The sequence below is a fragment of the Microcebus murinus genome, chromosome 3 (genome assembly GCF_040939455.1).
Source record: "Microcebus murinus isolate Inina chromosome 3, M.murinus_Inina_mat1.0, whole genome shotgun sequence".
NCBI classification, from domain to species: Eukaryota; Metazoa; Chordata; class Mammalia; order Primates; family Cheirogaleidae; genus Microcebus; species Microcebus murinus.
This window is the reverse complement of record NC_134106.1, coordinates 15622640-15694579: the sequence shown is the minus strand read 5'-3', so window position 1 is coordinate 15694579 and position 71940 is coordinate 15622640. Positions and strand designations below refer to the sequence as shown.

Below are 71940 nucleotides of genomic sequence, written 5' to 3'. Positions count from 1 at the left end.
GACCATCTTTCCTGCTCCTGCGAGGCCCTTTCCCAGGCAGACAAAGGTCTCCTCCTCCTCAGGGCACCTGCCCCAAAGGGCGGCGCTGGCTGCCGGCTGTGGAGTGCTGTCCTGCCTGCCAGCCAGCCTGGGTGCTGTCAGCGAGCCCGTCCATGCCCACACCGGGACATCTGGCTGACCGAGCGACTTGTCCACACTCTGCCCTGGGCTTGATCTGCACAGCCGCAGGGTCCTGCCCCGTGAGGGCGCCAGGGCATTGACGCTACCTCATTGTGCCTTCTGTGTGCTGGGCGCCGGGTGTTCCACAGCTGAGATCTCCAGTCCTCGCAACAGCCACAACAGGGTGCCAAGAGACCTCTGTGAGTTATTTTCACTCACAGAGGAGGAAACAGGTTCAGAGAGGTTAAGTGGCTTTCCTGAGGTCACACAGCAACTGGCAGATCAAAGACTTGACCCTAAAGTCCATGTGTTTTACTGTATAAAGAGAGATACTTGGGGCCAGGGGGTCATGAGGAGACATCTCGGGGGTAATTAAAGGGCAGGGCCCTTCTCCAGGGACTGGCTAAGTTGTTAAAATAGCCAGGAGCACCCCTAGCCTGGTGGAGTCATCTTTGGGAATCCCATCTCCTCTTCGAGCTTTTAGCATCTGAAGCGCGACTGCTGTCCGCCATAGCTGGCCGTCAGGGGAAGCTCCAGCCTCAGCTGGGCCCCGTGGCGGGGAGACCCTCTTCCTGGTGAGCCAAAGCCTGCCTGCCCTCTCCTCCCCTCCCTCTCCCCCCAGCCCCACCGGTTCTGGATCTACCCCAGGCAGAGGGTACTGAGGAGGAAAAGGGAGGCTCTCGGGTTACTTTATGGACTCAGGGGCCACCTGCCAAGGCCTACGATGCATCAGAAACACCTGATGGCTTCTAATCTGGAGTTTGCGTAGAGACAGATCTGGATTTGTGTAGTGGCTTGAACATTTACTAGTATGACACAATGAAAAATGTATTTAATTTCTCTGAGCCTCAATTTTCTCATCTGTAAAATGGGTTATTGTAAGGACTAAATACTGCGAATAAAACTTTTGGTATTGTGCTTGGCATATAGTAAATCCTCAATAAATGGTGGTGGTTGTTAAAAATTTCTCTAGGTCTGGATCTCATAGCTAGAGTCACATACACAGGGGTTTAGGTGACCTCTGGATTTCATCGCTGCTCTACACTGAGGGTTCACAGGTAGGGAACTGAGAGCAGGGACAATCTGTCAGGTAGAGGAACCCTCTGTGGGACCAGGAGAGCCCACGGTGGGATGTGTTTCTGCAGGGGCAGGAAGGGCAGCCCAGAGGAAGTAAGCCCCCATCCTAGGGCGGTCACAGCAGCCCCCCACTCCAGGGCCTGCGCCCTGCCCCCATCCAACCCTCTGCTCACTTGCAGCCTCGCTGCCCACCCCAGTGAGTGGGAAGGTTCCTGAGAGTGTGAGCCTCAGGGACGTGGTGGACAGGAGCTCTGCTCTGCGGCTTTTGCGGAATGGCCGCCCTGCCTCTCACTGCTCAGGTAGAAGGGAAGGGCCCAAAGAGACACCAGGCTGGCCTGCACAGGAGGGCCCTGGGTACCGGGTGGGAAGGCTGTGCTTCCTGCAGCTCGGGGAGCCCTGGTGACACAGATGGGCCCAGCTATGTAGGAAGGCTTTCCACCTTTGGGACCAGAGTGACGGGTACTGAGTATGGGACAGAGCACCAGCCCACCTCGGCCCCCTGGAAGCCGGGTCCTCACACCCTCATGCTCTCCAACAGGAAGATTCTCGGCTGGTTTGCCTGGATTTCCAGAGCCCCCCAGCTTGGGACTGGGACCTCAGGGAGAGAGGCTGGGGGAAGGAGGAGGACATTTTCTGGGGTTCCAGCTGACTGAGGAACTTCGAAGGCAAATCCCCTCTAGCTTTTGTTTGCATAAAAGCAGCTGGCAAGGGGAGGACTTAAGATGCGTTACTGGAGGACAAGGTCAAGGGCCAGCATGATTTCCAAGGATGGACCTGGTTCGCAGGTGACCAGACCATTCTCACCACCTGTCCCGGCAGCTTTGCTGGTCACAGCATGGCGGGAAAGTATGTGTGGTTAGGATAGTCCGGATGATGAAAGTCACCGCAGCCCTAATCCCATTTATTTCAATGACAGCTTTGGCAGAGCGGTAAATCTTGCTGCCAACCATGTCTCTTGTGGCCAGTTCCCTGAAGGAACTATCTTCAGACGTGACTGCAGGGAGGGGTCCTTGTGAGAGCTTCAATTTGCCATTTGTCACCTTTTTCCTCCAAATGGCAAGTTCTTCCAGGAAAGCCTGCCCACGGGGCAGACTGCAGTTTCACAATGTACCCCATCTCACAGGATCGCCCTGACACTCCTCCCATGGTCTGTGTCACCTCTCCTTGAACCTCGGTGGAACTTTGTGGCTGCCTTGAGGAGTAGAAGTTACTGCAGAAGAGACACTATGTGACTTCCAAAGCTAGGTCGAAAAAAAATGTCTATGGCCATACCACCCTGAACACGCCCGGTTTTGTCCGATCTTGGGAAGCTAAGCAGGGTTGGGCCTGGTTAGTACTTGGATGGGAGGAAAATGCCACACACTTTTACCTTATTCTCCTGGAATCCAGCCACCATCGGCGAGGAAGGGCAGGCCATGGAGAGGCCACATGTAGGTGTCCCGGCCAGTGGTTTCCCATTAGGATCCAGCTGACCACCAGCAGCAGCCCCCAGACGTGTGAATGAGGAGACTTTCTAGATGTCTCCAACCCCAGAGTGCAACTGCATGAAAGACCCCGAGGGAGAAACACCTGGCTGAGGCCAGTCAACCCCCAGCATGTGAGAGATAATAAAATGACTGTGGTTATTTTAAGCCACTGAGATTTGGGTGGTTGGTTATGTAGCAGTAGATCACCAGAATCCCCACGAACAGTGGTGCTGGACAATGCTCGCTTCTCAGTTATTGAAAGATGGAAGTCCAACCCTTCCTCCCAAACTTTCCTTCTCAGGTTCAGAAACTTCCTAGTGTCTGGGTGAGTCGATCTCTCAAAGCAAGATTTGAAAGCGGGATTTCCAGCTGTCAGCCTGTTCTCTCACTCACTTTCCCAAGGAAGTTAGTCGCTTTACCATTTGTACTAAGAGAGGCAGTTATGATGTAGCGGAACGCTCATGACTCAAATGTCAGGTAGACCCAGGCACGAATCCCAATTCTGCCACTTCCTGGCATTCTGTCCCGGGATCAGTCACTTCTCTTCTCCGTACTTTGGGAGCCTGGACTAAAAACTAGGAAAACTCATGTTAACTTTCCTGGATTGGTAGGACAATTAGAGATTGTTTATAACCAGCTTTACTCTAAAAAAGGGATTTAAGAGAGCTCACAAGGATGATACATATAACCTACTTTGTATTAGCAATAATAACTGATATTTGCCAAATGCCTTCTAAGTGCCAGGCATTATTTTATGCACTTCACACATATTAATTTATTTGATGTTCACAACATTCTTTTTGTTTGTTTGTTTGTTTGAGACAGGGTCTAGCTTTGTTGCTCAGGCTAGAGTGAGTGCCATGGCGTCAGCCTAGCTCACAGCAACCTCAACTCCTGGGCTCCAGCAATCCTCCCGAGTAGCTGGGACTACAGGCATGCGCCACCATGCCCGGCTAATTTTTTCTATATACATATTAGTTGGCCAATTCATTTTTTTCTATTTATAGTAGAGACGGGGGTCTCGCTCTTGCTCAGGCTGGTTTCGAACTCCTGACCTCGAGCAATCCGCCCGCCTGAGCCTCGCAGAGTGCTAAGATTACAGGCGTGAGCCACCACACCCGGCCACACAACATTCTTGAGAGTTAGATATTACTGTTATCTACACCTTACAGATGGAGAAATCAAGACATAGAGGGGTTATGTAACCTTCCCAAGGCTATGCAGTTAGTAAGTAGCAGAGCTAAAATTTGAACCCAGGAAGTTTGGCCCTAGAGCCTGCTATGACATGCTGCCTCTTGGTAAATGTCTAACTTTGGGTTCTGGGTGTGACGGCATGAGTTCCTGGCTGTTCCTGTCCCAAAGAACCAGTGTGAAGAGACCCAGTTCTTGAACCAAAGGGATATCAGTGCTGACAGCTCCAGCGCTGAGCTGTGCTAAGGGGGAGATATGGCAGGGATGAGAGTCACACTCAGTGGCCCCAGGCTGCTAAGGGGGGTGACACACACACCAGAGGCAAGGAGACATCAGAGGAAGAGGACAGTTGGCAACATCAGGACAGTAACAGGCATCTGGGGCCCTCGGGGAGCTGAGTCACTTTGGAGAGGGGCGGCCTGAGGAAGTGGAACTGGTGGAAGAAGTCTTGACATTGAGACTTGCCCTGTTACTTACTAGCCATGGGACCCCAGTGAGTCACCTGCCCTCATCTCTGACATAGTAATAATGTGTGTGACCTCCCAAAATGATGGCATGCACACAATGTGCTTTTTGGGAAATCACAAGTTGGAAGCTATCACTAAGTTTTCTAATTAGCAAGCGATATAGTCTGTTGAGTTTTCTTAAATAATTTTTAACTGTTTTGGAGGGAAATTTACTTAAAATGAATAAAGCACTTTCTTATCTCCGTAAGCAAAGAGTCTTGAGCATCACTTAGCTTTTCTTTGTGACTCAGGGTTAATCACCACGAGCATTCATTCCCTCCCGTGCTGCACAGCACTGAAGAGCTCAGTGGGCATCGCCTGTGGGGTGTGACTCTCTCTGCCCCCGCTCCGGGTGGCCCCAGGGTGCTGGCTTCTTGAGTCCTTAGGATAGCCCTTTATAGCTCAGCAGTATCATCCCTCACCAAGGCGGTCAGAGGTCACCTCTCGGCACAGTTAGAATGTTGACCGAGAGCAGTTTAATGAGACTTTGATTTGTTGTTTCTAATCTATTGTGGATTCACAAACCAGATGCTTGCATTTGTTAGAAGTGTTCATAAAAGCAGGGGTTCCCGACCACGGAGCACTGAGGGGTCCAGCTCAGGGTAAAGTGCAGGAGCTTTCGTGCCTGGAGCTTGTGACATCGATCTTGGCTGCTCTGGGACCCTTTAGCTCCCTTCACGGGTTTGAACAGCTCCAGATGTGGGAGGTGTCACTATAGCTGATGACCTGTCAGGGACCCTCTTTTAGTATTTATTTATTTATTTTTACATGGATCTGTTTCTCTTCTTTCCTGCAATGGGTGATTATTGTCATCCCCAATATCTTCAGGGCAAACTCAGCGTCCTTCCCAGGACACCGCCACCACTGCCCCTTCAGTCCCACAGCTTCCATCCACACCCCGCCCCTGCCCAACCTGTGGCCCAGCCTCCTCAGGCTACTCCTAGCGAGCACGTTCTCATGCCTATGTGTCTGGCACACGGCCAGCCACTCAGTGGGGATTGCTAGGGCAGGCTCGGCCATGACTCTGTCCCCAGGAGCTGAGTTTCTGGTTGAGGAGCCAAGGTCCATACCCAGGAGCAGAAAAGGCCCAAACAGGGTATCGAGAAGTGGAGGCCAGCTGACGTAGCCTGGTGTGGCATGTGAGTGCAGGGGACTGTCAGGAGGGATGCCTGTGGGCGTGTCAGGGAAAGCACTAAGGGGGACACCTGCAGGACACACAGTGGCTAGAGGGACAGGTAATACGCAGCAATGCTCCAGTTCCAAAAAATTCTGGCAAGTATGGGATGTGGGCAAAGCCAGCCCTGCATCCCCTAAGAGCAATGAGGAGTGGGCAGGTAGAGGAGCATGGCTGGAGCCCCTCGCCATGGCTGATGGAGAGCCCAAGGGCGTCCCACCAGGGGCCCTGGGTTGGGGATGGGGCAGAACAAACTGCGAGTTGAAGGCGTGGGGGGCGAGGGCAGGAGACTTGGGCAGACAGAGACCAGGCTGAGAGGGAGTGAGGGTGGGGGCTGATGTCATCTACAAGTCGTGGAGGCTTCCCCAGCGTCCCTGGGAGTCTGCCTGGGCTGAGCTCAGATGGAGCTCGTCCAGCCGGGCTACCCAGGTTCCCCAGGGCTCTGGCTGCAGGTGACTGCTCACGTTAGCCCATTGTAACGGGCAATTAGCAAAGTGAAATGTAAACGGAAAATAGGAAGCCTCTCATTTGATCACCTTGAAATTGGTTTCAAGCAATATTAACTAAGAATACACACACTCCTTCCCTGGAACACCTTATGCACACACATCACAACAAAAGGAAGTTTTTTTCTTTGCAAATTTACAAGTGGTAGGGAGTGCGCATGCTCAGGGGATGGCTGGGTATCCATCTTCTGCCCCCAAACAAAGCAAGCTGATTTTTGAACACGGAGATAGATTTTCCAGCAAATATGGACCTGCAAGAGCTTCACAAGATTTCTTGTGATTCTCCCAATTTTGTTGGAACTCAGAACCAGTGCAGACTCCATGCCCATCCTGAGGGCTTGCCTTGCCCTTTCATGCTTGGCTCCCAGTGCTCTGAGGGCCTGCGAAGCACACATTACACGTGAAGAATTGGGGTCTTACTAAGAATTCTGGCAAGGGTAGGGTCAGTGTGGAATGCCAGCCCTTGGTCCAGAGACCCCAGGAGTGGAGCAGGTCGACCATGTGCTGACATTGCTTTGCACACATCTTCACCTTCCATTGCTTCCTTTTGGTAGACTCTTGTATCTCTGCATTGTTCCCATGAGGACACCAGGTCCCAGAGGGTGCAGCCGCTGCTCCAAGGCCACACGGCTGTTAGGCAGCAAAGTACAGACTCACTGTGGCTTTCAGACTCAAGATGACAGAGAGGCCAAGGGCGTGGAGGTAGGGAGATGTCGATGGTGATTCTTACTCTTTCGGAATGTGCAGCGGCCAGTGTTCTAGAACCCTAGATAAGATGTGAGGGTCTCTGGTCATCTTGGACATCCTCAGCCCTGCAGACTGTACTCCCCCAGCTGGTGCCCACTCTGGGAAGACCCCTGCCCCAAGGGCCCTGCCTCCTCCCTGCATCCTGCTCACCCAAGCCTGTCCCTTCCCAGGGGCGGGCACCCAGCAGCCCCGGCCTGGAATTCAGTGGTAGACAGCTTTCCCCAAGACATTGGAACAAGACTCCATAGCACAGTGAGATTCTCACTCCTCTTAATGCCTACCATTTTTTACTTGGCAGGATAATGGTGTAACTGAAATTTCACAATCAGTAGATTCTGCTGGGAACTTGACAGAACCTGACCTAAGAGATCCTTTAGTCCACCTAGTGGGTGACTTTGGCAATATCCCTAATACAACTGTCGCTCACTCTCTGCTTTAATTCTACCCAGTCAGGGATACTAGATGATAAAATTGCTCCATATTATCTATTGATTAAATAAGAAAATGTCTTTACTATTGCTAATACTGCATGCTGTACCTGGGCAAATTCGTCTGGGAAAGTTGAGACACACACACATATACACACGGGCCACATGGTTACAAGTGTCATCTAATTCCCTTTGATTCATTCAGCTGGTTGCCTTTAAGCCTAGGTTTATGGCTCAAAAAACTATTATGCAAAATGAGATTATAATTTTACTTTGTCTTTCTCTTTTAAGATCTTGTCACTTGCTAAATTTTCACAGAAGTATCACTCCTAACAAAATAATGCCGGCCCAGCACTTTGAGATAGTAACACATGCCTATTGAACTTAACAATGGATTCCAGGGAGATTTAGCCTGAGAACCACTCCTTCCAAACCTCCCTAGTTGTTCAAATGTGGCTAAAAGGACTTTGTCACTGATTCGTAGTGGCCAATCACTTCCCTCCAGCATGGAACCAAACCAGACCAAACTGGGACAAGCCCATTCTGGCACTGAGGGACAATCAAAACCAATCACATTGCTGATAATTGATCAGCAATGCTTTTGGAGAAAGAGCTTGATCAAAAGGGGGAAACATGAAAGTTGTCAGAATCAAAATAGAGTCACTTGTGTTAAAAACCCTGACAAACAGCTGGAGAATGCCATGGAGGGAGGATTCTCACACACAAATGCCTTATAACAAGAAATATCTTGACTCTGCAAAAGCCACCACCTTTCACAAAAAACAAAGAAGCAAACAAACAAAAAACCCAACTACTACAAGTACATCTGCCAAGCAAGAGCCTGTCCAACCTCAGACTGGTGCCACTCTTGTTATTGATCCTTGTAGCCAAGGATAATTATCTCAAAACAATTATGTAATCCCACTTCTGACACCATTATGTCAAACTAAATGATAGAGAGGGAGAATCTCTGAAAGGAAACGATGTTTATTTGGGTATAGGCATTGCAATGGGAATATACACAGAGTTTACTGTGTGCCCGTTTCTGAATAAACATCATTTGCCTTTCTTGAGTCTCTCCTTTTGTAATTTAGCTTGACAAGGGACTCCATTCTCTTTACCATCCCTGAGAACCTGTCCGTGGAAATGCTGGGAAAGCCCTGGGAAGTGCCTTAGGGAGGAGCACATGGAGGTCAGGGGCATTTTATGATGTTCACCCTGGCTGTTTTAATGGAGGCAAAGGGCCAGGAACCAAGGAAGGCGGCTGAGGGCACTGCCAGTGTCTAAGAAGAGCTGAGTTAATGTGGGGCCTCTGTTTTGAATTTGGAATACCATTAAAGGATCTTGGGTAACCCCAAGGGGCCCCAGAACACTTTGAAAACTGATGAATTAAGGATATGATTGTATGAGCCACAGGTGTGGGTATAGACCTGGAATCTTTTTTTTTTTTCTAATGGCTATCTTTGGCATTCAGGTTCACTTTCTCACCCAAAAAATCTACATTCAGGGCTCATGCTCCTGTAATGTTCTTTCTGTATGCTGAATCGGGAGACAGGACTCTTATTTGTTATGTTAATTCATTCAATGTAGGCCGACAAACATATTTGCAGATACTATTTTGTTCTCATTTACAAGTCACTTTCCAGCACAAGGACATCAGAGGAGTTATGCGACATTAGAGCTAGTAAAGCTCTAAGAATTTTAGTCTAATTCCCTTATTTTAAAGATGGAGGAGTTATAGCCCAGATAATCCGATGCAACCCAATTCAACAAACACTGAGCACCTGCAATGCGGCAAATAAAGTCAGGAAGAATAAGTTTCCAGGGAATGATAGGTGGAGTGTCTGGGGGAAGTCTCTCTGAAAGGTGACCTTTGAGCAAAGGCCTGAAGGAAGTAAGGAAACAAGTCATGTAACATTCGGGAGAGAGGTTCCAGGCAGAGGAAACAATAGGTGCAAAGGTCCTGAGGTCAGAGGATGCCTGGCATTTTGAAGAAACAGGAAAAGACCAGTGTGGCTGGAACATGGGCATGCAGGACAGTGGTGGGAGTAGGAGGTAAGGGCAGAGACGTGATGGGGCAGGTCCTGTAGGGCCTACAAAGCCATTGTAAGGACTTGAGATTTGTTCTGAGTGAGAGGGGACCCAGTAGAGGGTTTTAAGCAGACATCGAATGATCTGACTTAGAAGTTAATTTTGGTCACTACATGGAGAGTGTAGATCAGGACTGGAGGGCTAGGGCAGGAGCCAGGAAATGAGTTACAAGTTTCCTGCATTAGTTCAGACAAAAGATGGTGATGGCTGGGGCAAGGGTGATAGGAGAACGGAGGTGATAAGTGACCAGACAGTTTAGATACACACCGAAGGCAGTGTCTGAATGAAAGGGACTTGCCGCAGTCACACGCAATCAGGAAATGAAACAGCTGGGGCTAGGCCTCAGGTCTACTGAGTCCCTGGCCAGTGACTCAGTGCTTTGCATATATGACCTCCAAATGTCACCGCAGCTGGGAACATAGGTTCTTTTGGTGCAGTTTTACTGATGAAGAAACTGAAGTTGAGAAGGACAGAGAGGTCTTCCCCAGTTCACACAGCTGGCAAGTAGATGCCTCAGGACCACATCAGTCTTTCTCCAAAACCCCTTTTGCCAAGGCCCAGCATGCCACTACCCATGCACCGCAACCAGCACTGTCCTGGGGTAAGGGTGGCTGTGAACACACCCCAAAGTCTCCTGCCCTAAAACGTACCCTCTGGTGGCTCTTCCAGTGGTCTGAAATCCCTCTGATTAGAGACTTCCCCACAGGGTAAGGCATTGAAAACTACCATCGACTATGCAAAAGGAGTGATTCCTCCAAGCCCAGTGAAACTTACAGGTGTGAGGAGTTGAGCAGAGGAGCTGCGGGGGACCGAGAGTGGGGTGTCCAGGCCAAGCCCTCCCAGCAGTGTTTTGGGTGGCGAGGGTTGGATCAGGGACAGATGTGTTTCTTGGGACAGTTACGATATCTTTCTCAGCTTTCTTATTTTAGAGGAAAGAGTGACTGTCCCCAGCTTTGCTCAAGGTCCTAGAGTAGCCTGAAATGACAATGTTAGCTGCTGGCTCAGGCCCCAGGAGGTGGCCCAGCAGGAAAATGGGTGAGGAATGTTCTGAACGGTGAAGTGTGGCCGGGAGCACGAGCCCTGCCCATCTCAGCACAGTCTAGATTCTTTGGGAGAGCAAAGAAAAGGGTACTTGAATGTTGAAAATGGCCATTAAAAAAATAGGTTCTAGATCTGTACTCAGACCTATGGCTCACATGCTCGCTAGTATTCTTTTTTTTTTTTTTTTCATTGAGACAGGGTCTCGCTCAGTCACTTGGGCTGGAATGCAGTGTCGTCATCACAGCTCACTGCAACCTCAAACTCCTGGGCTCAAGCAATCCTCCTGCCTCAGCCTCCTGAGTAGCTGGGACTATAGGCATGTACCACCACACTCAGTTAATTTTTCTAGTTTTAGTAAAGACGAGGTCTCACTCTTGCTCAGGCTGGTCTGGAACTCCTGGGCTCAAGTGATCCTCCTGCCTCAGCCTCCTAGAGTGCTAGGATTATAGGTGCGAGCTACCATGCCAGGCCTGCATGCTCATATTCTTAATTCAGCAGTTCTCAAAGTGGTCCCCTGGGGCCCCTGGGACCCCTTGGGGGTTCCCAAAACTCTTTCAGAGGGTCCCGTGGTCAAATCGTTTTCATAATATTTGCTCTTTTCACTCTCCTTCCCTCTCAGGTGTACAGGTCTTCCAGAGGTTATACGATATAATATGGTAAGAAATTGGGTGCTGTCTTCTATTAACCCAGATATTAAAGAGAGATTTACAAAAGTGTAAAATAATGTCCTTTTTTACAAATTTTTTTGCATTATAAAATCTATTTTTCATAGCAATGTTATGTTAATATAAAATGCTATTTTTAAATGAATTAAATATTGCAAAAATTCTCAGTGTTGGTTTCTAACATGGTATAAATCAATAGAGAAAAGCCACATAAGCGTGTTGGGATGCTCAATCATTTTTGAGAGTGTACACGTGTAAAAAGTGCCAGGGGACAAAACGTCTGGTTCGGCTAGAGGAGCTCACACCCTGGTAGCGGCTGCTCCGGCCCCAGGCGCCAGCCGAAGCCGCGTGTCCCTCTCAGAGCACACGGAGCGGTCAGACAGGCGCGCGGGGAGGACAAGGCGGAGGGGACCGTGCTGGCGCCGCTCGGACAAGGTGGCATTACAAAGCAGGGACACGAGAGGGCGCCCGCGCCCACCGGCAGGTTTCTCGTAGCGCTGGGTACAGGAGTACTGTGACACAGATGTCAGTTTTACGCACTGCGTTACAAAAACGGCTTTAGTCTCCTGTGTAGCAGGATGTGACTTTCAGCCCTCGTGCGTTCCTCCGGCGCATACGTGTTCCCAACACGCGCTGCCTGCTCGTTCGCGGACCGCACCGGGCGCGCCATCCCGCACGGGCTCTGCCCCGCCCCCGCCCGGAACCGCGCGACGTCAGGCACCTGCCGCTGCGTCCCCTGCGGTGGCCGCGGACGCGCCGGCCTCCCGGGGGCTCGTGGCGAGGGTGGACAGCCGCTCTCACTGGGCGGGCCACTGCCAGTTCTGGCTGGCACCCAACGCATTGCTTTGTGGTGCCACGGGGACCCTTTCTTGGTTTTTGTCTCTGTCCCATCCCCGTGGCTCCCGGTGCTCCAGACCGAGTCGTGGCAGGTAACTGGACCTAGTGTTCGGAGCCAGAGTTGGGGGAGGGCACCGGCTCCGGGTCGAGCGCTGGCTGGGGTCAGGGGCCAGGCTCCCACGAGGCCCCCAGCGCCCCGGGACCAGTCGTGGCTTCGTGGGGCAGCAATGTCTCATCTTTCAGAGCGCACTTCTGCCTGGGTCAGAGCCTGATACCGACTCCCATGGCGCGACAGTGCGGTGGGCTTTGTCCACCGTGATACTGAAGTGTAACGTGTGGATGGATGTCTGCGGAACTCCCTTCACTCTCCTACGGTGGGCAGCGAGTGTGGGGAACCGCAGGCTTGGAATAGGCACAGTAATCTGCTTTGTGCCTTAGGAAGATTTCTTTGGTGGCTGGTGAGGGGGATGTTTTGGAAGACGACCTAGGTGGAGGGACGGGAGTTAGGAGGCAGCCCAAAGAGGCCAGGCAAGTGATGATGAAAGCCGTCCGAGGTAGGTGGTAGAAAACGAGGAGGAGGGCAGGCAGGTGGCATGCAACCTGAGGGCAGAGGGAGGAGGCTTGGTAATTGATTCGATGGGATTAGGAAGGGTCCGGAGGGGACGGAATAACTTGTTCTGAATGGAGGGCATTTTTTTTTTTTTTTTTCTGCTCCAGCCTCTCTATGTTTGTTCAGCTCCTGAAGGTGGCCCAGGCTTTGTGACTGGCAGCTCCTGAGGGATCTCTGGGGGGCTTAGTGGCTCCAGCTGGCCCTTCAGTAGCCAGGGTCCCCCTGACTCAGTAGGATGGACACACACTCCCACCTACAGGACTTGCCCACACGTGGCAGACAATTCATTAAATGTAGGCAGATAGACATACTTACAGATAGGATTTCATTCTCTTTTCGAAATCATTTTCCAAGACAGTGACAAAAGTCAAGTTACTGAACAGTGGAGCTAGCAGGACCCTTAGAATTCTAGTCCAACCCTCTCATTTTAAAGGTAGGAAAATTATATCCCACATAATTCAGTTTGATCCAATTCAACAAGCACTGAGCACCTACTATGTGGCAAATGAAATCAAGTAGAGTAAGATACCAGGAACTAATGGATGGGGTGAGATCTTGGGCTGTTCAGGGAAACATCCCTGATAAAATGAGACTTGTGGCCTCCCAGGCACCTTGTTGACATAAGGACCTCAGCAGAGGCTGAAAAGAGACCACAGACCTCCCTCTCCACGGTAAGCTTATGCTTTGCCTCGTGTTCCACACAGTCTTAACTGGATGTCTTTGCTCATTTTTCCCCATAAAGTACTTCTGTGGTTACCTTCTAGGATTATAAGATCTGGTTATATTCTGGGACAAATGGTATTTTCATCCATATTCAGAGAGTGGGGGGAAAAAAACCTACTGTCAGAGGAAACCATCACTGAAATATTTCAAAACATTTTCCCAGACCTGAGGGACAAATTTCCACATTGAAAGGGGCCATTCCAGCACAATGGATGAAAGCAGACCCACAGCAAGGCCAGTTATTGTGAAATTTAGGGACAAAGAGAAGATTTAAAAGCTTCCAGAGAGACAGAAAAAAAAACATGTTGCATGCAAAAATAAAAGCAGAAATGAAACTGGCTTCCAAGCAATGTGGGGATCTGGAAATAAAGAAGAAGAAAAAAGAGAAACTGGATTCATATTTCTCAATAGCAACATTTTCTAAGGCAGTGGAGCAATATTTTCAAAATTCTAAAGGAAAATGATTTCTAACCTGTATTTCTATACCCAGCCAAGCTATCAATCAACTACAAAGATAGAATAAAGACTTTTCCAGATATTCACCTATCAAAAAATTGTCCTCTAATGCTATAGTCCCCAACTCCTGGTACCAGTACTGGGTCTGTTAGGAAATGGGCTGCCCATCACCACCTGAACTCCGAACCACCTTCCCCCAACCCATGACACCCCACCCCACCTGGGTCCATGGAAAACTTCTCTTCCATGAAACTGGTCCTTGGTGCCAAAAAGATTGGGACTGTTGCTCTAATGCATCTGTTCTCAGGAAGCTACTGGAGACTCCAGGGGACTTCTCAGGAAGAGGAAATGGGTAGAACACTACAAGTTTCTGCACATCTTGAAAGTAACAAAATAAAGCAAAGAAATAAACAACAAGGCAATGGTTAATATTAGGAAAAGCACATAAATAAGCAAGAAAAACTTACCATAATATATGAGTCAGCTGGGTAGATCACTGATATAGTAATAATAGGGCCAGTGCAAACTATTAATCTAGCTAAAGTTATAATGTAACTCTATCTGAAGGGATAGGAAGTATATTTATGTACAGCAGGAGGCAGTGAAATTCTTTTTTGCAGTAGAAATTCAATGAGTGACATTAAAAGTGGGAAAATCAAATAGCAATATAAGCATAATAGTTAAGATTATGCAGGTAAATACTAAAAGAACCAGCTGGAAGCTTGGGTAGGACAATGAGATGGAAAGCTGAGACAGGGGCAGGGATCCTTAGACTTTGAGCATGTATAACTGATAAAAATCCAAACTAAAGGCCCACAAGGTGGCTCACTCCGGTAATCCTGGGATTTTGGGAGGCCCAGGTGGTAGGATCCCTGAGATCAGGAGTTTAAGACCAGCTTGAGCAAGAGTGAGACCCTATATCTACAAAAAAAAAAAAAAAAAAAAAAGAAAAATTGCCAGGTGCATGCCTGTAGTCCCAGCTACTCAGGAGACTGAGGCAGGAGGATCCCTTGAACCCAGGGGTTGGAGGTTGGAGTGAGCTATGATGATGCCACTGCATTCTAGCTGGGTGGGGCTACAGAGCGAAACTTTGTCTACAAAAAAAAAAAAAAAAAAAAAAAATCATTTGCTATTCTTTGTGATTTGGCCTCAAGCTGTTTTTATAAGCTTATTTTCCACTGCCCCTCCCTCTTCTCACATACCTCTGATGACTCAGCTTCCATCTAGCTCCTTTCCGGAAGCTGTCACCTCTATCTGGAAGGTGTTCCCCTTGTCTGTATCAAGGTCCTAACAAAAAGCTTAAACTCAACGTCTTCTAAGAAGGCTTCTCAGATCCCACAGAGCTGACCTTCCCCCAGACCCCCAGGCAGGAACCAGCTTTCCAGGGCTCCCTTGTCTGCACTGTAGCTGGCCTGCTCACCATCCCCGAGGCTGCCCCACCCCGGGGCCTGAGAGCAGGCCTCCTCACTCTCCCACAGCACCACCGTGTTTGGCTCCCACTCCACTTGTTGAATCCCAGCCCTTGATATCGGGAGCTCCAGAAACCCAAACCCTAGGCTGCGGCTTATGGCCTGTGCCTTCCTCCTGTCCCTCGGAGCCAGAAGGCCTTCCTTCCCCAGCTGGGACCCCCAACAAGCTGCCCACCCACCCACCCACCGCTACTGGTCCTACCACTCCCTGTCACAGCTGTGTCCCTCTGCCCCGAGACTCTCACGCTTATCAAGATCAGCTTTGGAGGACAGTGCGGTGGCTCATGCCTGTGATCACAGCACTTTGGGAGGCTGAGGCTGAAAGGATTGCTTTAGGCCAGTAGTTCAAAGCCAGCTTGAGCAACATAGCGAGACCCTGTCTCTACAAAAATGAAAAATAAAAAAAGAGGCAAGCTTGGTACAGGAGTCAGATTTCCTGGAAAGATTAGGGGATAATTGAGATGTGACTGTGAGTTTTCTCCTCAGGTTACTAGCAGGTAGCCAGCCCCTGGGTATGTTCTTGCCTGAGGGATTTTTGCAAAGCAGCCTTGATGCTTCTGCAGTAAAAGCCCAAGCTCTCAGAAGATAGTGCCAATGCCCTGCAGGGGGCGCCTTTGAGAGGAGCCCAGAAGAAATTTTTTTTTGTCTCCCCAGCCTGGAGGGAGACCTGTGAACAAAAGTCTGGCCCCAGGGTGCACCTGGGCCAGCTGGACCTTAGAACTCTGTGCTTTCAGCCTTGCCAGATATTCCTGCACCAGGAATGTTATCCTGAAAGCATAGAGCACCACTCCCACCCCCTCCCTGACCCGAAGGGTCCATGCCAGACTGCCTCAGCCGGTGGGTGTCCAAGTGCTGAAGAGCAAGGACCAGTGACAGATGGCAGGAGGAAACTCCGCAAAGTGTCCACGCTGTGTAAGACCCCACGGCCTTGGCACCGTCCTGGTGGGGGTGCGAGGGTACGTGGTGCAGATTAAGGTTGATTTAGAACAACTAAGTCCATGAGTCAGTGGAGCTGCCCACACTTTCCAGGGCTCAGAGCTTTCTGCCCTCGCAGCCTACCTTGAGCTGAGTGCGCATGGGCTGGGCCCTCCGTGACACGTGGGGACGGCGTTTGTTCCAGGCCAGACCAGAGACTGGGTGCCAAGAAGTGCTGAGAATCACTGGCAGGGGGAAGGAATGGCCCCGGATGGATTCGGCTAATTAAGATTCATCTCAGGAGGCTGGGAAAGGGTCCTTGGGTTCGTGGCCACCTCATATCTGGACGAGACCAAAAGATGCATACAGAAGGCTGGTGGGGGGAGGCCCCTGCTGTATACCTCACATCTGTTTCGACGTGTTCTCCCTTTTGTAGTGCAACGTGCGCTGCCATTCGACCTGAAAGGAAGGGAGGAAAGAAAGACCGACCTGTTCCTTCTGATTTTAAAAGTAGCTCAGGGAAGAGGGGGAGCAAGCCTATCCCTAAGCCTTGGACGTGAGTGTGGGCCCGTCTGGGTCAGTGGCGGGGAGGCCACCAGAAATCTGTCTGCCATTCCAATCTGAGGCACAGCGCGTCCTCAGGAAGGAGACCCAGACGCAGTCTGAATCAGTAAGAAGCCCTGAGCCCAGGACAGCGAGGGATGACTGAGGCCGAAGGGCTGTCGCTTGGGCTGGGCCCTGGCCCAGCACCTCACGTCCTCAGCAGTGAGCCCCACAGTTCAGTTGAAAGAGAATGAGTGACTTCACTAAAGCTCTGTGAGTTATTGTGGCCGGGAAGTGCAGCTCTTTCCTGGGAACTGTGGCTTTGAGGATCCCAGAGAACACAGTGCCACTGTGGCACCTCTCAGGGAGTCCTCGTTCACTGTCATGGTGGTGATTTGGAGTGACGGTGATGCTTCCCAGCAATGGCAGTTGAACTGGCAAAGGCGGCAGAGCCCAGGGGGATTTGACGACAGGCCCAGGTAGGTCCTGGAGGCAGTGACAGGTACCTTTGTCTACAGTCACTCCACAGGGGACACCAGCCCAGCCTCAGCTAGCATGTACCTTTTCCAGAATTAGAAATAGGCACCCGGCCTGGGCAGATGGGTTATGAAAAGGTCCCTCATCTGGGCTGCAGCTAGGCTGGACAAATGGACCTCAGGTTTTTTCCAACCACCCCTCACACTGAGGCCAGGCACCTTTGGATGGTGGCCCTGGACATTAGCAAACCCCCGAAGAAGAGCCAGATGTGCAGAGAAGAGACTGGGGGTGCCACGGAAGAGGGGGCTGGTGAAACACCCTGATTAGAGCAAACATTTATAAAATGCATAAAACCATAGAGAAAAAAAGTCGAAATCACCCATAACCTCAGCATTTGATCTCCAAGTCTCAGAAAACCCAGTGTAGAGAGAAATCAGATCCAGAGGGTCATTTAAAAGACCTTCCTTCAGATGACGCTGTGGACTCTCACTGGCTTTGCTGCGGGTGCCGGACCCTGCTGCCACCTCGCTTGCCTGTGGCCTGGCCAACGCCACATAGAATCTACGCTGGAAAACGTTATTGCTTTCTCTGCAGCCTGGACGCAGGAATTCCATTTCACTTTGTAAGATTGCATGTGTCAGATTCCTGGGGCTCACAGTCCCTGGAAAGCCTCCAAGTTCTGGAAAATTATTCATTGATTCATACTCACTTGAGAATATTTCTTGAGAAACTTCTCTGCCCTATCCTTACCCTTAGGGGGAAAATCAGTGTATAAAGAGGCAAAAACATTAAAGCTAAAGAAAAAAAAAAAAGGCAAAAACAAACTTGTTCTCCTCTCTGCCTGAGAGCTGGTCCCCCTGCAGGATCCCAGCCCCGCTGTGCCCATCACGAGGTGCCCATCACAAGATGGCCAATGCCGCCTGCCAGGGGCCTGGTTCTGGCTGTTTCTTCCCAGCAGAGGCCCCTCCAACCCCCCCCCCAGCCCCCCACTCTGTTCTGCCATTTGTAACATCCCTTTTAATTGGCTCAGGAGTAGGTCCTCCCTTGTCTTCAGGTCCCAACAAATGACAGAAAGTGATGACAAGGGGGGGGGGGGAGGCAGATAAAGCTTCAAGGCTTTGAAGGTCACAGAGGTGACATGGTCGGGCAGGGGTATCTCAAGCACAGCTGGCAGCCCGAGCAGGGCAGGGATGGACACGCACACGTAGCCCTGCACAGAGTTTCAGCACACGTGACCCTCACACGCGTGCTGACACCACACGCCCGTGTGCTCACACTTGTGTGCTCATACCTGTGTCCGGGGTCTCCCCCTCAAGCTGAACCCTAAGAACTTAGCACTTCCCCGAGTGGGGAAGGGGTCGCAAAGTTGCAGCAGCTTGTGACACCAGAGGCGGAGGTTTCAATTACTCTTTAGGGAAAGATCCTTTCTTTTCTTCTTCCCTCCCTCCATTCCATTCTCTCTTCTAGCCTTCCCTCCCTTCCTTTCTTCTTTCCTTCCTTAGCAAAAAGGGCCCTTGAGGCACATAAATAAAATGTGACCATTGTTCTTGGGGAAAACTGTAAAGTTATAACTCATAAAGGGTTGTATACGGATGTGTCTGAATTGTGTCACCAAAGCTGCTGGGAATTTGTGTGGGGTGTGTGGTGGCCAGGGTGGGGGGCGGGGAGGGCAGCATGGAAGGAAGGGAAGAGAAAAGCTTCTGGAAGTGTGTAGGAGGGTGGCGGGTCCTGGGCCTTGGCTGTTGCTTGTTCCTGGGGTGAAGGTGATCACTGCACTGGGCATTCTGTGGGTTTTGCTAAAGCTCTTTCTTAAGGAATATGAAAGTACATAAACACCACACACAGGCTGACAGATAATTGCATGACATTGTTTCGAAGTAAAAGAATTCTTTCTAAAAAATAGAAATATTATAAACACTGCATAATCAATACATCACAATTAGCAGTTGAAATGTATAAGCGCGTATTGTCACTGAGCTATATACACATCACCCCTCCACAAGCTGGAGCTCTGACGTCTGTGAGGACATCTGCAAGCCCAGGAGATGTGCAGGTCCCTGGGGACGTGCAGGCTCAGCGGAGGGCAGGAGAGGCTGAGGGGCTGTTTTCATGAGGGGCTTGGTGGGAGGAAGGTGCGAATAGAGCCCAGCACCACCATTGTCCCGGCCATGGGGAGTGGATCTTGGTGGTTTTCAGGTGGCCACAGGCAACCTGGAGAACAGTGGGCGCTGGCTGGGGGAGCCAGATGGGAGAAGAACCCAGGAGTGCCAAGGCATCTGTGGGGGACCAAAGGGCTTGGGATGTCATTGGTCCCCTTTTGAAGACACCTAGAAAAATATCCAAGAGATCAAATACAGGGTTCAGGGGACCAAGGGTCTGCCTCATGCTGATAGGGGCTCAGAGTCACTGATATTTGGGGTATCCATTCAAAGGAATCTTTTTAATACTCTGTGCTCATATAAAACAGAAGATAGCAGCTACGCATGCACACACACATGCACACATATGCACTCATACACATGCCGCCCACACCTCCAGACTCATGCAGGGTCTGTCTGACTCTACTCTGAAGGAGGAAAGTCCCACCTGGGTTTGATGGTCACCCAAGGGAGCCCAAGGGAGGTTCTGTCTTGGCTCCGAAGATCCAGGTGCCAACAGAGAGAGGCCACCTGCTTGGAAAGGGGCCATGGAGAGGGTGGTTTCCAGCTCTGCTACTAGACTGGACTAACCAGGACAAATCTTTGGCACAAAGCTGCAAACAGGCCCCAGGTGTCCTGAGGTACCGATCCCCTTAGCCCTCAGGTCAGCAGAGGAGGCCCGGGGTGGCTGCGTCGCAGGCCAGGCGTGTGAGCAGGGGCAGTCTGGTCTCTCCATCCCCCAATACTGCACAGACACTGTCTTCTTTGCACATGGGGATATGAGACAGGTGGGTAATACCACCTTTGTCCTCCTGCTTAGATTTATCCACCTGTGCATTGGCCCATCATCGGTGGGCCACAGTGCCCAGACACTTGGGCAAACATTCTGGATGTTTCTGTGAGGGTGTTTTTGGATGAGATTTATGTGTAAATGGGTGGACTTGACTAAAGCCAATCGCCTTCCACCTTGGGGTGGGCCTTATGCATTCAACTGAAGGCCTGACTAGAACAAAAGGCTGGCTTTCCCCCAGGTAAGAGAGTTCTGCCTTCCGTCTTGGCTCTCCAGCCTGCTGGCCCACCCTGCAGGTGTGGGACGTGCCAGCCTCCCTGATGGCGTGAGCAAATTCCTTCAAATAAATCTCTTTATTTTTCCTGTCCATTGGTTGTTTCTCTGGAGTACCGTGACTAATACAAGCGCGATGACTGTGCGAATGAGATGAGCTCTGAGCCGGGCATGTAAGTGTGCTGTCGCCGTCTGGGCCTGCCCACGTGTCAGGACTGGACAGGGAGCTGTGCCGGTCGGTCAGCCTGCAGATAAAATATTGTGCGCAGTCAGTGGCTCCAGGGGACGGTTGCATTTCAAAGAGGAATGAGACAAACATGAATTTGCTTAATAGTCCTTAAATGGACCATGAAGCCTCTGCTTTCATGCCCTGTAACATGCATCTGCCTCCTTTCAACAAGCTGGCACCAGTCGCCTTTGCCCGCAGAGTTGTAGGGCAGATGCAGCCTCAGGGCATGCTCGACCCTCAAATTCCTCAGGCGGCTGTCATTCCAGGGCTGTGTTGAACGAGAATAGCACCACTCAAACCGCGGGAACCAAACCAGGGAGGCCAGGAGCTTGCACTCGGGAAACAATCAGGGCAAGAGAGCTTGGGCAGAGGGAGGATAAAACACCACGGCCGTGCCCCATGCCTTCTGCCCCTGCGCCCGGCTTGATGGCTAGAGCAAGGGACATGGGAAACACCACAGGCACACCGAGCATGCCTCACACTGGTTTGAGAGTCAAAGGCCTGTCACCTTCAAGGAGCCAGGAGAGATGTCTCGGTCTGAAGTACCAGTGAGCAATTCACGGGGCAGGGATTGGCCCACAGAAGAAGGAATGTCATCAGAGACACAGCATACTCCAGGGACAGCCCGCCAGGCCCATGCCTGCTGGGCCCCAACACCTACAGACGAACTTGCTTTGGTTTAATTGGCCAAGATGAGTCCTTCGGGGTCAGAGGTCACCTGAGCCTAGCGGCCTTCCATGTGCAGACTGCATGAGAATCACTTGGAGGGCTGCTTAAAGCCCAACTGCTGGGCCCACTCCCGGAGGTTTTGATTTAGCAAGACTGGAATGGAGCTGGAGACTTTGTGTTTCTAACGAGTTCCCAGGAGATGCTGAAGCTACAGGTCCGGGGACCGTACCACGAGAACCACTGCCAAAGACCACGAGTTTCCACCTCTGGCTGATAGCCAAGTCACCTTGAGAGCTCTCTTAAGGGTACAGATTCTTGGGCTCCTTTGCCAGCATACAGAGCCAGTGTTCCCCACACTGGGGCTGGCACCTCTGGTTTAAAAAGCTCCTCAGGTGATTTTCAGGTAGCACTTGGTTTAGAGTTTGGAGTTGAGAATCCACATCCTAGACTCATGGGTCTTAATCTTTATGGCATTGTGGATCCTTTTAGGAATTTGATAATAACTATTGACCCCCCCCAACTGCATATGAAAACCAAAACACAACATTGTATATGCTGTTTAAAGGAATTCACGGGCTTCTTGAAATTCACCCAGGGACTCCAGGTGAAAACAGCAAAGCTAGAGAAAAATATATTTGGTAACCCTAAACTTTATATAGAAGTTAATCTTGTCCCAATGCTATTGTGGCTTAGAGTGAGTGGTGCAAAACGCAGAAGTCGTCTAACCGTCCATCAGAAAGGCCCTCATTCTACTAGCACAGGACATTTGATCCCCAATCTGTGTGTGACACTTCCGGCTGCATTAAGATTTTCTTTAACCAGAGTAATCAACAAAGATTTATTTTTAAAAAAGGATAAACAAACTCAGGCCATCTGATCTCAAAGCCTGCGGTTTTCCCCCCGTTATACCACAAGTACTAAACTAGGCGGATCTTTAGTTATATAATAACTATGATTAAACTGTTGAACTATAGTCAAAGGACCTAATTTAAAAAGAAAATTATTGTGTTCACATTCCCAACACTGTGCTGAAAGGAAAGCTAAGAAAAAGGAACCTTGTATTCTGGTCAGGGAAAAGGGACTCAGCGACAGGCAGAGACTAGAAGGCGGTCAGGGACAAAAGGAGAGAACTGGGGCAGGCCGGGTAGCGCTTGATGGCTTTCTGGCAGAGACCGTGGCTGGCCTTACAGAGCTGGGAGGGCTGGTCAGCCGGAGAAAAAGGCTCTAAGTGTGTCTTTTCCTCTTGCCAAGCCTGAGGTTTCCTGCCTGGGCTACAAGGGGGTAAGCACGACCCCCCTAAAGGCCTTTCAAGCTCTAGTTCCATGACCGTCTAAGGGAATAGCACAAGCGAAGGCCCTGAGGCTGCACTGAGTCACAATAAATCAGTTGTTTGTCTCAGAGTCTCGCCTGCTCAGAACAGTGGACGGCTTCCGCTTCGGGGACTTAGAGGGGAAAGGATAAGACCTCTGAAATGCTAGAAAGATTGAACTTGGTGCTGCAGGCAGTGGGAGGCCTTGCAGGTCCTAGAGGAAGGAGGAAGTGATACAATTAATCCAAAGTCTAGGGATGGAGTGAGGAGGGGACAGAAATCTGTATACAAGCTGTGTTCAATATTTTCTGTTTTTTCTCTGCCCAGGTCCGTTCTCTGTCCTGCTCTGTGCCCAGGACTGCCCTGAGGATAGCATCCAGGGACTCTGTCTTAGTCCCTTTTCCTTTTCTTTCCTTTTCTTTCCTTTCCTTTCCTTTCCTTTCCTTTCCTTTCCTTTCCTTTCCTTTCCTTTCCTTTCCTTTCCTTTCCTTTTCTTTCCTTTCCTTTTCTTTTCTTTTCTTCAGGTTGGACTGTGACTGAGAATGACAGCTGAATCTGACTCGGGCTGCCCCCAGGGGCCTCAGCGTCCGTGGAGAGACCCTTACAATACCCGAAGCATAGAGCTGGGGTGGCGCAGCCCAGGCTTGCAACACGCCAGCCTTGCACTTGAATCTAGGTTCTGCCACTGGCTGGGTGGCCTTGTCTGCTCTGAGCTTCGCTTTTCCCATGACAATTTAGAGATTCATTCACACCCCCACCCCACCCTGAGTCGTTAAGAGGAATAGAGATCATTAGAGTAAAAATGTTGGCGCACAGGCGGTAAACCCAAACTAGTAATTACTGTAATTACAGTTAGCTGTATGTGTCTGTCTGCCCTGGAGACGGGGTTCCCAGGCCAGGCCCTGCCGTACCCACTTCTGTCTTCCTAGCATCTGGCCTGGGGGGCTGGCCCAGGGCAGCGTTCAGAAATGTCAACAGAGTGTGCGCTTTACTGAGTTGGCCATGCGACAAGGGTCACGGCAGGGGCAGAGCAGTGCTGTCACTGTGAGACGAGCTTCTTGGAAGGAAGGACATGTTGCTGGGAGCAGGATTCGGACCTTCAAAGGCCCCAAGCAGGACTCTGAAGCACAAGTGTGACACACAGCAGAGTCAGTGTGATCATTTCGATGATTTTTTTTCCGGTTATCAAGCCCCTTTCCCTCCTTTTTTTGTGCAAGTGACCCAGCTTTGCTGATGCGTTAAGTACAGACTATTTGTCACGTGATCCAGCACTGGGAGGTGGGGCTGGGGCAGGGGCCTCCCCCCAGACAGCATTCAGACTTCCCCGCAGCCCTCTGGCACCTTCTGCTGCTCATGAGTGCCAGGAAGTCTCCTCAGGGCCACAACCTGGCAGAACCAGTGTGGTCGTGGTGTGCCCTGGCCAGACCCCAGGGGTTTCGAGGTGGACTGTAGAAGGGGTGGGGTGAAGGGGCCCATTTAGGAAGGCCAGAAGTGCAGCTCAGACACCCCTACCACCAGATGACAAGGGGCTTCTGAGGCCCTTCCGGAGCCCAGTGCTGGGGCCAGGCGACTCCCGGTTTGGCACAGGACTGGGTGTGGTCTCCGTCACAGACCACCCAGCACAGGCGTCATCCAGGCTTTGCAAAATAAACAGTTAGCACCACCTGGCCACGAAAGGCCAGAGCCCCTCCTGGCCTCAGACCTCCAGGGCTCCCCACGTCCCCACCCCGCTGAAGTCTGAGGCTTGGAGCCTGGCTAGGCCTCCAGTAGAGACCAGGGAGGATCAGAACCACCTCACAGATCCAAGGGCCCATCCCTCTGTCATGGGACACAAGCCACAGAGCCACCCCTGCATCCCAGGTGTGGTTCTGCGGAGAAGCAGGAAGGGGAGGAAAGCTGGGAGGAAGCTGCCTGTGTCACCCCATCAGAGGCTGAGCCCTAGATGAAGTCTCTTGCATGGACTAGAGGTGTTGTGTTTTGTTCTTCTTTCTACTCAAAGGATAGTACTTTGTTAGGAAGATCAGAACTACCCTACACTACACTATAAAAGTTGTTGTGGTGCAGCTCAATGCAGGACCCTCTGGTGAACTGAGAAAATGTTTCAATAAAGTCAAGAGTTAACAGTGTCCTTGGGGCCAGCAGTCCCCAAGCTTTTTGGCACCAGGGACTGGTTTCATGGAAGACGATTTTTCCATGGGGGACTCGGGGGTGGGTGGAAGGCGGAGCTCAGGCGGTGATGCCAGCGATGGGGAGCGGCCGTGCACACAGATGGAGCTCCCTCGCTGCTCGCCTGCTGCTGTGCGTGCTCCCCGCCCTGTTTCCTGGGTTTCATGGAAGACAATTTTCCCACGGATGGTGGGTCGGGGTGCGATGGAGCTCTGTGGCCGGAGGGTTGGGGACTGCAGCTGTAGGCCACTAAGGGAACCAAGGACATTTTGGGGATGCTTTTGAGGCTGACATTCAGGGTGATGAACTTAAAAATCTGTTATGACTCAGCCAGGAGCTGTGATATACAGACCTGAGTTCTCCCTGTTGGGTAGTTTTAAGCAATAAGCTGTGTCTTTATGGCCACATGTCAGGAGCCAGAGGAGCTGAGCTCAGGGCATGGTGGCCACAGCTCTGAGGGTGAGGGCAGCTGTGTGTGGCTTCAGACCTGCAGGAAAGCACCAGGGGTCTCACTGACCATGACTGAAGCAGCCGCCCCCATGCCCAGCCGTCTTCCTGAGGTGCATCAGAAGTGTCTCCCGGGCCTATTTAGGTGTCTGGATGGTTCTTTGAGAGATGTGTCTCATCCTTTTTCAAAGGGTGTCACAGACCCTCCCTCCGCCTCACCAGCTTGAGGAAGGACCCTTGAGATCATCTGGTATACTCATGTGTCCCCTGACCAATTCATGAATTCTCTCTCTCAACAGTGGCTTCTCCTCCCAGCCCTCCTTGCTCTCTCCAGTTGCAGGTGGGGGTTATATTCTAACACCCCTTCTCTGCCCCGATCTGCCCTGCGATGCTGCACAGCCAAGGGAACTTTACACCTGAGGCAACTGCAACCTGGAAGCTGAGCGTAAGCTCATTTCCACCTGACAAGATTGTACTAGACCCAGCTTAGTTCTCAAATGTCGCCTCCCCGTGCAGACTCCTTCCCTTAGCAGGATTAATTATGGATCATGCTCCCTCAGTGTTTGGGGACATATCACATTGTGTTAGTGGTTTCCCTGCCAAACCTCATCTCCCCACCGCCCTGCCAGGCCCCAACAAGACTGAGAGCTCTTTAAGGACAGAGACCATGTCTCATTTACTGCTCTGAGCTATAAGAAAACAATTTATAAGAAAAAGATTTAATTTCCATAGGGCCTTTGGAAAGTGTCTCAGCATTTAAATGTAAATATATAGAATTTGTTTTCCTGTGATGGTCTTGCTCCAAATCAAATAGTGAAGTCATACAGTGTAGGGCCAACACTGGGGAGGGGTTCCTCTCTGTCACTTTAGCTTCCTGTGCTCCCATTGTATGCTAGGGATGGGCAGAACCATCTCGGACTGTTTTTTTTTTTTAGCATATTATGGGGGTACAAGTGTTAAGGTTACTTATATTGCCCATGCCCCCTCCCCCCTCGAGTAAGAGCTTCAAGCATGTCCATCCCCCAAACGTTTCACATCTTACTTGTTATGATTGTATATACCCATTCCCTCCTCCCCCTTCCCACCCTACTGACACCCGATAAATGTTACTCCTATATGTCCACTCAGGTGTTGATCCGTTAATACCTATTTGCTGGTGAGTACATGTGGTGCTTGTTTTTCCATTCTTGGGATACTTCACTTAGTAGAATGGGTTCCAGCTCTATCCAGAAATATACAAGATCACCATTGTTTCTTAAAGCTGAGTAGTATTCCATGGTATACATATACCACATTTTATTAATCCACTCATGAATTGATGGGCACTTGGCTTGTTTCCAGAGCTTTGCAATTGTGAATTGTGCTGCTACAAACATTCGAGTGCAGGTGTCTTTTTCATAAAGTGACTTTTGATCTTTTGGGCAGATGCCCGGTAGTGGAATTGCTGGATCAAATGGTAGATCTACTCGTATCGCTTTGAGGTATCTCCATATTGCTTTCCACAGAGGTTGAACTAGTTTGCAGTCCCACCAGCAGTGTAGGAGTGTTACTCTCTCTCTGCATCCACGCCAGCATTTGTTGTTTAGGGACTTTTTGATAAAGGCCATTCTCACTGGCGTTAAGTGATACCTCATTGTGGTTTTGAGGGACTGTTTTAACACTAACCTCTGACTTCTGTTCACCTGATTCATTCCTGCCCTGAAGCTGCCGACTGCTGAAGGCAGTAAGAGGAGCAGGAGTGCTGGAGAGAAATGAGAACGAACAGGAGCTGACACGTGTCTTTCACGTGGCAGGCTCCGTGCTAGGGAATTTGTATCTGCTCTATATGAGGCTTGAGAAGCTGCTGTATTGTCTACCGTTTGGCACAAGGTTCTGTATATCAAGAACTGGGAAGGGTTGGATGTTTTATCCTACTTGCAATCTAGTAACTTAGCCTGCCCCAGTTTCACAGAAGCTGACAGAAGACAGGAGACTCCTAGATCAGAGACAAAAGATTTTATTACTCACAGCACAGCAGGCAGCCTGAGTTTCACGGTCACACTGACTCCCCTTGCCCTGCGAGTCTCACAAGGGCAAAGCAGAAGGGCCCAGGTAGATGCCACACATGCAGCGGGTTTATTTCACAGTCGAGGAACCACAAGCCTTGGAAGCTCCAATTCTTTATAATTAGCTAAAGGCAAACCTGCTGAAATTTAACCCCGGAAGGAGGAATGATCTTTATTATATTGGACATTGAGCAAAGCTGGCCTCTGCTGTAGAGTGAGGCACTGCCTTGGAATATCCCTGTTCATTATACAAATGTCCTTGAACAAATAGTCCAGAACAGAAGCCGCACTTACAAGATGTGCAGAAACGTGAAAGACCAATGGAGAATTGTCTCCCGATACTGTGTGTTAAATGGGGGCCAGGGTTTGGGAAGCTGCTTTAGAGAGGATGGTGAGAGAGGGTTTCTCTGAGCTGAGGTCTGCAGGAGGGGAGGGAGATGACCTTGAGAAAGATTAGGAGAAAGAGGCGAAGGTGGTCCAGGCAGAGGGAACTGCAGGCCACAGGTCCAGAGACGAGATTAAACTTGGCCTCTTGAGGCCGAATGGAGGCAGGTGGTTGCACGGGAGGTGGCGAGGCTGAGTGAGGTGAGGAGAGAGGAGGACCCAGATCACAAAGGTACTTGGAGGCCTTTGTAAGGGGTTTGGATTTCAGTAAGAGACATGTCATGATGTGATTTTCTTTTTAAATTTACCATTTTGTAGAAGGACTTTCAAATCGGGTAAACAATTCATCTCAGATTACCTAGAATTTTCTCAATTTTAGCCCTAGAAGTTCTATGTCCTGAGAAATCTCTCAGTCCTGAGCAAACTGGGACACGGATCATCTTAAGTGTGTAGTAGGTGTGAGTCCTGGTCCACATTTAGGTCCTTAGTAAACGTCACTTTATTTCCAGGAGCTCAGCTTAATTCTGCCTTAAGCCCCTTCCTTCCTGAAAGGTCATTATTGAGACCCCTCCCCCTTTTAGGATCAGAGGGGAGTCCCTATTTGGCACTCTAAAAACATGGCAAGGGCCTCTAGCTGGCATGGTTACAACAGGTGCCCTGACTGTTTGAGACTAGCATGGTCCCTTCAATGACTCTGCCTAGGCAGAAGGAAAAGTCCCCTTCCTTCAGAGTCCGGGCGGTCAAGTCCTCTGGTCTGAGGACTTCCTAAGGCCTCTTCCCTGAAGTCTCGAGCAGGTCCCTCCCTGCTCTCAGGAGTCAAGGAACTCTCTCCCTTCCCAATTTTGGAAAATCTCCTCTCTTCTTCCTGCCACAGTGTCCAGACACACACCTCTCTCCCCTGGCCCTCCAGGGCACCTAGCCAAAAGTCATCTCGGAATCAGGCTGCAAAAGCTGAGACACCGTCAGGCTGCTTTACAGCATTTCTGTAATTCCAGGAACCTGTGATTATGCAGCCTGTCTACCTGCTTGAAAAATGAAATGCAGGGTGCAGGAGTGAACCAAAGAAGGGAAAACACGGAGAGAACTTTTCAGTGAATTTTTATGCCCCAAGCAGAGGCAGAGAGACAAGTTAGGAAGCTATGGCATACTCCAGGTGACAGAAGATGGTAGCTGGGATCAGAGAGATGGCCACAGAGATGGGGAGAAGGGGACACTTGTAAATCATATTTTGGAGGTAGCACGTGCTAATGGAGGCAGGAGCTGAGGGGACAGAGGCACTCGGGGATCCTGCCCTGGGTAATCTTTTTGGCTTGAGCATCTGCTGTAAGTAACTTCTGCCTGATTTGGAGACCAAGGGCACGTGCCCACACTTCCAACAAGAACACATGGTAGTTGCTGTATTTCTGTCTTGAGTGAGAAAGTTCGAAAGGAGGAATGGGGTTGGGCTGTCCATCTGGGGGACTGCTCTGTCACCTGAGGGTGACAGGTATACAAGCCACTGTCAGCACATTTATATCTCAGAAGCTCTAAGAGTCCTTGGTTATATTAGTGTTTTGGAATGTGGCCCCTAATAACACGATGCAAGGTAGTGATGATGTAAGCTGTACTTTTCTCAAAAATACACAAAAACGTACTTAAACCTCTTCTAAATGTTTAAGAAATAACGAAGATTTTAGTTTTAGGTGATATTGCAAAAATAAAGCCTGGTACATTTTTCAAGACAGCTAGACCAGTGGGAAAAACTCCTTTACTAACTTTTCCCCTTTGGTGTTATTGGGAGTCAGTAGTTGGTTCTTCACTGGTTCCTGAACCATGAAATGCTGGTTTTCTGGAAAGAAGAGAAAGGAAAAGAAGAGCGGGAGAACTACTAAAGAATCCCTCATCCCCCCAGCAAGCAACTCCAACAAAACAAACAGAAACCCAAAGGCCCCTTTACAACATGCCCCTGGGTTGAATGAGTCAGTGGCTGTGGCTGTGTCCTTGGATTCTTTCTGTTCACTGCTTGGAAAACAGCCGTCAGGGGAGTGGGTGGGGTGTTCGGGGTGAGCTCGGGGAGCAGGGAATCAGATCAGTCTGGAGCCTGGGAGAAAGTCAGGAAGTGGCAGAAGGGGAGGAGGCTGACAGGAGCCTGGGAAAGAGGACAGAGGCTAGAGGATTTGGAATCGCATAGGACTGTCAGCCTGTGCTAACTACTACCAGATGCTGAGCCTGAATTTGCAACACATGCTGGCCTTTTTTTTTTTTTTAAAAAAAAAGCAAATCCCTATTATTGTGGAGTCAGAATCTTAAAGAGCTGGGAGAGCGGAGGGATCCCTTGCACCCATTTGCAGGGATTTCCTCTGCAGGGCCTCTGTGAGGAGGAGGTCTCTCTGAGCAGATCTGCAAACCCAAAAGGTCCGGGGAGGATGTAGTTTGTAAGCCAGAAAGAGATTTCACTGGGTGAGGTTCAAGGCCTGGGAACCTATGTCATCTTCTCCATTCTTGAGCCAGAGAGGGCGCAGCCCGGGCTCCACCGTAAAACCAAGAGGACTGCGCGGTGCAGACGTGGTGCTCCTTGGCTAAGGCAGCCTCGCCCTGGCCCTCCGAGCTGCAGCCTCATCTTCTCTGGCCCTGGCCCAGGCGGTCCACCCGGCAACCGCAGGGTGAGTCGCACTCCTGGATCCTGTCCACGCCACTCGGGAACACGTCTCTGGCCTCCACCCCTGCCCAGCCCCACTTGCTATTGTTTTTGCTTTAGAACGGCTGCCCTGTGCCTGCAGCCCTTTGGTGGGAAGGCTGGGACACATCTCTGATCAGTGGAGCTTGGATGTAAAGCCGAGGCTGTTTCTGTACATGCCTTAAAATAAAAAAATACAGAAGAGTATAGAGTGAAATAAAAAGTAAGCTTCCTTTCTTCCCTGTTCCATGGCCTTTCAGTTCCCCTCTTCAGAGGCAACCTCCTTCTTTCCCATAGCAGTTTCTTACAGCCATAAAACCCACAAATACACCCGTGTGTTGCATAACAATGTTTCAGTCAACAATGGACCACATATATGAGCAATAGGCTACCCATATGGCCTAGGTGTGTCATAGGCTGCAGCATCTAGGTTTGTGTAAGTGCACTGCACAATGCCTACACAATGATGGAATGGCCTAACAGTGCATTTCTAAGTCCATATCCCCATAGTTAAGGAATGTGTGACTGTAGTTTTTAAAAAATTATAATGGTAGTATATTTTACATACTGTTTTTTTTTTTTTTTACTTAATAATATATCTTGGAGATATAGTCGTCTTAGTACATATAGTGAGGCCTTTCTTCTTCAATGGCTGCATAGCATTCCATCCACATCTGTGATGGTTGATTTTATGTGTCAGCTTGGCTGGGCTATGGGATGCCCAGATATTTGTTCAGACATTATTCTGGATGTATCTGTGAGGATGTTTTTGGATGAGATTTACATTTAAATTGATGAACTTTGAGTAAGCAGATTGTCTTCCATAATATGAGTGGGCTTCGTCCAATCACTTGAGGGTCTCAACAGAACAAAAAGTTGACCTCCCCCTAGCAAGAGAGAATTCTGCCACAGACTGCTTTGAGACTTGAACTGCTACATCTGCTCTTTCTTGGGTCTCCAGACTTTGAAGTTGAACTGCAACTCCATCCTGAGTCTCCAGCCTGCTGGCCTACCCCATCAGATTTTGGGCTTACCAAGCCTCCACAATCATGTAAGCCAATTCCTTAAAATAAATCTCTTTCTAAATATATACAGATATAGGCACACACACACATCCTATAGTGCTGTTCCTTTGGAGAATCCCGACTAATACAATACCATACTCTTTTTGACCAGGACTCCATTAACGGATACTTAGGTTTTTCATTTTTCTGCTATTACAGACAATGCTGCAGTGAGTATCCTTGCATAGATGTCATTATGCACATGCCAAGCCCATGTTTTAACCACAATGGTGTTTTGCTTCAGCATAAAGGAATTTGGAAAATTCTCACCCCAAGCAATAGCCAGGTTAGCTTGGGTATGTCTTGCTACAAATCTTTCCCCTACCCTGAATTTATTGTTTATTTTTATATATTCATGGAGTACAAGTGCAATTTTGTTACACAAATCATATTTTTAATGTTATTAGTCACCAGGGAAGTGCAAATTGCAGTCATAATGGATATTCTTACACACCCACTAGAAGGGCTAAAATTGTCAATCCTGGCTGTATTAAGTGTTGGTGAAGATACAAAGCAACTGGAAGTCACATACCCCGCTGGTGGACATATATTATAAAATGGAACAACTACTTTATGAAAAAGTTTGGCAGTTTCCTAAAAGGATAAAACATACCTGTGATATGACCTATACATTCCATTCCTAGATATTTTCCCAAGGGAAATGAAGGCATATGTCCACACAAAGACTTGTACACAAATGTTCATAGCAGGTTTATTTGTAGTAGCCCAAAACTAGAAACAACCAAATGTCCATCAACCAATAAATAAACAGTTTGTGCCATGTCCATACAGTGGACTATTACACAGCAATAAAAAGGAATGACCTACTGATTTGTGCAACAAAAAATGAGGCTCAAAATAATTATGCAGAGTAAAAGGAACCAGATAAAACATGTATAAATATTAATACTGTATGATCCCATTTATATAAAATTCTAGAAAATGCAAATTAATCTATAGTGACAGAAAGCAATTCAGTGGTCTCCTGGGAACCAAGTGGGGGAGAGAGGAAACTTTGGGGGTGACAGATATGCTCACTGTCTTGATTGTGATGATGGTTTCACAGATGTGCACATATGTCAAAACTCATTAAATTGTATGCTTTACGTGCAGCTAATTGTATATCAGTTTTATAGCAACATAGCTGTGAAACTCTTATTTTGAATGTCAAAAGGTGAACAATAATGCTTTTTTTTTCCTTTTTGTAGTTCTTCTAGAACAATCTTAATCTCCCGTATGTAAGTGGATGCCTCAGGCATACTAAAGACAATGTCACATACTAAGAAAGGCAAAAGAAAAAAAGCACACTAATATTTTTCCAAAATATCACCCTAGTTACAAATTTAACGTTGTGAGCGTGCCGCTCACCCCTACTCTGTCCTTCAGCCTCGTCACCCACACCCCGAACGAGGCCAGCTGAGCCGCACCACGCTGAACGCGTAGCTCCCAGACACACCAGCTTGTGGTGACAGCAACGCATGGAGCAGGCAAAGCTGGAACCGGCTGCGAAGTCTGCGGAGCAGGAGGGAGAGGGCTGAGGGTGTCCGAGGGGCTAATGCTCTTCCCTGCTCTGAACCAAGCACACCTTGCCTGGCCCCAGACTGTGGAGGAGAAAGAGGAGTCAGCACCACAGGGCACTGCAAGATGCCAGGGGAGAGGCCGGCACTCCTCACCCTTGGCAGCCTGAGCAGATGCCCCCCTGCCAGGCCCAGGCAGGCCTTTGACGACTGCCCAGGTGATGGAGCACCCTGCAGGGGAGCGCTCAGCGGGTTCTCCAACAGCAGCTGGCCTCCTTCATGGCTACATACCAGAGAGGCCAGCGCTTCTTTCAAAGTCTCATGCTCACTGTGGTTCTGCAAACCCAGAGTCCTGCAGCCTGAGATTGTCTGGAAGCAGAGGCTCAGGCAGATGTTGGCATCTTCTATGTAGTCTTCACTGACACCCATTGTTCTTGGTGCCTGGGACCCCCTCGCTCTCCATCCTAGCCCATTCCCCCACATCCCAGCAGAAGGGTCTGGGCTCTTTATGCCTCTCTTAGAGTTCAGAGGACAATATTCTCCTCTTTACAAACTGTACAGAAGAGGTTGACACATCCTGCCCATCTCCTGCTCACTCAGCAGGGACAAACGTTAATGGAAATTGCATTATTTATTATTTTTAAAAATTATACCAGGTGTTTGGCAAGTCGATATTTATAGGGTGAAGAGAAAGATGTTTAAAAGCTGAGATCTTGAAAACTAAAAGGCAGAGGAGCCTGGGTTCTCTGATTTCACTGGCCTGAGATCCCCTCTTCGGCCCAGGGCTCACCGCACTGTCCTATTTGCAGGATGGCTGGAGCGCACAGACACAGGACCTGCTGTTCCCGGGAGACTCGCTCACATGGCCACACTGGCTGTTTATCTTGATTTTGGAGGTTCAGCAACAGCTGTTAAATTGGATAGTGAGGGTGGTGGAATATCTCATTCTCAGGAAGATGCATTTAGAAGATCCTACCATTAAAAGTAACATATGGTAAACTAAATACACAAAGAATTCCAAGATCAAGTACTTGTGAGGTATTAAAAACCACCAAAGGAAAAAGAGTTTAAGAGCCTTATTTTACCTTGTCCAGGATGTAGCTGAGAGTAGGGGCAAATTTATTCTGCCCTGTTAGGAAATGTTTGACACTCATGGCCAAGGTCATGAAGGTCTGGCTAGAGAATAAGGGGCCAAGTTTCACCCTCTTCAGAAATAACCAGAGACCCCAGACCAGAGCAGGGGTGCTCTGCACCCACTATGTCTGATAGAACAGTGCGTTGGTTGGGTCCAGCCAAAGAAACAGAACTGGCAGGAGGAATGTACCAGGCCGTTGGAACGAGCTGAAGTTGTTGTCCACAGGTAGCTTTGTCCTTCTACAGGGAAGAAGAACTTCTAAGACCCAGATTATCTAGAATAATCTATAATATTTTACTTAAGCCTGATGATTATGGATTTTAATCACATCCACAAAATACCTTCATGGCAACACTGAGATTAATGTTTGAATAAATGGAGACTGCTATTCAATCAGGCTGACACTTAAAAAAGCCATCACAGCAGATTCCACCTGTGGGCCTCTGTCTGCACCGTTTCCATGGGTCCTCTGGGGAAGTCTGGTGGACCAGCAGGTGAGGCAGGCGGCAGATGGCACACCAGGGGGATGAGCCCCCTGTGCTGGGTGAAGCCAGGGGCCCCCGCCCAGATCATCAGCCCCCACCGAGCCACACACCTGTGGGACTTTACACACCAGAATCCCAGGAAGCCAGAGCACCAGAACTGGGTGAGCCTTCAGACGCTCCTCACCAAACTGTCTCATGTCCATTGAGAAAACTGAGGCCCCCATCAATGAAATAGCCAAGAACAGCTAGAAAAGGGGTCGTGTTTCCCACCTGCAAGAATAGGGGGAGGAATTGGAAGGCTGAGCGATGAGGAGGGAAGGAAAACAGCCTGATGGACAAGATACTCAAACCACAGACCTGGAAGTGACCCTGGGGCTTCCCTAGTCCATCCCCTCATTGCACAGATGGGGAAACTGAGGCCCTACAAAGAGGAGGGACTGACTCTAGGTCACTCTGTGATTGGACGATAGAACTGAAGTTGAACCCAGGCCCATGCCTCCTGGGACAGTGCTTGGTTCTCACTGCCCACCCGGCCCTCCTGCCCTCCCAGGGAGCTGAGGACAGTGAAGACTGCCTCTCTCGCCCCAGCATTTGGAGGTTGGGTCTTTACTCCAACATTTTCTTGGAACAGAAGAATAAATTCATCGATCTGCATAATTCATTTAGGAACCACAGGGTGTGGGGACTGTGCCATGAGAACAACTCCAGTGCCCGTCTCCACCTGTCAAACCCAACTACCTCTGTCCTGTGGCCACAGTGACACCCCAGCCTTGGCCAGGGAAAAGCTGGTGGCTCCACACAGGTCCCCAGATCTCACCCCCAAAAGGACACATGGCTCAGGACAAGTGTCCTGTGGGTGGTGGGGCACCTCTTGTTCCTCTCCTGAGTTTTACAAATGACAACATGGAGCACAGATAAAAAAAATCTGCTCATGGCCACCCTATAAGCTAGTGACTAAAAATCCTAGTCCTCTAGCTCTCTTTTCAATGTTTTGTGAGAGTTTTTCTTGTTTTGTTTTTTTGCACTAATTTCCAGTTAATTTCAACTGGGCAGCTCAGCATGTAAACAATGCTCTGAAAGTGTCATAACTAGGTTAGTGGCCAGATGAAAGGTAGGCGGGCTTGGGAGGCTCAGTAAAATATAATTTAGCTGCTTAAATGCTTGCATTAGAGGAGAAATATTCAAGTATGGATTTGAGGCCTCATGCTTCAAAAAAATCTTACGGAGAAATGCCGTGGGCCTCTGGGAGAAATGTGAGCCCCGGCTGGCCGCGTAGCTGCATAAACAGTGCTTATGACCGTGACTAATCCAAACCTCACTCTGGGCTTTGCAGACTGCGTCAGTTCTGCCTGTGGCTCATGAAATCCCAGTTCATTCATTACTGAACCCTTTTAGGGAGGAGGAAACTGACACCAGTAGCAGAGGCAGAGAGCCATCCCGATCACGTCATGCGGCTGCTAGGAGACGCCCAGTGTCATAGAAGGTCACATTTCTAAGTGGCTAATGCTAGTACCAGATGCCAACGCTGAGCAGAATCAGGTTTGTAAGGCTCTAAAATAGATGCAATTTTGGGCTTAAACAGTCCATTTTTCTGCAATTCAGGGCCAATGACCCCATTTCTGGATTGCCCATCCATCAGCAAATATTTATCAGGCTAGGCTTAGCGCTAGGTGGTTTGGTATATAAAAAGATTTATAAACATGTCCCACCCCTCAAGGAGTTCAGTCTAGCTGAGGCAGTAAGACAAACTCTGAACAGATACTAAACAGAACCTGCCCAGGTCTACTTGTGCCCAGCATGTGCCTGTCGTGGACTCTGTGCCCACATGTGGAACACCTTGTTACTGGCGATCTCTGGAGCTGTGCACTGTGGCAGCCCTGGCCACCATGGCCAAGGCTGGGGAGCCCAGAGGACAGGCAGATCCCAGTGGGCTGGGCTGGGCAGGGAAGGTGGCTGCTCTGTGCCCATAGCCCTCCTCTTACTCTCTCAGGTGGGAGTCATGGGCTGAGTCTTCTAGCCGATGACAAAAGGTGGGAGACGCGAGGACAGGCATGGTGAAGGGCTGGATAAAGGAGGGCACCAGTGCCGTGGGGGAGGCCCACTGACCCATCCACGCTCCACAGCCATGCCAAGTCCCTCGGGGTTTGCCGTAGCATCACTGCACCCTGGCCGCCAGCCTTCAGTCCTCTCTCCCCTCTGCACCCCTGCGAAAGGGCCCATCCACAGGTTTACGGAGTTAGCTCTTCATCCTACTTGTTGATGCCACTTGACATTTCCCATTTTTCTAACCACTCATGTGGTGTGAGGGGCAAGAGGAAGGGGCCAGCCTTCCCAATGCCTCCCGTAATGCCTTTCCAGAGGGGATCTGTGAAAAACAAACTTGTTGTTGTTTAGAAGTCACCCGGTCTATCATAATCCAATAGAAACCCAAATGGACTGAGACATTAGTCCAGCTTCTCTAGATGATCTCCCCAAATCCATCTCTGCCCTCGTGTGACAGAGCTGGCTAGCAGGGCTCAGAGGAACCTCACTCCACTTTCACTATGTAAGTTTTGCAATGCTGAACTTTTATAACATTGAGTTTCCTTCTCAGATGGACTTAGAAACAGTCAGATCACACCCATTGCTTGGAGTCTGTAGCCTTGTTTTAGTTTGTCCTTTGAAAGAAAAGTCTAGAATCCGATGCTAACAAATACTTTGATTAAAAGTATACTCCTTTTAAGTTTCTAAATTTTTTGTGTTTCTACATTTTTGATCGGGTAATACATTCGCATGGTTCAGCAATTAACACACTATAAAAGGTTCTCAGTGAAAAGTTTCCCTCCCACCCTTGGCCTCCAGACATCGTGTACCCGATGCTCTAGCCCCTTCCAGGTAACCGGTTAGTTTTTAATGTTTTTTTCCCAGAATATATTTATAAAAATATACATAAATATGAATATGTATCTTATTCCCTGCTATTTGTGTTTTTACAAAATGATATGTATGCATTGTTCTGTACCTTGTTTATAATACTATCTTAGAGACATTCCTCTTTCTGCTTATACGGAGAACTTATGTCTTTCCATTAAAGTGACATAACATAATTTATTAAACCAGTTCCTTTTGATGGACATTTGGATTGTCTCCAAACTTTTGCTGTTATTAACAATGCTGCAATGAATAACAGCGTTCATACATCATCTAACACAGATGCACGTACATCTGTAGGATAAATTCCTGGAAATTGTAGGGCGGGTCAAAAGGTGTAAATACATTGAAAATTGGTTATATTTTGTCAAATTGCTTTCCACAGGGGTTGTGCCAGTTTATTTTCCCACTAGCAATGTATGAAAGAGCTGTTTCCTCAGCCTTGTCTAGAGCCTGCATATCAAACTTTTGGAGTTTTGCTATACTGTGAAGTCAAAAATGGATTGCAACTTAATTTTTTTGGTAACTTTTAATTTTGATATAGTTTAAAACTGACAAAACTTGGAGGTATATACAAAGATTTTGTATGTGTATATACATATAAAATATATATTCTTGATTGAGCTTTAATTGGCATTTTCCTAATTAAGAGTGAAGTTATGAGTAGAGCCAAAGAACCAACTGATGACATCATCGTCAAAACTAGATGCGAAGTATTCCTACGGACCCAAAACATAAGCAAGTGCAACAACCGCTGAGAGCAACAAGGCCTACAGGCATCAGTCACTGTGTGGGGGACACGGAGGGAAGGCTAGCGACTGCTCATGGCTCGCAGCTGGGGAACCTGAAATTGCCAACAGAGACTCATGGGAAGCTCAGCAGGCCACCCTAGGACGCAGCCCAAACTGGGAAGGAGCTCTGTGTGCTCCAGTGGGTAATTTGGGGGTCAGTGCAGGTAAGTGGTCAGCAAGGTTGGAGAGCGCTGGGGCAACCTGAGCCCTGTGAACTCGCAATACCAACCCAAGATCTTTTCCAAGACAAAGGCCCACACTAAAGAGAAGCGCTAAGGACAGGATCCAAATTGAGCAGAACAGGGACACTAGGGATAGACAAAAGAAAATAGAGGAGGGAAAGAGAGCCAGCTAAAGGTGTGAGACCATATTTTTCAATATTTGGTGATAATAGAGACGAGGTAGCCCCAAATGCAAAAAGATGTATGCAAGAATACTCATCATAGCCCTATTTGTAACAGCAAAAAACTAGCAACAAAAAAATCCATCAGGCTGGGCGCGGTGGCTCACGCCTGTAATCCTAGCACTCTGGGAGGCCGAGGCGGGCGGATTGCTCGAGGTCAGGAGTTCAAAACCAGCCTGAGCAAGACTCTGTCTCTACTAAAAATAGAAAGAAATTAATTGGACAACTAAAAATATATATACAAAAAATTAGCCAGGCATTGTGGCACATGCCTGTAATCCCAGCTACTTGGGAGGCTGAGACAGGAGGATCGCCTGAGTCCAGGAGTTTGAGGTTGCTGTGAGCTAGGCTGATGCCATGGCACTCACTCTAGCCTGGGCAACAAAGTGTGACTCTGTCTCAAAAAAAAAAAAAAAAAAAAAAATCCATCAATAAGAGATTGGTCGAATCAACTATGGTGTATACACCCGCAGCAGAGTACTGTGCAGCTATAAAAAGGAATGAGCAACATCTCTATTTACAACTGTGCCATAATCTCTGGAATACATTATTAACTGAAAAAAAAAAAAAAAAACCAAAGTGGATAAAAGTTGTGTCTGCAACTATTTATCTAAAAACTGAGAGTGATAATGAATGTAAGAACATATATGCGTAGATTAAAATTCTTTCTAATTTAAAAAGTATCCACAAGGGAGAGAGAGAACAGTGTAAACAGGACAGAGAAAAAACTGGATTTTATTCAGACAAAAATACTTTTTTTGTAGATTTGACTTTGGAAACATGCCAGGTTTTTAATTATTTTTAAAAAATCAAAATGAAATGAGCAGTTCTTAAAAGTTGAAGAAAACGTCAAACAAATGTAGTTGTTTATCCCATTGATGACTTAACCACACAAAGAAGAATGACTTCAGGTACTTTATTTTTTTATTTTTTTGAGACAGAGCCTCACTTTGTTGCCCAGGCTTGAGTGAATGCCGTGATGTCAGCCTAGCTCACAGCAACCTCAAACTCTTGGGCTCACGCAATCCTCCTGCCTCAGCCTCCCAAGTAGCTGGGACTACAGGCACGCGCCACCATGTCCGGCTAATTTTTTCTATATATTAGTTTCTATATATATAATTTCTATATATTCTATATATTAGTTGGCCAATTAATTTCTTTCTATTTATAGTAGAGATGGGGTCTTGCTCTTGCTCAGGCTGGTTTCGAATTCCTGACCTCAAGCAATCCGCCCACCTCGGCCTCCCAGGGTGCTAGGATTATATGCGTGGGCCACTGCACCTGGCCAGTTGCTTTAGAACACAGTCCTTTGACTTTGTGGAGGGAAGGCTGTAGGTAGTCTTGCAGGTTTTACTGCCCAAAGACTCTCGCTTCCGTTATAGCAGCAACAATAGAGGTGCTCCAATATATCCAGGATATATGGTGTTATCAGTTGAATTGTGTCCCCACCCCAAATTCATATGTTGAACGCTCCCAGAACCTCAGAATGTGAACTGATTTGGAAATAAGATTGTTGCAGATGTAATTATCTAAGTTAAGATGACATCATTAGGATGGATCCCAATCCAATATAACTGGTGTCCTTATAAAAAGGAGAATTTTAGACACAGACACATACACAAGGAGAACAACACGTGAGAATGAAAGCAGAGATGTTTATACAAACCAAGAGATGCCAAAGATTGCCAGCAAACCACCAGAAGACAGGCGAGAGGAATGGGACAGATTATTCCTCACAGCCCTCAGAAGAAACCAACCCTGCCGACACCTTCACCTGAGACTTCTAGTGGTCAGAACCATAAGACCATAAATTTGTTGTTTAAACCACCCAGTTTGTGGTATTTTGTTATGGCAGCAATATAGATGGCTTCTCTGTTTATTTGTGTAGCCAGTGTCTTTTGCTACTTTGAAATAAATCAGGTTTCAGGAGAACTTGGGCTGCTCACCCCAATCCACTGACAAGAGGTCACACCTGCAGTACATGGTGAGTCTCTCACACTAGGAAGCAAGTTTGCTACTGTTTTCTGGAGGCTCTGCTGCGGTTTGAGCCTCACATCTTTTAGCAGCTTCTACTATGTGTTTTCTGTCTCTCCCCTGCTCTTAGTGCCCTGACTCACATTTTGAAGGCTGTGAATGTCTGCTCCTAAATTTGCTGAAGATCGAGTTCACTGTTTTGTTCACCCTTTTCTCTGTTTTTGTATGGTTGAAAGGAGAAGAAAAAGACAGATGCTGAATCTGCACCACCACATTCATACCAGAATTCCTTACGGTTAAGATTCAATTCCATCATCGCAAGTAGTGCTTTCAGCCAAGTGCATGGAAAGTACTTTTCTCATGGGGATAATTACATAGGACTTTTCATCTTCAAGGTAGTTTGCCAACTTACCAATTAATTCATCTAATACCCTGGAGTAATTCAAAATAGAAACCACACATTTAATTTGATTAGAGGAGATAATTACCAATATCAGCAGAAAAATGCCTTGAGGGACTGGAGATGAATAATTAAATTGTGATAGAAATATTTGGAGGCATAATTGCCTTCTGCTTTCATCACAGTAAGGAAATTACAGCTTGATTAGGAAACAATCTTATTTCCATTGTACAGGTGAAGAAACTGAGATTTGGACAAGGTCCTTCTTGTTCAGCAAACACTAATTAGCCAATAATCTAAACTGAAATTAATGTAGAATTGTTGAAACCAAGTTCTATGGTCTGAATGTTTGTGACCCCCCCCCCCCCCCCCCGCAAAATTCAAGTTAAAATCCTAACTCCCGAGGTGATGGTATCAGGAGGTGGGGCCTTTGGGAGGTGATTAGGTCATGAGGATGGAACCTGCAAGAATGAGATTAGTGCCCTTATAAAAAAAGGCCCTCTCAGCCCTTCCACCATGTGAGGACACAGCAGAAGGCACCTTCTATGAACCAGAAAGCAAGCCCTCACCAGACTTCAAATCTACTGGCACCTTGATCTTGGACTCCCCAGTCTCTAGAACCATGAGAAATATATTTCTGTTATTTACAAGCTATTCAGTTCATGGTGATTTGTTATAGCACCCCAAATGGAGTAAAACAGCCACAATATTAAGAATTTTGAAAATCCTAAATCTGCTTTCCTCCTCTGCTAACAATCTTTTGATGGTATTTCTTAGTACCTGAGTCACCATTCTGAATATCTGTAACCATTGTCCACAGGGGTGATTTAGAAGGCTTAAGTTAGTGGTTCTCAATCTTTTTTATCTAAAACCTCTTTATACTCTTACAAATTATAGAGGACACTAAAGAGATTTTGTTTGTCTGGGTTATCTATTGATATATACTTTATTAGAAAGTAAAATTGAGAAAATTTAAAAGTATTTCTAAATTGGTTTTAAAATAACAGTAATAAATCTATCATATCTAACATGAACAACATATTTTCATGAAAAATACTGTAGCTTCCAAAATTTTAAAAAAGTTGTGAGAAGAATGGCATTGTTTTATATTTTACAAATCTGCTTAATGCTTGATTTCATGGAAGATAGCTGGATTTTCACATCTGCTTCTGCATTTAGTCTGTTTTACATGTTCTTTTTGGTGAAATATGTGAAGAAAATCTAGTCTCATATAGATATATAGTTGGAAAAGTGAGGAATATTTTAAGAGCCTTTTTAGATAAGTCTGGCTATTCTTTGATTCTACACCAAAGCATAGTACCTAGTAATTCCTTAAAGATCAGTTGCAATGTGAAATCTGAAATCATATCAATGAACTTTTCATACTGTGCTGTTAAAAATCACTAGTTTCTCTTGCATTTGACTGGCTCTTTTGCTTGATTTTGTAACATTATGCATTGGTTATTTAGCAGATGTTGGTTCACTTAGTTAGGCAGGTAGTCAAATGTAACAGCATTATATAACAACAAAAAATTCACATTTGTTTATTTCACCTCCGATCCTGTCACAAAAATCTTTAATTACTACTGTCAAGTTCATGGTAGTAGATATGAGTTCTTCCAAAATTCTAATTTTCCTCTTGAAGGCTCTGATTTTATCACTCCAGTTGGTTTCCTTAAAGGCGCAGGCTCACCGCATTCATTTTCAAGAAAATGACTGCCAAATACTTGTATCTGAAATATTAATATTTGTCTGTTGGTCATTTTTTCAAGGAAAAATGGTGCTCCATGTAAAACTCAGCTAGTTCAGTTCACAAGTCAAACAATTGCAGAAGTGCTTTTCCTAGAGAGAACCATTGTACTTCCGTATGCAGCAAAAGTGTTTTATATGCAATTCTCATTTCATTACACAGAATATTAAAGAGATGTGTCCCCAAGGGTTAATATAAACAATTTTTTGTTCATCAAGAACATTATTAACCTAAATGGCATTTTTTAAACTGCTTGTATGCACCAGTGAAGAATATAGTGATTACAAGTACAATTTGGTGCCACTGTCTTGATTCATGCTATGGTGACCCTGTTTGACTCAGTTTGATCAGTGAAAATGTCAACACAATGAAAAAGGCAAGTAATATATTATTATGGATATAATTCTGAATCCACAGGCCCTCTGAATGGGTCTTGGGGATGTGTAGGGGTCAGTGAACCACCACACTTTGTGACTCTCTGACTTTGATGATTGACTTAGGAACACCGAGCCTAGTGTTTATGTAAGATATTGCTATTTTGGCTGGGCATGGTGGCTCATGCCTGTAATCCCAGTACTCTGGGACACCGAGGTGGGAGGATTGCTTGAACTCAGGAGTTCAAGACCAGCCTGAGCAAGAGGACACCCTGTCTCTACTAAAAAATAGAAAAATTAGCCAGGTGTTGTGGTGAGTGCCTGTAGTCACAGCTACTAGGGAGGCTGAGGCAAGAGAATCGCTTGAGCCCAGGAGTTTGAGGTTGCTGTGAGCTACTATGATGCCACTGCACTTTAGCAAGGGTAATGAAGGGAAACTCTGTCTCAAAAAAAAAAAAAAAAAAAGAAAAGAAAAGAAAGAAAAAGAAATTGCCATTTTGAACCAATCCCTGAGATGATCATTAGAAAAACAAAGTGAGAAAGACAGAAGCAAAGATAGAGGATGGATGGATGGAAGGACAGACAGACAGATGGATCTCAGTCTGGGTTTGTGGGTTTGGCATGCTGGGTATCAAACTAGCACCTCCCTCATTTTATAGCCTTGTTTCTTGTAAAAAAACGTTTCCCCTCTGTGCATTTCTCATCTTTCACTTCAGTCTATTTATTCTAGCACTGCTGTTCCACTGAACCTGGTCTCATAACCCTCAGGGTCTCATAACCCAACCAAGGTTGGGGGTTGCCAAATCCAACCTTTTTCTTACCTGATACTTCTAAGAATCTGACACTATTGGTCACTATGCCCTTTATTCTAAATTAATCTTATTTTTATCAAATTAATACATGCATATAGTTTTTAAAAGCAAAACAGTACTATTAATAAAAGGCTTATAATCAAATCCAGTGTTTCCTCCCCTATCCCTCTAAGCTCCCTCATTCTCTTTCCCCACTTCCCCTAGTCCTTTTCCTACTTCCTTTTTTTTTTGATGCTGATGGCCATGCATTCTTCCCATTCCTGTATTCACCTCCCTTTGTAATGTGGCTGTACACCTTCCACCATTAAGAGGTAAGAGAGGTAAGAGTCTAGTTTTTCATCCCTTGAACCTGGGCTTAGACAGGTTTGGCCAATGGAACTTTAGCAAAGCAAAACAAATGCTTGAAAAGGGCTAGTATGTTGGGCTTGCCTTTTCATGGTCCTCTTGCAAACCCTGCAACCACTCTTATGAAAGAGCCTGGGCCAGCCTGCCAGAGGATGAAACACACATTGATAATAAACACTCATTGCCATCACCCCAGCTGACACAGAACCAACCACCAGACATATAAGAATGTTCTAGATTACCCAGCTTCAGCTATTAATAAGTTCACTGGCTGACAACAGTTCAGCTGAAATGGCCGAAACCAGAAGAAATGCCCAGTTTAGTGTCCACAGAATTATAAGAAATAAGAACTGCTTTTTGTTTGAAACCACTAAATTTTGTGGTAGTTTGTTACACAGCATATGCTGACTGATACAATGCTTTCAGTATTTTTTCCCTGGCATATACACAGTTCCATATTTTTAAACAATAGACATTTATGTTGTATTTTCATCAATCAACTTTTTTCCTTTTTAGTTGACATGTGATAATTGCACATATTTATGGAATACAGAGTCATATTTTGATACATGTATGCAATAGGTAATGATCAAATCAGGGAAGCTAGCATTTCCATCACCTCAAACGTTTATCACTTCTTTGTGTTGTGAACATTCAAAATCCGCTCTTCTAGCTTTTTGAAAATAGACACTAAATTGTTGTTAACCATATTCAGTCCACAGTGACATAGAATGCTAGAACTTATTGATCTTACCTAGCTGTACAGTACTTTTCTGTCTGTTAACTGGCCTGTCTCTACCCTCCTCTCCCTCCTACCCTTTCCAACATCTGATAACCTCTATTCTACACTCGACTTCAATGAGCTCAATTTTTTTTTAGCTCCCACATATGAATAAGAACACGTGGTATTTATCTTTCTGTGCCTGATTTATCTCGCTTAAAATAATGTCCTCTAGGCTCATCAAATGACAGGATTTCATTCTTTTTTATGGCTAAATAGCATTCCATTGTGTATATGTACCACATTTTCTTCATCCATTCATCTCTTAATGGACATTTATGTTGATTCTATATCTTAGCTATTGTCAATAGAGCTGAAATAAACATGGGGGTACAGGTATCTCCTCAATATGCTAATTTCCTTTCCTTTGGATAAATACCCAATAGTGGGATTACTGGGTCATATGATAGTTCTATTTTTAGATTTTTGGGAAACTGCCATACTATTTTCCATAATACTATAAAACAAATTTGACATTATCTGCTGGCCTCCATTGTAGTGGATGAAGATTGATCACTCTTTCACTGTCATCTGAACCCCTTCTCCTCCCAGGCCCTCTCAAAACATAAATATTTCAATGTTTGCAAAATATTCAATATTCAGTATTTATTTGATTATGCCTATGTAGTTATTATTCACAGCTAAACATTATGGGATACTCTGATTACATTTCTTTTTCAATTTTTTGCTTTTCTTGCACTTATAATAATTGCCTTGCTGGCCAGGTGCAGTGGCTCATGCCTGTAATCCTAGAACTCTGGGAGGCCGAGGCGGGTGGATTGCTCGAGATCAGGAGTTCGAAACCAGCCTGAGCAAGAGCAAGACCCCATCTCTACTATACATAGAAAGACATTAATTGGCCAACTAATATATATAGAAAAAATTAGCCGGGCATGGTGGCGCAAGCCTGTAGTCCCAGCTACTTGGGAAGCTGAGGCAGAAGGAATGCTTAAGCCCAGGAGTTTGAGGTTGCTGTGAGCTAGGCTGATGCCACGGTACTCACTCTAGCCTGGGCAACAAAGTGAGACTCTGTCTCAAAATATATATGTATATACAAATAATAATAATAATAATTGCCTTGTTTATGCATTTGTTTAGTTTTCTTTGTGCATGCTTGCTAAGTTTTGTCACACTTTTCTAATGCCTTTCATTACAACTTTTTGGCCAGATCTGTCCCATTAGGTAATCCATTAGTTCTGATTTTTTTCTTGCTGCTTTACCTCCTGTATACCTTCATTCTCTTCTTTCTAGGCCTACAGTTGTCATCCTGAGACTTCCTTTTCCTATCATCCTACATAATTCCCTTGTCTCCTAAGTTTGATTCCCCATTTTCTGGTTCTCACGCCTTCCTCTTGATATTCTCCTTTGTTTTGGTGGAGTACATCCTCAAGTAGCTTTGTCAGGATAAAAACCCTGATGAATTACAGAAGGCAGAAATGATGATAACACTCAACATGTTTTTCTCTTGAGTCAGTGCTCCACTCTGGAGTGGCTGACTTCTACACCTAATGCACAATTTTCATACTGAGATCTCTCTTTATCATCCTCTGGAGCCTTCATCCACATCTCACGTGGTTGGATCTCCTGTTTTCTGCATTCCACATCTTCCTTGTTTATGGCTTCCTTTCATTTTGATGGAACATATCTTCTGATGATTGAGAAAAAGATATATAGAAAGCACACAATTAGTTTTGCGAGTCTGTCACTTAGAATGAGTTGATTCTCTGCTTTTGTCCACTGTCAGTTTAGGCTTTTACTCTCAGGACTCTGCTAAATTAGTTACCACTGGTTCATCTACTTTTCAATGTGCTTCTTCCTTGCTGCGTCCAAAGCGATCTTTCCAAAACAAGCAAAAAAAAAAAAAAAAAAAAAATTATGATCACAACATCACTCCCCAGCTTAAAATTCTTTAATGGGTCCCTTCAGTTACTTTGTGTCTCAGTCCATTTAGTGTTGCAATAAAGGAATACCTGAAGCTTGGTAATTTATAAAGAAAAGAGGTTTATTTGGCTCATGATTCTTCAGGCTATATAAGAAGCATGGTACTGGCATCTGCTTGGCTTCTGGTGAGGGCCTCAGCCTGCTCCTACTCATGGTGGAAGGTGAAGGGGAGTTGGCATGTGAAGAGATCACATGGTGAGACAGGAAGCCAGAGAGGGAGGGCAGGTGCCAGGCTCTTTTTACAACTAGCTTTTGTGGGAACTAATAGAGTGAGAACCTACTCACCCCCCTCACTCATGGAGGGCACTAATCTGTTCATGAGGGATCAATTCCCATGACTCAAACACTTCCCAGTAAGCCCCAACTCCAGCATTGGGATCAAATTTCAACATGAGGTTTGCAGGACAAACACCCAACTATAGTACATGGTAATGTCAACTCCAGGAATTCAGAAGTCTTATTTGCTTCCTTCCACCTCCTTCATATTCTTCTTTAGGTGGTGAAGGTGCACGATAGCTGAGCTACTATGACACCAGGATTATAATCTGGGCCCTCTTGGATTAGAGGTGCTGGATAGTCTCTGTTGGCCTTTCCAGATCTGCTCTCCACCCTTCCTCAATCCCCAGGAGGCTGACTTCTAATGACCCTGGCAAGTTCTCTTCTCTCTGCAGATCCTTTTCTCATTTTTTTAGACTTTTCTCTGAGAATAGATGCTTAGAAATAGCATTACATATTATCCCTCATCTAAATTGGGGCCATAAATGTTTCAGATTTTGGATATTTTTGGATTTTGAAATATTTGCATATACATGAGATAACCTTGAGGATGAGACCCAAGTCTAAACATGAAATCCACTTATATTTCACACACATGTACCCTGAAGGTAATTTTATACAATATTTTTAACAATTTTACACACAGAACCATCATAAAGCACAGGTGTCAGGTGTGGAATTTTCTACCTCTGGAAATTTCAGATTTTGGAGCATTTAAGATTTCAGATTTTTGGATTAGGAATGCTTAACCTGTACTATTTTAGATAATGTGAATTTGTCATGGCTCTTAATAGGTATCATCAAAGCATTTTCCAAAATGGTTGTACCAATTCACAATTTCACCAGCTATATATAAAATTATCCATTTTGTGATAACCTCACCAGAACAGGATATTATCTTTTCTTTTTAAAATTATATTCATTTAATAAAATGAATGAAATCATTTTTCATTTATATTTATTTCTTTGAATTATTTTCTCCTGTTTCTTGGGAAGTTTTGTTCCTGGTTGTGATTTGTCATTTTTCTTAAGAATTCGTGTGATATTTTTAGATAATAAACATATCATTCAATTTGATAGTGATTAATCTTCACTGTTGTTTGCCTTTATTTCTTTTTCTTTTTCTTCTCCTTCCCCTTCTTCTTCTCCTTCAGTGCTGTTTCTTATTCTAAAGCTCAATTTTTTGATGGGGGGAAGAAGCAAACTGATTTATAACATAGTATAATGTTCTACTGATTTCTGCTAATAAACTTCTCTGTCAAGCAAGAAAAGTTCAAGATTTCTTTTTCTCTGTTAAGCTTCTTTCAGGGATATAATAAATTCATTAAGTACTATTCACATTAACTTACAAGGAAATAACAATTTTATTGGAACACAGGCTTTAGGCAAGCAGCTAAATTATATCTGTAAAGATGGTTGTAATTTATGAAATCCAGCCATGTATGTAGGATTGTGTTGCCTCGAGGACTCCATCCTGTGTGATTAAAAGGCAAACATTTCAAGAAAACCATAAAGGGTGCCAAGCTTGACTTTTAAAAAATCTACATGACAGCAAGAATTTATAAAGAGCCATTTGAAGAGATGTTTAGGGATGTCATTTGAACATATGAAAAGGGGACCTTTTTAAAATATTTCAGTCAAACATTAAAGAATAGCACCTGGATTCTATTTTATTTAGGAGCATTTTTTTTAACCCAAACTATTTGTGCCTCATGAATGGGGAGGTGGAATGGGAGTGGAGGGAGAAACAGACTACTTGAATATTCTATCAGTATTTTCCAGATGCCTCACAACTGATGAGACAGTATAATGAGGAGTTTCATAGGGCTTTAAATTGATTTTTCACAAATCCTTTCATTTCTTGGAAGTCATGAAAACACTATTATAGATTCACTCATCTGCCATAAATGTGTTTTTTACCCATTGGACTTTCCTTGGTAGAAGTTTTTAAAAATTATCTTCTCCAAGAATGCTATGATTAAATTTGATAAAAAAGGATAACATACAAAAACACATTTTAACCATAAACTATAGTGTGGAAGGTCAAATTAAAATAGCATGCAATGAACAATGAAACAGTATCAGTTGGGGTGAGAATAGCAATGGGTAGAGATAGGCTTATAAAAATCTATAGGAAAGCTTACACTAGACTTAAGAAATCTTTTTTAAGACACTGATATAATTTAAACAGTCTATCCAGAGCTAGTTAGATCCCTACCACACACCACTTAAATTCCAAATGAACTGTAGCTAATACTGAGTGCTCACTATATAGTAAGCACTGTTGAAAGGCTTAATATGAGACTGAAGGTGAGGAGTGAGACCTGGACTGGTGATATTTATGGAAGAATCATCTTGCAAATAAGTGACAATTGGGAGAAGGTAACATGCCAAAAGAAAGGAGCCTTATACTGAGCCCTGAAAAACACCAATATTTAAGGGATGGACAGCAGAAGAGAGAATTGCAAAGCAGAATGAGAAGGAGCTGCCAGAGAAGTACATGGACAAACAGAGTGGGTGGTTAATCAGAAGCTGGGAAAGAATGTCTAGCTCTAAGGAATAGTTGACATATAGATGCTGTTCGTGGTGGGGTGAAGACTGAAAATTCTCACTGACATTTCCCCCTTTATTTATTTATTTATTTATTTATTTTTTGAGATAGAGTCTTGCTTTGTTGCCCAGGTTAGAGTGAGTGCCATGGCATCAGCCTAGCTCACAGCAACCTCAAACTCCTGGGCTCAAGCAATCCTGCTGCCTCAGCCTCCCGAGTAGCTGGGACTACAGGCATGTGCCACCATGCCCGGCTAATTTTTTCTATATATTTTTAGTTGTCTAGATAATTTTTGTTTTTAGTAGAGACGGGGTTTCGCTCTTGCTCAGGCTGGTTTTGAACTCCTGACCTTGAGCAATCTGCCTGCCTTGGCCTCCCAGAGTGCTAGGATTACAGGCGTGAGCCACCACACCTGGTCCATTTTCCCCTTTAGCTCACACAAACTCCAGGGAAGGTATAATATCTGTCTTTTTCATCCTTGTAACCTCATCTCATGAAATATTATAGACCTCAATAAAAATGTGCTGAAGTAATGCAAACAGACGAGCATTTAGTTAAAAGAGAAAAAACAGATTCAACTATGTTAGCTGAAGAGCTTTAAACTCACCCTAATTTCTTTCGTGTGTGTGTGTTTTTCCAAGTTAGTTTCTCCTAAAAATATTTACTTTCTCCTCCACAAAAAAGGACAGACTGTATTGCTAATAGTACCTTACAATCTTCTCCAAAAATATGGTCTGTATATTACATCAAAATTATCTAAACAAAACTCTGTAATCATATTTACCCCCCTCTAATCCAGTTAAGTATGCTTCCTAGTAATTCACACTTCCCTGGCCCCATGCCCGAGGTAGTCTCAGTACAGCGAAAGTAGAACTTAAGAACTGATCTGACGCAATGTTAGGTATACCTGATTTAGAATTGACTTTGGTTTTTAGAGAAATCAGATAATTTTCCCCATCTTACTTTTTTTATTCTTTTTTATTGTATTGTATATATTTTTGTCTACCATGTTTTATATCAAGACAGTAACAGTGCTACACATTAGAATCACCTGGAGAGCTTTTAAAAATTCCAAAGTCCATACCCATACCAATTAAATTAGAATGTCTGGGGATAGTAACCAGGCATCAGCGGTTATTGAAGATCATCAGGTGATTCCAATTGCAGCAAAGTGGACACCATTGGCACAGTAGGTTTCAATCTCAGTTCTGACACTAGCCTTGTAATCCTGGACGTGTAATTAATTTCTTTGTGGCATTAACTAATATAAAAGTACTACCTCACACAGTTGTGAGGATGAAATGATTAAAAATAAAGCGATTGGATCAGTGCCTAGGACACACTAAGGGCTATGTAATTGTTGGGTGCTTGGGGGAGTTTAGTATAATCTACTCCCTGTATAAGTGGAGAAATGTCATAATGCATTATGAGTTAAATTGCCATATCTCATCCTTTAGTGTGGCCTGGATATCTCCTCCCAGACATAGTTTGTAGGGTCAATGTCCAAGATTTACTCATTAATTAATGAGGGAACCAGTAAGACGTCAGAACCAGTCCTAAGGAGAATTTAAAGCACCCACTTATACTGTTGAATCAGGAATGGGGAATGAACTTACAAAACGATGCAAAATGGCTTTTTCCCAGGAGGGATAAGGTTCAATATGAAGTCCAGGGCAGCAGACCACAGAGTTGTATAGACCACCACAAAGGTGGGGAGCTCCCATAGCAGCAGAATACCCGGAAAGGTGTGCCAGACTATGGTTGCTTTTTCACTGAAGACACCCCGGAACCATTTGCTCCATTTCAATGTGTTTCACAATTTTTCCCTACAAAAATCACTCTTAGTATGCGTAAAAACCTAGCTACTAAGCAGTTCCTCTACTTTATCTTGCTTTCATTTTCCTTAACCCTTTCGCCTCTGGCAGGGTCAGATGGCATATCTCAGCACCCACAAAGCAGGCTTTAGAGGGAGGAAGGGTGGAAATCTAATCGTTTCCCCTGGGGAGCCACCAATTTCCACCACAGGGCCCAGGACAGCTCCAGCAGGGTAAGCCCTGCCCCTCCACAAGGCACCGCCCCGGCCTGCCCAATAATCGAGCTGCGCACAAAGGTCACGTGAGCAGCCCGTGACGCCTCCTAAGCAGTACGTGGCAAAGACATCGCTCAGAAAAGTCCCTCGTACCCGCTGCCTGCCTGCCACTCCACCTCGTTTCTCTCCTTCCCATTAAATGCCTCTATATTTTGCCGATTTTATCTCGAGGATGGTGAACTTCCCGGCCCTCCTCATCCCAAACCACCCTAGGCCCATGAGCCAGCCCTTGACCTCAAATCATAGGTGGAGACCGAACAGCGTTTAGGCGAATTGCACTTCTGATTGGGTCTGAGGGCTTGTCAATCGCCAAGATTTTCCAATCAGGAGCCAGGTCCGTCCCGCTTTCCGTTCTCCATTGGCGTGTGTAGAGGAAGGGAGGGGCAAGCCGAAGTCTCGCGAGAGCAGAGCTCGGCGCTCAGTGCGCAGTTGCGAAGGAGCTGGCAGAGCCCGGGCTGGGGGCGGGCTTGAAGGTTTGGTTTTGGGGGCCGTGACAGAGCTGTCTGGGTTCGACCGCTAGGCGGAAAGCGTTTGCGAAGGGCCAGGCCACGAAGGAGGCCTGCGAGATTCCCAATGGTATCAATGACTTTCAAGCGGAGCCGCAGCGACCGGTTCTACAGCACCCGGTGCTGCGGCTGTTGCCATGTCCGCACCGGGACGATCATCCTGGGGACCTGGTACATGGTAAGGGCCGGAGCGGGTAGTGCGCATGTGCGGGAAGTCGGGGAGCCCGGTTTGATATTGGGGAGGACTGAAAATGGGGTGCTGGGGGGGCGGGGACATGGAGTGGCGCATCTTTTTTAGGGCGCTGTAGCTCTGGAGGATGTCCAGGGACTTTGAGGAAGGAGATTTGTTCAGGAACCGAAGTCGGGTGTGGGCAAGAATGGGAAGATTGTTCTTTGGCAAGAATTTGGAGAGAAAAGCGGGCTTGGGTGAGGCGAGGCGTTGTGAACGAAGGGACCGAGGGTACTAGGATTTGGTGGAAATTTCTGGCAATTACCCAGTTTTGGCTCATTTTGTATTTCTGCATTCTGAAAGACTGCCTCTCCCTTCCTCCCAGCGGTGCTCCCTGGAATTTTTTCCTCTAACGAAACAATTAGGAGCGGACCTTGATAAATGGCAGCCTAGTTTCGACATTGTCTTTCTTGATGGGAAAGCGAAAGATCCAGCTGTAACCCAGTTGCTGTGTTTCCTGGATCTGGTTTTGTTACGTGTTTATGTTGTAGTAGGCGGAAAGGCCTCTGTTGGGAGTCTAAAGATTCGCTTGAGGGCAATACCAATTGCCAGGATTTACATTTGATCAGCTTTTTCCCTGGTGCAACCCCCTCCCTGCCCATTAGATGCTTTTTGTATGAGACCCGCTCTGTTTTTTAAGAGACCTTTGTAGAGGACCTACTCTATTCTGGCCACATATGCTGGTATTTCCTGGGCTCCAGATCTGTGTGATTTACAAAACTAAGTTGGTTCACTAGTAACCAATAGTACTTTGGTGATTTTTTTTTTCCTAACCACCATTTCCAGTATACGTACACATTGAAGCTGATTTGTGGCTTCTAAATATGTGATTCTGTTTAGTAGGTTTAGGTTATTATGACTTTTACTGAAGCTGTGATAAACCCCATATATTGTTGATTTGGCTACTTTCTCTAATGACCTTCTGATTGTGTGTGTGTGTGTGTGTGTATGGGAGTGACATTAGTGATATTGTGCAATTTCTGGTACTTAAGTGAACTGCAAAAGAGAGGAGAGGTTTATCTCAGACACTCTTTCCTTTCTTTGCATTTGTTACTTCCCCACCCCGTGTCTTGAAGTCATTAGTAACCATTTGGACAAACTCCAGATGAGAACCATCTTAAGTGACGCAGATAGTGTTTCATGGCCGACCCCCAGGGAACCACCTGATCTCCACATTATTCCTGATTACCTTGTTGTTTTTTACAGTCTCACTTTTTTGATGTACTTTTTAAAACAGCAAAACCTGAATGTGAGTTTGTTTGTTGGTCCTGAGTTTATTTTCATTTTCCTATACTTTCATATTCAGAAATGTCATCGTATTGGTATAATTATATCATGTTTTCCCTCAGAAACTCTTCTCTGTTCTATATTTTAACTAATCGTAAAACTGGACTTTGTTTAGTTAATGACTATAAGCTACATTTAACTTTGTTTGATTTCAGCTACATTTTACAAAAGGGCTGGGTTTTAATGTCTTTTGTTTATCCTTAGCTCTGTCTGCCATTCCCCTAAATGAATAATTCAAATCTTTAAGGTTCTTGGAACCTCTTAATCAACCCTGCCTTCTTCACCCCCAGAAGAAGGCCCTCCCTCCTACTTAGAAAAGAAGGGTCCATAAGCCTGGCATTCTTTCCTGCAAACTTCCTGTTTCTTCTTAGAGCCTTCCCTCCTTTCACTGAACAAAGGATTTCTAACTCCTGGAGAAGAAAATAACCACCGTTCCTATTTCAGCCATCCAAATGTAGTTGGCTGCATTCCTTTCCAGTCTCTCCCAGGCAGATTTTTTTATACTGTGGGCTCAGCTTGAAAATGAAAAGAATAGCAGGATAAAGTGGGAATTATAAACAGGAAACTCAAAACACAGAGAAAACTACAGTGTGGACATTCTTACAAAATAGGGAGTAAGGAGTTTACATCTGTTTCCCACTTGACGCACTTCATGCGAACATGGTTCACATATCTCTCTGAAGTCCCTGCTTTAGTTTCATAATTTTAAAAAGATGCCATAGCTGTTGAATTGCATGGACTTTTCAGGTTAGTGTAGAACATTATAAGCTGCTTAAATCAATCAATCAGTCTTAAGTCAATTTAGAGATTTATTGACCATCCACAGTGTGAAAGACTTTGGTGGACATACAAAAGGAGTAAATCACAGGAGCCGTGTGTCATTTGTCTTCAATGACAAATGACAGAAATGTCTTTTCTGCATTCCTGTTACCTGCCACTTGGCAGACTCAAATGTTCCTTGTATTACGAAGAACTTTGGGACACAGATGTAAAAATGACAGTGACAAGGGAGAAGGACAAGGTGATCAGTAATATCAGTTTAAGTACTAGGAAAAGACCATTGGTTTTGTTTATTACAACATTACTGGAGGCTTTCAAAGTCTAGCTTCAATTCAATGGCACTATAAAGACACGATTTCTTCCTAATTGAGGAGACATGTAACACTAAGAAAACAAGACCGCCTAAACCAAAATGTAGTATAATACCTTTTAACAAAGAAGACTTGCCCAAACTGCATTTTGTTGCCAGAAGCTTCTTTAGTTAGAGAAATAACATGGGGTGAGTAAGGTAGAATGGCACTTCCCTCCCTAACTACTTGTCAGGGTTCTTTCTTCCTTGATTCCTGGTGAGGCAATACTTCTCTGTGTGGGAAAACACTTATGGTTCTCTTTAGGTTACCTGGGCCAGTCTTCTGACATTATGATTCCCCCTGTGCTGTTTGGAACTTGGAGGTGCAGCTCTCCTTCCTAGGCCCAGACACTGTCAGTGACTGTATCTGATACAGTGTCATTGCTTTCTATCCATTGCTTGTACTGGTCTTGTGTTAAGATGATTGTAACAGTTTACTAAAATATTAAATGTATGGGGTTTTTTTTGTTTGTTTTTTGTTTTTAAGACAGAGTCTCACTTTGTTGCCCAGGCTAGAGTGACTGCCATGGCGTCAGCCTAGCTCACAGCAACCTCAAACTCTTGGGCTCAAGCAATCCTTCTGCCTCAGCCTCCCGAGTAGCTGGGACTACAGGCATGTGCCACCATGCCTGGCTAATTTTTTTTCTCTCTATATATATAATTTTTAGTTGGCCAATTAATTTCTTTCTATGTATAGTAGAGACGGGGTCTCGCTCTTGCTCAGGCTGGTTTCGAACTCCTGACCTTGAGCAATCTGCCTGCCTTGGCCTCCCAGAGAGCTAGGATTACAGGCGTGAACCACCGTGCCGGCCAAGTGTATGGTATTAAATAGTGCTGTGGAATATGGTGGAAGCCAGATTGGTTATTGTATGCACCAGAGGTACCAGCCATGAAGTGTTAGCCTTTGGCATGTTAGATTTGCAAGAAGCATGCCTGGTTTAATACCTGGTTAATAAGAAATTCCAGAATGAGCTCAAGCTTAATTTCTAGCATTCTTGAAATTGTTTTCTCTAATTTATTGAAGAATTTGAAGCCAAATGATTTTATGTTTCTGATGAAGTATAAGTCCAAATGTTTACTGAATGATTGAAAATGGACTTAAAAGTCCACTGCAGGAGATATCCTTCTATGGTTAATGGTGTACTGAAAGAATACATTTTGACCATTTGTAATAATTTTAGGTCATTGACTTAATGTATGGCTAAATTTTCATGAGTGTCTCAACTGTAAATAGTCCAGAGTTAGGTAGCTGGGAGAGAATCGAACAGAGGTTTTCTGAAGCTTGATTTCTTTCCAGCCTCCACCCTGACTTCCATAAGTATTGCTTGTTTATATTCAAAGTAAGTTTCCATTCTCAAATACATTGTTTTGTGCTTCTGTGCCTTTGCATATGTATTCCTTCTCCCCAAAATACTGTTCTTCCTCCAAGTCACTTTCTAAAAACTTTATTAAGAAAATTTTCATATGAAAGGAGTGAAATAGTATCAAAATCTCCCTTTTACTCATCACCCAGCTTCAACTAGTAACAGCATTTTGCCAATTCCAGATAATTTTTTCATGGTTTGCTCAAATGTTTTCATGGTGAAGCTTTCCTTCCTAGCCAGAGGGATCTGTTTTCCTCACTGTGCACGCACCTGGAAAAGTGTCTTCATATCTCTTGTATATGCTAATTTATTAAATATTACTTATTACACATTAGTATTATCATCTTTTATATTTTTCTCCCCATAACAAGATGTCCTCCTTGAGAGAGGAGGGTGATATCTTACTTTGTAAAGTGTACATGGTGGCTAACTTCCTGGAGCATTTGAGGTGTTCATTAGACATTTATTGAATGAATTGTCCAAAAAATAGTAGGAATACTCAGTTTTAATTGCACACAACAGTAAACAACAAAAACTTACATATATATTTAAGAAAATTTAAGATAGTTTTGATCTTTATAAGATGCCAGTTCTCTGCTTAGTTTTGTGCATTGGGTGCCTTGTGGGTGCCTTCTGTGTGAACCCATTTAGGGATGCCCTGAACCAAACACTCTTTTGATTATGGTCTCAGCAGATACTGGGTATGGGCAAAATAAACTGTGAGAAAACTGAAGGATAATTTTTTTAAAAGAGTCTCTTGGGATAGGTGCGGCTATGAAATGAGAAAACAAAGGGAAATTTCCCTCCCCAGGCTGAATGCTTCCATGGATCTAATACTGTTCCTTTGTAATAAGTAAAATCTAACACGTTTTCTTATTGTTGTTTACGTATATAAGATGTGTACAAGACTTTCAAAAACAATACAGACCACGTGGTTTGACCTGTTCGATTTACAGTACTACTCCCACATTGGGTGGTGTGTTCATTGCCCGTGCTCTTAACACATCTGCTGCAGTCTTTACCTCTTCCTGTTACTAGGTTTAGAAGTTAATCATTGTTTCCTTCTCTCCCCTCTCCTTTCTTTTCTTTTCAAGACAAGGTCTCACCATATTGCCCAGTCTGTCCTCAAACTCTGGAGCTCAGGTGATCCTCCCACCTCAGCTTTCCAAGTAGCTGGGATTATAGGTGTGTGCCACCTTGGCCTACCACACTAGAAGAAAAAAATTTCCCTGGGGCCACGGTGTTTTATTAAAACAAAACAATCCTTTCTAATTTGTTATTTTTTATTGTTTCCTGTATATCAGTTATGTGCAACACAATCCACGTTTTTAGAATTAAGTTGTTAATATTGTAACAATAAGAGCATCAACAAGAAAGATTTTCAGGAATCAACTGCAGGGTTTTGCTTCACAAGGCCCAGGGCTCAAAACTAGTCTAAGTTAAATACAACTCACTCACGTGGTAGTCATTGTGTTAAATTACATTTTTTGTTAACTATCTTTACTGAATTCAGTGAAGTAAAAAAACGAATCAGGAATAAATATTTGGAAGCTTGTACATAGTTGGATATTTTCAGAGAAATTTTATATTGTAAGACTATTACGTTAATTTTATGTGTTTTTTGAAACATTAAACATGTACCTTAGTAGAATTGTCAACTGTAATCAGAAGTAAGTAACCAGAGCCTCTGTATGAGCTCAATGGTGAATCTCTTAAGATCACAAGGGTGGGTTTTCCAGTCTAATGCTTTAAAATATAAGTTGGGGTTCTAATGAAGTATAGTGGCCTAATGAAATATAACTCAATGAAGATTTGAGAAGCTGAGCTTTTGGTGAAGTAGCACTGAAATTTTACAATTTTTTGGTCCTTTTGATTAGACCTATGATTTATTTTGTTAATATTCAGGGGTATGACCTGTGAAATGAAATTCGAAGCGTCAGTAGTACTGGAGGAACATAATAGTGGATGAGTCTGTGACGTATCCATGCAAGAGAAGAAAAAAGATTTTTACAAATCCTACCTGTGATAAAAATACTTAAGAAGGGAAAATTGAAACTCCCTAAATATTTTTGGCATGTCATGTCCTTCACTTATTAATTGGGTCTGCATGTTTTTCTTGACAAACCAATTTCCATACACAGAACATAAAATGTTTCAGTAGATGTATCTGATTGTTCAGTAATTAACTTATGTAATTGTTTTAGCTCATACTTATTCACCACACACACTAGCCAGAACGCACTGCAGCAAAGTGGGCAACAAAAAATCAGCCTTCAGCTGGAGATCCACCTTGCAAATAGAATTGTCCCTTGCAAGTGTCCTCAAGAGTTGAAGAACAAAGTACTTTGCCTTTGGACAATGTAAGGAAAAAGGCATGCTGCTGAACATATTTATTTAAAGTATAAACATTTTGTAGCTTTAGATAATGGTTTCTTTCGAAAAGACCTCAAAGCAAGAGTCATGGGAAAGGGGTTTTAAGTAATCATGTACTGCTGAGAAGCAGGATGTCTTAAAAACCATATTTGTAAATCAGTTTTCCCCTCTCTCACGTCAGCAAACTTAACCCAAGTTATGTAGCATTACTGAACCTAAGTTCTCCCTTCTGCAAATGGGCTTTGGTAATATTTACTTCACAGGTTGTGAGGAATAAGTGAAGTAATATGTAAATATACATTCATATGATATATTCTCAATAAATATTGGTTGAGTCTTAATTTGCTACTGTGATACTGTTTAGATCACCTAACTAGAAGACGAGGTCTGCTTGTCTAGAGAATGTTTGTGAAATGACTTCATTTGTGTTTGTGTGTGTGAAATGACTTCAAATGATAAAAAGAAAATGCGTTTCCTGTGTGTTATTTATCATTCAGGGTGGAACAGAAGAGAAGTGCATGATAGAGTTTGTTTGTGTTGATAAGGATATAATAGCCCTTGGAAGTGTCAAATGTTCAGATTTACACAAAAGGGAGGAGGACAAATTCTGTGAACTTTAGATAGGGAAGGCTAACTCCAATCCTAGGTAAGATTAACAGGACTGTTTCTCAATACTTAAAGGCAGTGGTGCCTCTGGGGATACTGCAGGAATTGGCCAGCAACTATAGGCATAACTAATTTCCTTTATAATTGGACTTACAACTCTGGTAGACTAGGAAAATTCACCATATATTTTAATGGGATTTTGGCAAGATGTTTCTTTGGACCAGATAAATAATTTTATTCAAAAGTTGCTGATTAATGGGAAGGGGCAGCCTCTGGGAGCTTTGTCCTCTGCTTTGTATTCTTTTGTTAGTGACTTAGATGGAGATACTGATTACATGCTGATCATATTTTCAAATGCAGGAAGCTGAGAGAAATAGAAAATCTTGACAGGCAGGAATAAAATAAGATAAAATTCAATTACAAATATATTAATGCCTATGCTTGGGGCTCTGAATCCAGCTGTAGAAATATAGGTGATAGCTTAGCAGGATCAAGTGTGGAAAAGAACAAGGTGTTTTAGGGAGTTACTCTCATGTGACATTCAAAAAATTTATAAAGCCAGTGCAATTTCAGGTTGCATGAAATTTATTAGCTAGCATCTGAGAACTGAGGTCCCATTGTGTTCTGACCTGGCTGATCTTACCTCATTTTAATAATATTACATGTCCATCAAAGTGGAGTATGTGTAAAGAGGAGAGCAAGGGGGAAATAGGTAGCCGGAAAACATGCTAGTTAGAGGAATGGTTTGGGAATCTGAATGTTTATTCTAGGAAAGATAATATTTGGAGGCTACCATCAGATATTAGCGGAGAACTTACTTAGAAGTGGGAGCACATTATTTCAGAAGGTAAGTCTTTTAAGCATTGAGTCTAGCTCAGGAAGAAATAGTTCTCCATTACTGGTGGGGGAAGTGCTGTGGAGGGGTTTCAGGCATCTGATGGATAAATATATTAGATGAACTGTAGCTTATTCAAACCCTGAGTTGCTGAGATTGGTATGTGAATAAATATGTGACTCTGAACATGAACAATTTGTAATGATTCCTTAGTTTTAATTTTTGTGCCATTTTATTCTAGTGTTTTGGTTTAACACAAGGTCAGGCATCTTATCTCTGAACTGGTTAATATTAAGTTTATACTTTAACTTTATGAAATATTTATTTTAAAACTATTTTCATAGTGGTATTCACATATTGTTTTATCTCAGGTAGTCTCCTACTATTTTACATCTTTGTTATTTCAAGTAAAACAATTTTAAATAAGGGAAGATATCGAAAGATTGTGCTGGAGACTGCTTCCTGATGGTATTAATGTAATTGATAGAATGTTATCTTTTACAGGTGGTGAACCTATTGATGGCAATTTTGCTGACAGTGGAGGTGACTCATCCAAACTCCATGCCAGCTGTCAATATTCAGTATGAAGTCATTGGTAATTACTATTCATCTGAGAGAATAGCTGGTATGTTTTAGTTCAAAAGAAAATATCCCCTGCTAATTTTTGTATACAGTAATGCATTGCTTAACAATGAGGATATGCACCATTAGGCAATTTTATTGTTGTGTGAACATCATAGAGCATACTTACACAAACCTAGATGGAATAGCCTACTGCACATGCAAGCTGTGTGGAATAGCCTATTGCTCCTAGGCTACAAACCTGTATAGCAGGTTACTGTTCTGAATAGTACAGGCAGTTGAACTATGGTGGTATTTGTGTATCTAAATATGTCTAAACATAGAAAGGGTACAGTATGAATAGATTATTATAATCTTGTGGGACCATCATCATATATGCAGTCCCTTATTGACTGAAAATGTTACGCAGTGCGTGACTCTATGTACACATATGCACACACTAGCTATCTAGAGAAGGGTTGATTAAATTATGCTTAAGTTATATTTCCAAAGGTTAAGTTGCATAATAAGGTTACCATAAGTTAAATTATATTTAAGTAACTCCACTTGCTGAGGCAGAAAACTATTTTGATGGGTTTTTCAAAGATACTTAGTGAGGACTACAGTAGATAATTTCTAGTCGGAAAATGTAATAGACTACCAGGTTTCTGAGAAATGTGTAATGTGTACCTTAATGCTATCAGGTACCAGGAAAGAGAAAATGAACTGTAAACCTTGAGGCCATCTGACAGGTGTCATTGGGATGGGAGATTTGCTTGTGGAGCAAATAGACTATTATATAATAGTACAATATATAATACAAATTAATTGAATATTTGGTGATGTCTTTTGCTCAGTCCTAAGTCTGTATGTATTTCTGTGTAGAGGGAGGGAGATTTGACATTAGGTTAAAAAAGTAATACTGGAACATTCACAATAAATTACCTTTTTAAACCTATTCCCTGACAGCAGTATTTTTTTATCCTTTATCTTTAAATACAGGTACAGAAAAGTTTTAGTTGAGATTTTATATAAGTTATGTAAGATACTTTTAATATGTTTGAACAGAAAATTATGCCTTAGGATTTTCAGTGCAAGCACTTTCTACATGTGTAATTTTAAATTTCACTTCAGAAAAATGTCCCCAGTTAATGTGTGTATATTATATATAATAGGTTTTTCATTCTCATGTTTTTAGATTTATTAGCTTTTATAATGAAGTTTTGAATCTCATTACATTAATGGCCTTCCATGATACATTTATAAAGGGGCGTTGGTTGTTAATTCAAACAATTCATTGTACACATTGTCCATAGGACTTTAACAGCTGTTAGTCACTTTTTCATATTTTTAAAATTTTACTTAAAGATGTAAAAATTTTAATTAACTTGCTGCTATCAGCATATTCTCTTGTCATGTCTCTCCTAAAATCGAGGTCTAGAAAAAAGATTGATGGTTATCGAGATTCTTGCAAGTCTATTAAGCTGGCTCCTGTGGCTAGAGCTGTAGGGATGAAATCATGAGTTACTGCATATTGCATGAGTATTTTAAGTGCTGTAAGAAAATCAGATGTAGTCATTATTACATTTGTATTGCTTATAATTGTGCTGAAGCCTTTACTCTTGAGAGAATATAAAAATACATAGTTCTTAGTCATATGGTAGTTTGTGTTTCTTTGGAAGTTAAAATTTGACTTTCCCACAGACCCACAGGTCAATTTCTGATCATTGATCTGATAACCAATTTTAAATAATGTGGTTTGTGATTAGGTATTTTAAATCATTTAAACAGGATATAGCAGTCAGTATATATGAAACACTTGTGTAACATATATAAACCATTTTTCAAATATGGACTTAACTATTTACACTCACTTTGGGAATGCATAAACACCAGGGGGACCCCTAGAGGAGGTTCTTCAATGTAGTGGTGGGTGGAAACCTGAGGTTTCTATCTGCACATCTAGCCATTGTATTTTGTTTGCTTTATTGATGTCATTCCAGAAGTGGATTTTCAATCTGCCACTTCATTTTTCCTTCTCTTTTGCTGCTGTTTATTGTTCCAGGGGAAGACCTTGAACTTCACTTTATTGTTTTAATACTTTAAGAAATCAAAGTAAGCATGCAGTCTTCCATATATAGAATCTTAAAAGCTGGCTATTTGAATTACAAATTTGGCTTTCAAGTTTGACAGTGCCTATCCTGTTTAATTTATATCTGAATTATTTTAAGCAGCATTTCGCATGCTGGAGCAAATAGAGCTATTCTTACTAAGTTTAGTGCCAAATACTGATGTTTATATAGCCCAGTAATGAGATTATATATAAATTTATCCAATAGTGTGAATATTCAGCAGTTACTCTAATTGTTCATCATGATTACACCTTCGATTTCTTTACCCAGAGTCACAGAATCAACTACAGATTTGAGCTAAGAAACTCAACAAGTGAGGTGTGGTTTAGTATTTTTTTTTGGAGACAGAGTCTCACTCTGTTTCCCAGGCTGGAGTGACATAGCATCAGCCTAGCTCACAGCAACTCCTGGGCTCAACTCCTGGGCTCAAGCGATCTTACTGCCTCAGCCTCCCGAGTAGCTGGCACTACAGGCATGTGCCACCATGCCCGGCTAATTTTTTCTATATATTTTTAGTTGTCCAGATAATTTCTGTTTTTAGTAGAGACGGGGTCTTGCTCTTGCTCAGGCTGGTCTCAACCTCCTGAGCTCGAGTGATCCTCCTGCCTTGGCTTCCCAGAGTGCTAGGATTACAGGCATGAGCCACCATGCCTATCCTGTGGTTTAGTATTATTTGAGATTACTGGAATGTTTTTTGAAGAAATTTGTGAACATGGATTAATGGAGAGTTGGAATAACCTGAGAAAGAGGAACAAAAAAGAAAATAGACCTGTGTGTAACAGAGAAGCCAAGGTGAAGGAAGCAGTGAGTTTTAATGTTTGGGATGTTATGGTGGGGAAGAGGGGCTAAATGGAGAACTTTGAATTTCAGGTTGTATTTTATCTAAAGCAAGAGGTGGCACCTATGGCATTCTAAGTTTAATATGTCTGTCTTTTTTTTTTTTTTTTTTTTTTTGAGACAGAGTCTTACTTTGTTGTCCAGGCTAGAGTGAGTGCCGTGGCATCAGCCTAGCTCACAGCAACCTCAAGCTCCTGGGCTCAAACAATCCTTCTGCCTCAGCCTCCCGAGTAGCTGGGACTACAGGCATGCGCCACCATGCCCAGCTAATTTTTTCTATATGTATTAGTTGGCCAATTAATTTCTTTCTATTTATAGTAGAGATGGGGGTCTCACTCTTGCTCAGGCTGGTTTCGAACTCCTGACCTCGAGCAATCCTCCCGCCTTGGCCTCCAGAGTGCTAGGATTACAGGCGTGAGCCACCGTGCCCGGCCGCTACATCTGTCTTTTAAGCAAATACCAGCCTTCCCTTCCAGTTGAATCCTAGTCATCTCACAAGACCCAACTTGTGTCAGTCATTTCGTTTGTATTTTTTCCTACATCTCCAGGCAAAGCTAATTGTGCCTCTGTTGTGACATGCAAAACATTGGATTATAATTACCTGTTTGCACATCTTCAGACTCTTGGACTCATAAGGGCTTAGGGACCTGTCTCTAGCAGAGTGCATGGTTCATGTGTCATCCTAAACAAATGTCATTCGATTATTATAACAATTTAACAAATAAGAGCTTTGCATACATTTCTTAAGGTTTATTACTTAATGCTGAAACTAAGGTATTTTTTTTTCTCTAGACCTTAGATCTTTTTATAGCCAATTTTGAAAATATTTAAATATTTTTAAGCTAACTTTAAAACTTTTTTTTTGTAAAGTTTTGTTCTTTTCGTTTTGTAAGTAGCTTAATTAGATTTTTGTTTTTGTTTTAGATAATGCCTGTGTTCTTTTTGCCGTCTCTGTTCTTATGTTTATAATCAGTTCAATGCTGGTATATGGAGCAATCTCTGTAAGTATCCTATATTTTCAACTTTTTGAGTTTGACCATTACTGAATGGTACTTAGTAATTTCAGATAATGATATAATGTTGTGGTTATTTTTTCTACAGTATCAAGTGGGTTGGCTGATTCCATTCTTCTGTTACCGGCTTTTTGACTTCGTTCTCAGTTGCCTGGTTGCTATCAGTTCTCTCACTTATTTGCCAAGAATCAAAGAATATCTGGATCAATTAGTAAGTGTGTGTGTACTAATTAAACTTTTTTCATTTTAAGTAAAATATTAAAGTTCCAAGTCAGCCTTAGGTACTATTTTTAATGACCTCACTTTTTAAAGTGTCTTAAAGTAATTATATCTGCTCTTTTAACTACAGTATCAGAACCTAAAGATGAAGAATATCATGGAACTAGTAGCTCAGTTTTTGTTTTTCAGTATAGCACAGGCATAATTATTTGAGTGCCTACTCTGTCTTTAGCGCTGTGCTAGGCACTATTGGTGAGTGGTGTAGATAGATAGCTTGCCTGTCTTTAGGGAGCAAACAATATATTTAGGGAGTCAGGATATATGGAGACGTCTGTGATAACACACTTGAGCTGTCACACGGCAATAGTTAATAAGGAACTTAGATGGCTGCCATATAATGGAGGGGTCAGGGAACACTCTGGGCTGAAGTGGCCAAGGAAAGCTTCATGCAGGTGGTCTGGAAGGGAGGTATGGGGTCCAGAAAGCTGGAATGAACCTTCGTTCATTTCCAAAATACTATCTTTTAGAACTTTTTCTCTCTACCTCATATCCTGCCTAGTTTGTTTTGCACACCACCAAATTTATTGTTCATTTACTCAAAACGTGTTGGTTACTCTTATGTTCAGGGCACTCTGGTAGGTCAGAGATATGTCAGTGGAACTTAATTTCTAGTGAAGGAATCAGAAAATAGACTAAAATGCAATTGTGGGCTACTATGGGAGTGCATATCACATGGGTACTGGACCTCGGTTGGGAAGTGAGGTTTGGATTATACTCAGGATTTCGAATAAGAATTAAGAGAGGGAAACTGTGGGAAACAGCTTTCCAGGTAAGAGAGAGACCTGGAGACAGGAGCATGGTATAGTCAGGGAACTAACAGATGGCCATGGTGGCTGGCACACAGGGAGAGCCTGTTGGCTGGGGCAGTGGTGGTTCAAAGCTTCTTAAACACTGCTTTCTACTCATGTCATTTCTTTTTTTTTTTCTTTTTTTTTAGACAGAGTCTTACTCTTTCCCGGGCTAGAGTGCTGTGGCGTCAGCCTAGCTCACAGCAATCTCCAATTTCTGGGCTCAAGCAATCCTCCCGCCTCAGCTTCCCAAGTAGCTGGGACTACAGGCATGTGCCACCATGCCCAGCTAATTTTTTTAATATATTTTTAGTTGTCCAGATAATTTCTTTCTATTTTTAGTAGAGATGGGGTCCTACTCTTGCTCAGGCTGGTCTTGAACTCCTGACCTTGAGCCATCCCCCTGCCTCCACCTCTCAGGGTGCTAGGATTACAGGCATGAGCCCCCTCGCCCAGCCTACTTATGTCATTTCTGGCTGAAAAATCACAAGTGCTTCCCTGCCTTCTGAATAAAATCCCTATCATAGCATACTCCCATGAGCTAGTCCCATTTCGTGTGTGTCCTTTTTTTTGCAAATGAAGACTAAAAAGTCTTTTTCTAAGGAGACATTTGGCTAGGATTTGGGGAGTGAGTGGTGTATGGCAGGTACTTTTTCTTTTTTTCTATTTTTTTTGTCTTTTGGGATTTCTATTTGTGCTGCTTTTTTTTATCAAAATGTACTTATGTAGGCCTTTGTCATTTCCACTAAAATAGATATAAGCTAAAAAAAAACAATTAGATGAGCTTTATAGAAAAGAACAACAAAATGAATTTATTCCTTTTGCAGACCCCATTGTTTTATTCCCTCTGTTTTATTCACTTAGTTCTTCAGATTGTAAGATACTTCCTGTGCTGGCCAGCTTTTTTTTTTTTTTTTTTTTTTTGAGACAGAGTCTCACTCTGTTGCCCGGCTAGAATGCTGTGGCTTCAGCCTAGCTCACAGCAACCTCAAACTCCCGGGACTCAAGTGATCCTCCTGCCTCAGCCTCCCAAGTAGCTGGGACTACAGGCATGCGCCACCATGCCCGGCTAATTTTTTCTATATATATTAGTTGGCCAATTAATTTCTTTCTATTTTTAGTAGAGACGGGGTCTCGCTCTTGCTCAGGCTGGTTTTGAACTCCTGACTTTGAGCAATCCGCCTGCCTTGGCCTCCCAGAGTACTAGGATTACAGGCGTGAGCCACCACACCTGGCCTGGCCTGCTTTTAAATCCTAAATTTTTCATTTATAATGCTCTTCTCTCTGAACTTACTCATTGCCTTGTACACAGTCAGGGCTGAATAAATATTTAAATGAATACAGCTGATCCTAAACCTCATAATGTTGCAGTGCCTTCTTTTTGCCCCTGTCAAGAGTTGACCCCAGTGATTGGCTTTTAGAAAAGTAATTTTCCCCATGTAGGACTAAGTGGCCTATAGAGCTTAGAACTCAGCACCTCCTGACTTAACTGACTCCGTGACCCAGGAACAAACCTGGGGTCCCTTACTGGAGATAGTGTTTTTCCAAAGACCAGAAAGATGGAAAATAGTAAAAAGTAAAGAGAAAATGAGCTCAGTTTAGACTCTGAGGAGTATTGTGGGTTTTCAAACAAGTATATTTTAAGTGATTATAGCGTGTATTAATAGTGATGAAGCTTAAAAGCACTTTGAATTCTATTTTATACATTTTTATTAGAATATCACTTCTGACTTTGGTGCCCTTTGTTTGTATTCTTAAAATGCTCTCTAGGTTATTACCAAGTGCAAATGCGGCAGCTGAGTTGTAAATGTGTGTGTTTTTTTAATAGCCCGATTTTCCCTACAAAGATGACCTCCTGGCATTGGACTCCAGCTGCCTCCTGTTCATTGTTCTTGTGTTCTTTGCCTTATTCATCATTTTTAAGGTATGTTGCTGACTAAATCTTTAGGGACTAGTAGGAGTGACACTGTCCATAAGGCAAACTAGATTGAGGACTTTTGGTGACAGTATTTATTCTGGTACATCAGTGGAGAGAGCATCTAGAGAATGTCCTTAGTCTTGTTTCCAAGGAATGGTTGGAAGTGTCGGGATCCTTCCCTAAGTATAAGGAACATCTTTATGTTTTTGCAAGTGGTTCATAATTTGTATTGAAATCTGTTTTAATTTGGAATGTTCAGAAACCCAGAAGAATTGAAACCCCAATTCTGGTTTCTCTGTAAAATGTTGGTAATAAAATTTGTGACATTTAAATGAGAATGGATAGGGAAAGGGCCTGGACTGTTAGGTCCACATAGGGTCACTTCCCTTATCCACAGACAGGATGTGGGCATGCTGTGTAAGCCACTGCATTTTAGAGCAGTCTGTCTGTTGAGTTTCTGGCAGATGTAAATTTTGTTTGTATTCTTTCAGGCTTATCTGATTAACTGTGTTTGGAACTGCTATAAATACATCAACAACAGAAATGTGCCAGAGATTGCTGTGTACCCTGCCTTTGAAGCACCTCCTCAGGTTAGCTACTGTTTAATCCAGTAAAGTGTCACTAGCCATTATTGATTGTTCCAAGAGAAGAACTTGGAGCTTGACTTTATCTTCTGTGCTGTAACTGTGGTATGGGACACGAACAGCTTAAATCCACAGGATTCAGCATTTCGTAGTTGAAATCCTGAATACATGAGGCTATAGGCACTCTGCACTACTTGATCTCATCCAGCTTGGTTGTTAGGTTTATTAGTGGTTCTCACAAGTGTTGTGTCTGTGGGGGAGATAAGACAGAATACAGCTATGCTAGGCTCATGTAGCTTCTGGGGCTTTGGGGGGTTGGAGGAGAGTGCCATTGACTGAAACTCGTGATGTTTTTTAAAAGCATCTATATGATCCATATGGGGAGCTGAGCTGTCTAGGGGAGATGAATGCAGTGGGTTCTGTGAGTCTGTTGGGGAGGCCTACCTCCTGGAGCCCTCAAATTTTTGCTGTAGGCTAGAGTGCCACTCCACCACATTGGTGTGCCTGTTACCCTACAGGCACATGATACAAGTTCATGACTACAAGCAGATTCAGATGAAATTCAGGATCCAGCATCTCATTGGAGGCTTCCGATAGCAAATATTTAACCCCTGAGATGTAATTGGCACTAGTACTTTATCAGTCACATTGGAATGACAGGAGAGCAGTGGCACATACTGTCTGTCAGAGAATCCTTGTAGCCTCGGGGTTTGTCCAGAAGCAGAATTCTGCCTGCTTGTTCCCTCTCTCCCAGCCATCTCATCCATCTCTAGCAATCTGGGTAAAGTTCCAGGTTATTCAGGCATCTACTCTCAGGAACTTTTTAGCTAACAGTTTATTTGGTTCTTCTTTATAGATTTGTATATCCCTATTTAGGGCATAAAATATGAAATTTGAATTATTCCCAAAAGTATTTAAAAAGAGAATTAAGTCTAATACTTTTTCTTTCTTCAGTATGTTTTGCCAACCTATGAAATGGCTGTGAAGATGCCTGAAAAAGAACCACCGCCTCCTTATCTACCTGCCTGAAGAAATTCTGCCTTTGACAATAAATGCTATACCAGCTTTTTGTCTTGTTTATTTTACGGAATGCTGCAGTACAGGGCTCTTCAGACTTTGATATAAAATACATTGTCTTTTGTTTAAGCATTCATTTTCAAACACTAAGGAACTTTTTTGACATCTACTAAGTCTTTTTTGTTGTTTTATATTTTATTAGTTTTTGAAGACAATCTAGGTTAAGCGAGAGCAAAGCACCATTGTTTGCCTTTAATTGGGGGTGGGAAGGGAAACGAGGGTATTCTCCACGTTTTCTTTTTTAACTTTGCACTTTCTTTATATAATAGTGTGCTCTGGATACTTTCAGGAAGAATGAATTAAATGTTCAGGGTGAGTGAGTTGCATATAAGATCTGAAGTTTTCAACTATGGAAACAGGAAAAATGTATGACGTTTTGACTGTGGATGAAATGGTTGCATGTTTCTAACATGTATGTTTCCATCTTTGTGGTAAAACGCTTTAATAAATCCCTTAAACAGTAAACTCTTGTCATTTTTTTAATTTATTACTTTTTTCTTTAAGATAAAGCCTAATGTTTTCCATTATAGTATATTGAGACTGCCAGGGTTTTTTGTTAATAGTAAGAATACAGTCACCCCTCTGTATCCATGTGTTTTGTATCCATGGATTCAACCAACCATGAATTGAACATAATCAGGAAAAAAAACTGGATGGTTACGTCTATACTGAACATGTACAGACTTTTTTTTCTCATTAATATTCCCTAAACAGTACTGTAAAACTGTTTACATAGCATTTACGTTGTGTTAGATATTATAAGTAATCAAGAGGTGATTTAAAGTATATGGGAGGATATGTGTAAGCTCTGTCTATACACCATTTTATATAAGGGACTGGAGTTTCCCCCACAGAACAAGACGATGACTGTACATTGCTAGACTTTTAATTAGAAATCATTTCCTTAATTCAGTAATTCATATTTAAAGTTATGGTGAAGATATTAATATATCAGAAATTTATATTGGTGATTTGATAGAACAATTATATGATTAGTGCAGCAAGCTATGTTTACGTGTTGTGATTATTTGGTTAGGCACAAAACTCATCAAGAATAATTCAAATTAAAATGCATCAATTGACTACAAGAGGGGAACCAAATAAGTCTAGGGATCTAGTGAATAAGTCTAGAGATCTTATGTACAGCATAGGTCTATAGTTAATATACTGAAAATTTGCTAAGAGGAGATTTTGGTTGCTCTTACCAAAAAAAGTATGGAAGGTAATGGGTAGGTTAATTTCTTTAACTGTGTTAATCATTTCTCTGTGGATATGTATATCAGAACAGCATGTCGTATACCTTAAATATGTACAATTTTAAAGGGGGGGGACCAAAAAGGAAGCAGAAGCAAACTGCAGTTTTATAGGCACAACAATTTAAATTTTGTCTTGAACATATTCCACCTTGCATCTTGCTAAGAATAGCAGTGGTGGCTTTGTACACACCATGTGGGCACATGGGTGTACTTAACACATCTTTCAAAGGCAGAGCAGAATTGTTTGGCTGCAAACTCACTTTTGTGAATACCTAAAACCACCACCATCTCTGAATGAAAAAGTGTAAGCTTTATATTTAGAAAAGGAGCATAATATCTAGGATTACACTTACAATAGTGGAAGATGTTTTACTGATCTATGTTTTTATTTCAGAATTCTTCTGTGGGCTAGGTCTCTGTTTCTTTATAAAAACCAAAAAGGAAGTTTCCTAATCCATCAAGTTTTCTTTGTTATTATTGATTTAATTCTATGTTGAACCATGCTGAGCAATATTTAGGTACTAACCAAGCTACTATTAGTCTTTTGCTACTCTTGTGATTTTGTGAAATGTTTGAACACATCGGGACCCTAACCTGGCGGGGCTCAAAGGAGTTTGCCCACACCCAAGGACAAGCTCACAGGCCTGATGCTTGGCCGTCAGGGTCTCTAATACTACTTCATTTGAAGCAGGTTTGTCTTTTGGAAAAAGACACAAGTCATAGACTTAAAATAGAGCAGTCACAATGTGTTAATCATTTCTTCCAAGGAAGGGGAAAAGTTTATGTCTGTTAGGGTGTCATTTTTTCAGTAGAGGGAAATCTGTTTTCAGGACAGTTAATATCCTATAAAATATACTGAAGTATTTACCCTAAAGAGTTAATTTTTCCCTCTGCTAGGGCTAGAGAAAAATTTTAGTAGATTATTTTGTATATTTGAGTCTCAAATCGGAAGATAAGTGTTTAAATGTTTGGCCTTGTTTTTAAAATATGAAGCAACTTCACCTTGAGTGAGTAGCTCCTAAATTTCACCATTCTTACTGCTGAATTACAATACTCCTCCTGAGATATTGATGCCCTCTTAAGTCACACAGTCTTGTTACCCTTTCTAATTTCTGTTTTGGCTTTTAGCTTTCAACATTGCTGACTACCCAACCTTAAAAATCACTGTTCTCTACAGATTCAATGCAATCTCTATCAAAATCCCAGTGGCATTTTCTTTTTAGCAGAAATAGAAAAAATCCTAAAATTTATACAGAACTGTTAAAGACCTTGAATGGCCAAGTCAGTCTTGAGAACAAAGGTAGAGGCATCACACTTCCTGATTTCAGTATGTATTACAAAGCTACAGTAACAAAACTGTATAGTACTGGTGTAAAGACAG

The 71940-nt window shown here is 44.2% G+C and overlaps 1 protein-coding gene and 1 long non-coding RNA gene across 2 annotated transcripts; one reads left to right on the top strand and one right to left on the bottom strand.

The window, feature by feature from the left end:
* Window positions 1-42381: 42381 nt before the first annotated feature.
* LOC105884039 (uncharacterized) lies at window positions 42382-51729 on the bottom strand. Its single transcript, XR_012918533.1, has 2 exons — window positions 51313-51729; window positions 42382-42599 (listed from the first exon to the last, which is right to left on the bottom strand). It is a non-coding gene; the product is annotated as an uncharacterized LOC105884039 (long non-coding RNA).
* Window positions 51730-52182: 453 nt separating this feature from the next.
* Window positions 52183-69768, top strand: LAPTM4A (lysosomal protein transmembrane 4 alpha). The gene is made up of 7 exons (XM_012787729.3): window positions 52183-52469; window positions 60619-60739; window positions 64569-64645; window positions 64746-64868; window positions 67553-67648; window positions 68134-68232; window positions 69181-69768. Exons 1-7 carry the CDS (start codon window positions 52359-52361, stop codon window positions 69253-69255), a joined length of 702 nt encoding a protein of 233 aa, XP_012643183.1. The 5' UTR covers window positions 52183-52358; the 3' UTR covers window positions 69256-69768.
* The last annotated feature ends 2172 nt before the right edge of the window (window positions 69769-71940 follow it).

Bases quoted from the DNA above. Each gene is read 5' to 3' on its own strand.
- LAPTM4A (XM_012787729.3), top strand. From the start codon at position 52,359: ATGGTATCAATGACTTTCAAGCGGAGCCGCAGCGACCGGTTCTACAGC. The intron at 52,470-60,618 runs GTAAGGGCCGGA...TATCTTTTACAG, and splicing joins TCCTGGGGACCTGGTACATG to GTGGTGAACCTATTGATGGC. The intron at 64,869-67,552 runs GTAAGTGTGTGT...TTTTTTTAATAG, and splicing joins AAGAATATCTGGATCAATTA to CCCGATTTTCCCTACAAAGA.